The sequence below is a fragment of the Melanostigma gelatinosum genome (genome assembly GCF_949748355.1).
Source record: "Melanostigma gelatinosum genome assembly, chromosome: 16".
NCBI lineage: Eukaryota > Metazoa > Chordata > Actinopteri > Perciformes > Zoarcidae > Melanostigma > Melanostigma gelatinosum.
In genome coordinates this window covers 11,953,571-12,020,759 of record NC_136649.1, presented here as the reverse complement: position 1 = coordinate 12,020,759, position 67,189 = coordinate 11,953,571, and the positions used below count along the sequence as shown (strand labels likewise).

Below are 67,189 nucleotides of genomic sequence, written 5' to 3'. Positions count from 1 at the left end.
ATGGGAAACAGAGACCTTACACAGAGAGAGAGAGAGAGAAGGGGAGATGGAGCGAGAGGGTAGCGGTACCTGAGCAGCTCCTTGATGTATCTCCACTCTTAAATAATGATATGAATATTTTGTTGAGGTGGCCTCTCACTGGAAATCTCAGCGAGTCCCTGCAATTGTAAAGCCCTGGGGCTTCAATTATTCAAGTATCATTCTTTTAACAATATTTTTCCATCACAGGGCAATTTAGCCAGGTCGTAAAATCTGGACTTTTCTGCCTCGTCTGCCTCTGAAAGCACTCATCTCAGCGTGTGAGGGGAGGAACACATCCACATCTAGGACAGAGACACCCACGGCTAGACCAGGAGAGAACAAAGACAGCAAGGAGTGGGAGAGAAAAAGGTGGGAGGAAACCAAATTCAGTCACCTTTTTTTATATGACTGACGACACACACACTCACGTCTCCTTTTGTGTTTGTAATGTCATAATTACTTCCTCTATTTTGGATAATTTATGGTCGACTACGTCAGAAACTGGATTTGTGAACTGTGCAGGGGCTAAGTTCAGTGCAGATAATGCCAAAAAAAGAAGAATCTGAAATCGAAATGAGCTGCAGATATAAGCGCTGAAACACACGTGAACACTTCCGTTCGCCCAGAGTAAGATCCCTGAGGTGCAGAGCAGAGATCAGAGACACCTCGCATCCAGTTTGAGTAGAGAGATATCTTGCGGCTAAGCAAACACACCCCTTACCTAAAGAAGTCACCATCTGGGGGCCAGCATGCTCTACGCTGCAAAGCCCCCTGGGAAAGCAAAAAAAGACTTGACATCAGTTATAACCGTAATGCCAGGAGACGCCTCGGGCCCCGGCAGTGATGTGGTCAGCACTGCAGCTACAGTAAATGAGTCTTTTTGGTTTAAGGGGTCAGATGGATCATCTTCATTCACATTATAAATTCATTAAGTGGCTCTTATAGCATTCATCACCCCTGTGTTTATGGACCGCCTCATAGGTTATTATCTAAGATATTGGTTTGATTGTTTGGTGCAACACACGTGTGGTATGAAATCTAGCATATAGAACATGCATATTACAATACATCAGAATAAAAGCAGATATACCCATGCAGGACAAAGTACAGATTGTACGGTCAGTAATTCCCACAAACTCTAGAAATGAATGTTGTACAATTGCTTTTTCTTTCTATTTGTCTTTTAGTAGAGTAATGCAAACAGTCTACTGTGTATTGAGTAGTCATAAACAGGAAAAAGATGGAAGATAAACCCATCTTAAATCGATTTACTCACCTGCCCAAATTATACCAATTCCGGATGCACACGGTTGAACGTAATGTCAAACAGTACAGACGACCGCTCAACACGATAAACACGTGAATGAATACTTTTCTGGTACAAATACAGCTAATGTTTTCACTGAGTGGGCGGCTGGAGGTCAAATTAGCAGCCGTTACATCGCTGATTAGCCTCCTTTCTACTCAATTAGGCGGATGAATTGATACGCAGAGCCGTTAAGTGGCGCGTGGAGGATTGTAAAGCCTTACCTTACAGATTGAAGGAAATCTCAGCAACCTGTTTGAGACACCGTTTCTTTTTCTTTTTTATCAAGTGCGGTCGGTCCAGTGTCGTATGCGTTTCTGCACACAATAAAGTCCGGTGATTTCCTCTCCAGCACCAGTCATTAAAGACGCTCGGAGCCCCCCTGCGCTCGCTCTACAACCGGAACCATCACGTCATTATCTGCGGTCGGTTATCCCCCCGGTTCACTCACAGCCAGGTGCCAGTGAGAGCCAGGTGCCAGTGAGGGCCTGTGGGAAATATCATGGCATTCTCCACCTTTGTGAAGCGCTGGACACGGACGAGACGAGGCGGCAGTACGGTTGCCGAGTGTCACCGCTCGGCATGGCTGCGTCCTCAGCGCGGTTCCCGGAGGGGGCGGCTTGGCACCCGCTGCCGCCGGTCCCGGTGGGGCGGGGTGAGGAGAGGAGAGCAGCGGTGGGAGCGACATTGTCAGCTTTACACCGTGTGATATCACTTTACCGGGAGGGTGGCAGCGGGTGGCGGAGGTGTGGACAGGGGGTCGTCACCACCCTGAGATGAAAGCGTAAAGCTGGTGGAATAACTCGGTGTGGTTTGAACAGTGGTGGTGGAGGATCACGCTGCTTTGTTGAAGGAAATTTCCAAATTACCATCCAAAGCCTTGACCTCTATGTATTTCTTGATTCTGCAATCCTTACGTGTTACTTGCAAGAGACACCCGTCTCAGTGAGTTTCACAAGGTTGAAAACATGGTGGCAAATCTCACAAGCTGCCCAGCAAATTTCATGCAAATCTTCTTTTTTTTTTGGAGCTATTTTGACAGAAAATGGTAAAAACCTATTATACAGTAAGAGGAGCAGTGGGAAATAGAGAAGTTTAAGAAAGCTACTTTTAAAACTCTGTTAAAGTAAAATTGGCTTTTTTCTTTAAAAGATGAATTTAAGAATCCCCAATATGCAAGTGATCTTACATAAGCTACAACTTCAAAATGAGTTAAAAGTTCCGCTTAGAAATGGAAAAAGCAAAGTTAAAGCTATGTGAGAACCAGACTCTTTTTTCAGGAATGCCCTCATCTCACCCGCAGTGAAAGTACACATGGTACACTGCATTGAAATATAATATTCTTTATAATGGCTTAAAGATCTTATAGTTTTATTAATGGTTTGCTGATACTCTGCAGATCAGTCTTCAGCCATGTTTTAAAGAAACTTTTGGGTTGCCAGATTGTGTAAAAATCTCTCTTAGATATGTTTATTGGACACTTTGTGTTTTTAGGACTTTTGTAATCAGGAAGTCATGCTCCAATGCCCCATTTCACTTCTGACCTTGTGGAAAAAGAGCTGCAAACATGGACGGAGGAGGATCTGTCATTTGGCAGTCAGTTAATAGGGGATCCCCTCTCAATACACGACACAGTGTGCACATAACACACTTAATAAACATGTCCCATAGATCTCAAGAGATGGCACTCAACACTGAAGTTCCTTGGGTCCTCAGACATACACTCGCCAAGTGAGAAGTCAAGCGGATGAACTGTTGTTGAGAAAATCACAAGACAGACATACAGAGACTCCTTACATTTGAGTTAGATTCATTAATGTTTACCAGCGGCCACCTGGCAACCAGAAAAAAATATTTTTTGAATTGTGAAATGATCTATAAATCACAACTAAATGATCATTTTAAAGGGTGCCTTATGAGAAATTGGTACTATGTAGAAAAGCGATTCATTTCACTTTAAATGAGTAAAAATGTTAAAATTACACTAAAAAGATGTTTCAAGCCAGTCTTCTGCGGTTAAGACAGGAAACTAACATCTCAGGTAAGAGTGCCTCGCAGTTACATCTCGAGGGAAACCAGATTGGGTGAGTGCATGCTGCTGTCCGTGGTGCTGAAGTTCAGTACGAGAGAAAAGGGCAAACACAATCACCTCTTTACCTCAGACACATGTAACTAAAGGATTATCTTGTTACACCATCTTCCTCTTTCTAATTGCCTAAAGCAGCTGGAGCCAACCATCGCAGACTGCTCCTGCAAACAAGATCCATCTTGACCATAACACCCATATAATGAGGAGATTTAGCCATGGCTACATTTGTTTAAGTATAATCTTGATGCAGAAAAAAAAGGGCTCATCTGTTTCGCATTTCACTGCGTCTGTTGCTAAGTTAAGATAGCTTTGTGGCAGGGGGCTGATGAAGGCAAGCCAGTGGGGAGTTCTAAGATTACTGCTCAAATTGAATAAAGGAGTCGACACAATACAGCGGCTTAGACGATACGCACCACTGCAGTGGTTCATTCAAAACCAGCACACAGAAACACACACGGCACACAAACATGCGTGAAACTTGGCCAGCCCCTTTCTTGAACGTCTCTTCCTCCATCTACCTTTCCTATCATTTTCTCTCGGTTACACAAACACAAAACGGCTCAGCAGCCACTCCGCGTGGCCCCTGCCTCATGGCTTGAGTTCATTATTGCCTTGGCAGGGTTCCTCAGATGAAATTAGAATAACAGGAATGACACAAAATGTGGCAGTGGAAAGTTTACACAGGGTGAAGGGGGGGAGAGAGAGAGAGCGAGCGTGTGCTGAACAAATCGAATCTCCTCTGATTCATGGGCAAGCTTGTCTGCATGCATTTGTGATACACCTCCTCTCTGTGTATGTACTCCGTGTAAGAGATGGAGACAGAGTGTGAATGAGAAAGAATGGCTTCAGACAGTAGAAGACAGCATGAGCACAACTCTCCGGGACAAAGTCACAAAGCCTTTTTTTTTTTTGCACGACCACCAGTTAGTGTTGACAGCACAGGCGGAGCTCATTTAGTGGCAATACTACTTGTGACACAGTTACATTCTCCAAAGCCTGAATTATGACTTCAGGCTTCCTGGTCCGAATAAGTGCTGAGGCACCGCAGCTCGCTGTTGCACAGGCAGACAGTGGAGGAAGGCAAATTCTCATTTTCCTCAAAAGCACAGATAACAGCAGTGTTTTTCCCTTTGTTTTGGTTTTGTATGAATCATTTTTAAAACGTTCATTCTCCTTTTATATATGGACTACAGGTATAAAGGATGATGCGTTTGTTTAGCCAGTCCACCACTTTGGTCCTGACTGAAATATCTCATCAAGTATTGGATGGATTGCCATGAAATTTGCAGATATTCATGCTCCCAAGAGGTTGAAACTACTGATGATCCCCTGTGCCATAATGAGGTAGAGACGTGTGGCTTTAAGGGAAATAACTTGGTTACTCAACTTTTTGTCCATAATCAGGTTACAATTAATCCAATACTAAAAACTAATAATCAATCATCCACACCTGTAATTTGTGTTTAGCACTCATTAACTACGAATGGCAAATATTTAAGTATGTTTGCAGGCTTATCTTTAGCAGTTTGTTCTAAGCACTGCCAAAGTTCATCCTCACAGAGCAGTATTGCCACCGTACATTCGTTTCTTTGTAAATGCAAAAAGGGCCAAAAAATGAAATATGCAAGTTATAAAGTATTTGTGACTAAAGTTATACAAGTATAATATAAGTGAATTATTTCTGAAAAGAGAATGTGGTCAAGATGTCTCACTGCAAGCACAAGATGACGACATCTTTTATTTCCAGCAACGGGAAAAATTGCCTGCAATCCAGTGAGAGACGGCAACAAGGACAATATAGCTACAGTAAATCTTGCACTAGTAAAACCAGCAGCTGATTTACTCCTCAATAAAACCCCTTCTTATACAGCACCTCTACAGAAGAAGGATTAAACTAATGGAAACATCACATAAAAAAGGCTTCAACTCTGAAGTAACTTAATTCAAGATGGCTGAATGCCTGGTAGCATTGCAGCAGGTTTAAAAGAGCTCTAACAGTCGCCACTCTATCACAAGGCCAAATAGTGTTTTCAGTATCACCAGAACAGTCTCTTGCCTCCGAGCAATGAAACATCACTAGCAGTGTGTGAAAACAACTTCTTCACTGAAACTAAAACGTGTCCATACCGTTCACAGAATCAGTTATCTACTGTAGGCCAAGTGTCTATATCTTTAATATCCTGTATTCTCCACAGAGGAGATTAAGGAAGCTCATCAACCAGGGAGGCACAGCTCCGATCTCAATAAACCGAAAGCTCATTAAATTGGTTTGTCATGAAAGCTCTGTGGGACTGTACAGTAGTGTGAATTGCTACCATATACTCAGAACCTGTCAAGTGCTAACACATCAAGAACTGGGAGTGTAACGCATTACTAACATACTGCTGCTTCCTTAGTCTCTCTCTTTCTCAACAGAAGCACTGCGCCCAAATGTCCCCCTCAGCTTACATTAATTCCAGATTGGACACCCTGAAGCAGACTTCCACTGAAACCAAAAAATCGGAATTATATACAGTGTGCTTCTTTGAGCCCTCACCCCAACCGATACCAAGGTTAACAACGTGGTTGTCCACCTGCCACTAATTAATGAAGTTACCATTGTTTGTACTTCATGGTGAATGAAGCCAAGCTAACTGACGCATTACACCAGTATTTGGCCGGTGGCTGCTGCCAATTTTCACCCTTAACAAGGCCCCCGTCTTTCCTGATTGAACAGGACTATTTCCTTGTACATAGTAGAGCGATGAGCCCTGCAGCTAAGCACCAACATCGTGTGGAAGTCCTCCCAGAAGCGTAGGTCGGATGCATATACTTATGGCCGGACAGCGTACCCGCAGTACCAACAAAGCTGTTTATGTGGACAGACTGGTTTGCCATCCTACAGGTAGCACACTTCCCGTTATGTGCGAGGCTACTGCAGGTGAAGACTTTGCTACACTATGAGGCTTCCCCGTGGGCATATTAGTCAATTATGTTAACACGCTCTGCTGTGCTGGGCTCCAGATTAGTTTTTAATTACATTTAACAGTGCAGAGTGTCACCAGCCACCAGCCCTACACAGTATCCGGCCTGCAACAACCTTTTCCTCAGGGAGAAGGTAAGAGAGTCTGCGAGTAGCTGAATGTACAATTTACACATAAATTAAACCTGTGGTAATTAAACAGCTGACGGAATACTGAGTCACCAGCATGCAAACACGTCTGACTTCAAAAAAAAGACGTGCTTGATTTGCGCACACTGGATTCTAGCAATACTCTGCCGTCTGCAGTGTTTGTGTGGTTTGGTTTGATGTGTATGTTAAGAAGTCGCATGTGTCAGATAAGCTGGCAATTAGAGAGAAAACAAATCAAAAAAAAAGTCAAAATAGTGTAAATGTAGATGACTTCCACCTTTAGTATGAGCTGGTAGAGTAAATCAAATCCACTAAAAAATGAATCTAAATAAACTGAATTGCAGACTTGACATTTCACAAGTTGTGGTACTTTTTCCTGCTTAATAGATTCAAGCAGTGGCGGCTGGTCAATAGAGGGCAATGAGGCATGGCCCCACCTTGAGCCACACAAAAATAAATAAATAAATATATTATAATAATAAATTATACAAATTGTCAATATTTGTATTTTTGAACTGTGGAATGTACCCAGTAATGTGTAAAATGTGATATCTGCGCAAAATATATGCTTTTCCTGCTCGTGCTCTCCGCCTGTGTGAACGACACGTCTGAGAACGCGCATCTAGGTGGGCCAAATCGTTTTTGCCCAAAAGAGGCGGGTCTATGAAGCAGTTTAGCCAATTGCTGATTGAAGATATAAATGAGTGACATACAATTTAGCCAATCAGCGGCCTCAAATAGATTCAGTGTGGGGCCAAAAATATTTTGCCCGTTCTCGTCAGGAGAAGTCTCTACGCGCGAGCACTCCTCCTCCAAGACCCGTTTGAGAGGAGAACTTTGAGGAGATTCTGCAGCCAAAGAGCTGATATCAGATCAGCCTGACCTCACAATCAGACAGCAGACTCGCGGGAAAGGGAAGCAGTACATGAAGCTTCTGTACCAGCTGTACACCAGACAGGTTTGGCTAGCTGCATGACGTTATGCTAATAACTTATTTAGCTTTTTTTAAAGAACGGGGACGGATCCAGCACGGACAGTTACGGGAGTGAGGGATGAGGAGGTAAGGAAACATGAGAACACCAGGATATTTAACTGCAAAGTAGTAATGCGCGTTTGATACTTTAATTTTGCATTAAATCATACTGGGATGTTTGCTGAAATTGATAGGATGGCCCTACCTAGAACATGTTCCACCAGCCGCCACTGGATTCAAGTGTGTTTTCTGCAGTCAGCACATTGCTTCATTCAGTCACTCATCACTCATTGATTTATTCTCTTTGCAGTTTCATACCAGGGCATGATCTAGGTCAGCTAATAACAGTAGCGCACAGCAGAGCTTGAAATCCAGCACACGATCACTCAAAGACACACGTCTGGAGTTCAAAGCACTCAGCACTTCTGCAGTTTTCACAGTTGATTTGTGTTTTTAAACGGTAATAAACTCAGTTATGCGGCTCCACAAACAGTGGAAGAGACAGGGATTCGGAGCTGTAATAGCAGCAGAGCTCAGACAACCAAATAAATGAAAATTTGATTCCAAAGATTTTCCGTCAGTGTGAGATAGAGAAATAGATGGAGCGCACCCACGCTCCCGGTGTCTGAGGATATGAAATAATTGAGAGTAAGAAAGCAGAAAAGATCATCGCATAGATAAAAGAAACTCTATCATCACTTCCAGGCCTTTTGCCTGTGCACACAGTGTGGATAAAAACTACAGCGTAGCCCTAGAGGCAGAATCCAGGTCCGGAGAGGAGCCAAAGCCATTATAACCTTCCATCACCTCCACATAGTAAGTGCCTGCATGAGACAGAGTCTGTGAACGTGGCTCAGTGGGAGGCAAAGCACCGCCAGCTGTGGGTGTCACAGTCTGAGCAGGAGTTCATTTCAGTATCTTCTGGTAGGGGAAGAGGGGCAGGCCTTCAATGAAAGCAGAGATGTCCATGATGGCTACAGCACCCGCCATCTTGGGTGAGGCAGGCAGGAAGGTGAGCTTGGACACCTCGCCGTAGGTAGAGCCACTTGACTCCTCCTCTTTGCACTCTGCTCCTTCTTGTTTCTGACCACCAGCCTCCTCGTCCTTCTCCTCAGCACCAAATCCCACCACCTTTAGGAGACAGGGATACATTTAATGTGTCTCCACGTAAAAGTGAAGGAAAAAGAAAAATACCCTTCTGTCTCTCTACAAACATTCAGGCATTGCTTACATGCACGCTGAGTTTGCGGCTGTTCTGTCCTCGATGCTCTTTGAACCAGGAGACCAGCTCAGCTCTGGTCATCTGCTTCAGAGCCTCGATCTAGAACACACAGAAGCACCGACGGTAAGAACACCAGGAAAGTTTGGCCTCTTTATCTTCCCGCTATGGTTTTATGGCTCATTTAGGGGATGGTTCAGACAATCAACCGTCTTTTATCCAACCAGTTTTCAGCAACAGCTCTCAGCAGAGAAGCTCAGAGGAAGCCACTGTGCAGCAGGAAATGGTGGACAAACACACTTTCCAGCTGGTGGAGAAAGTCAAGCGTCTAGCGGATGAAGAGACAGATTTATTCCCCTCAGGAGTTTGTGGAGAGCAAACCAAAGTTACAAAATAAAGTCTATATTTGTCTTAAATGTATAAGGTGGGATGGCAAAGTTGCTCTGTTGCTCCAGGGAGAGAGCGCGATAATGAAACATTTCAGTTTCCACCTCAATGTAAATGTGTCAGGCAGGTAATGAGATAATTCTCACATGTCCCTGGGCAGGTTAGAGGCCTAATATTATCACGAGGATGCTTCAGCAAGCACTGCAGTATAACACAACACATTACAATGCATTACATTACAAAAGAAGCAGATATGTAAACAATGAAGGTGTGTAACAGCAGTGCCGGGGACGAGGTAGTAAGATTACTCAGGCTTGGTTTGCTTTGTGCCGTCTCTTAGGTTTAAGTTTAAAGGTTCGGTAATTAGAGCTCTCTCTTAATTCATTAGAACGCTGTTCCAGTCGCGACTGGCTCAGACGGAGAAGACTTGTCTGTATTGTGCAACAGAGTCTCTTCGAGTATTTGCCTTCGTTGCCCTGCTGCTACTATCCTTCGGCATTATGAACAGTGCAGGCAAACCTCAATGATGAAGCAAGCATCTGCTAAATGTTTAAAACGATGAAAATGTAATGACTTGTACTTTCTTACTATATGGCCATCATAATGGCATGGATAGCTCTTGGCCTTTCGATCAAGTGCTTGTAAAACAGCAGGTCATGTTCATTTTGTGCTCTTCTGCAAGGCAATTTGTTTTACACCAGGGTAATTAATTGTGCTTTACAGGGTAATAAAAATACAGTAAAGGTGAAAGTTTCACAATTTAAAAAGTGCCAAAGTACAAGCAATTGAAACAAGAGATAAACACAATTTAAAGTAAACGAGTAGTTTAAAATCAAGTAAAAACAAAGCAAATACTCCCACATTTAAATACACAAATACAAAACAACAACATTAATATAATAATCGTAAGTATACTAGTCCTAATATATAATAATAATAATAATAATAATAATAATAATAATAACAGTAATAAGGCCTATAGCCAACATAGTGGATTAAGTTTGGTCAAAGAATGAAACAACATAAATCCCACAAACACTACCATGTCAAAGTCTCTGCTCATTTAAATGAGGTAGAGGCCAGTCATAGAGATCAAGGTTAGTATTGGAAGTAAGGGAATGAATAAAGAGCCAATACATGGTCCTCAAGCGTAAAGAGGATGTCTGCATTCATTTGTCCATTGAGCTGATAATGTGTGTGTGTGTGTGTCGTTGTCCTCACCTCTCTGTTGAGCCTGTCAAACACAAACTGCTGTGTAACCACCTCGGCCCAGTTCCTGTGCACCTCCTCCCCGAGGTGTGTGTCTTCACACTCCTTCAGCTTCACTAAAGCAGTCACCTGTACAAAACACACACACACGCGCACCCCCCCCCACACACACACACACACACACGCACACACACATTCCGGAAGTCAATTGTAAAGCTGGGTCTTACATGGCTGGGAAATGTGTTATTAATCCACCAAAGTAACTTGAAACTTTTGACATTTCTAAAACATAATTATCTGTAACCTATCTACGTTTGGGAGAAACTCACAAACACAAACACACACACAGACCTGGGTAGTAAAGGCCTCCTCAGAAAGAGAATTGAGCGTCTCCCCAAACGAAGCCAAAAACTCTTCAATCTTTAACTCCACCAGCTCGGTACTGTGAGAGAAAAGGTTCATGAGAGGTGAGAGATATATTATAGGCTACAGGGTGCATTTGACTTTTTCATTTATCAGCTCCAGACGCTTCTCTCTTTCCAGGGCCAGATAGAAAAATTGTAGCTTGCGTTTGAGTGAACAGTAAGAAATTATACCCTGGCTTTGGGAAAAGCAGTTAAGATAAAGTGTGTCTTGCTTTGGGCGAATGAAAGGTTACGATTGTGTTGCAGACTCACTTGAACTTTGTGGCCTGCGTTTCCACCGTGACGGAGAAACCCAGAACGCCTGAGGTGTTTCTGCAGGTGGGGTAGACATGGTAGCTGCAGAGGGAGACGTGACAACAGACAGCTAGGATGAGAGATGTTGAGAAGCAGATATACTAAGAAATATCAAAATACCAAGGCAAGGTTAATGTCCCACCTGTCCCGACTTTCTCTACTTTGTATAGTAAAAAAATTTACATCCATGTCTTCAATTTGCACATAACTCTTGTGGAAGTAAGTAAACGTTTTAATGAAAGCGTCACCACACTCACCCAAGAGTCTCTTTGGTCCGGAGGAAGTCAAAGCAGGGTTCCTCCATGTGCATCTGTAAGACAACAACAATTCAGTTCAGCATGGAGGAATGACACAATCAATGAATGCATTTAGAGAAATAAACGCACCGCCAAAAGCTCCATCAGTGTGTGTTCCCTCAAGAGCTTTGGGCCGGACTAGATGGAAAGATAAAGGGAGAAAGAAAAAGTGTGCAGAAATAATAAATATCTGAATTGGGATATGTTTAAGTCAGAATGTGAAGGACCTGATGCACTGCAGGTGTGCTCGTACCTGGTAGTAAACAGTGACCTCAGAGTTGGCATCTCCCTTATTGAGTGATTTGACCTTACAGATGTGGTGCTTCAGAGGAAGCTCCACCACTCTGAACATCACCGGCACCTCTGCTGGCAGCTTGGAGAACTGTAACTTTCTGCCAGAGGGAAAATAAAGGAGGACAAAATGGGAGGAACGGAGGAAGGAAAAGGGAAAGAGAAGAAGATAGGGAAGGAGCAGAGGAAGGGAGAAAGGAGGCAGGAAGTTTGAAAGCAGGGAATAAAAGGAAAAAGTAAAGAAGGTGAAAAGGGAATCATGCCGTGAACAATTGAAGCTAATGCAAATTACTGTGTATGGCGGCAAACAAATCCATTTGATTGCATAGTATTGGTGTTCTCATTAGGGAATGCATTCAGTGTAATAGCTGACTTACTCTGTGACATACTGCAGGAAATGCTCTGACTCCTGTGGAGACAATACAATAAAGGATCATGAACAGGTAAAGATAAGAGTAAGAGATGAGGACAGTGTCAAGTTCACTCACAATCAATTGATGCAAGTGCAGACACACAACATTCAGCGATTCATTAGCTAATCAGCTAATTGTATTGCTAATCAATCTACTTGTCTGTGTACTGCGTGCCATCCACTCACAGCGCTGCTGAAGTTGCCCTGCACCAGTCCCTCCGCGTACAGCTCGGCCCTCAATGTGCGGCTAAAGTCCATCAGCTCGTCGCGGGTCGGACCGGTCATCAGAGCCTGATACTTCTCCACCATGGACCAGCGAGAGTGCTCCAAGATCAGCAAACGCACATCCCTGAGAGAGAGGAGAGGAGAGGGGAAGCGAGGAGGGGGGAAAAGAGGACACCAAGAGCAGGAGTGTTTTTTTCTACATTCAGGGTTGTCACACATTTCACCACTAGAAGGCATCACAGACTTGAAGATAAGTCAGAAAGTAAGCTGGAAATGTCACAAGACAGAAGGCAAACCACTCACTTGCCGAGTTTCTCAGGTTTAATGAGGATGTTGAAGTAGGTTTTCTTGAGCTGCTCCGCGTACATGCTGAAGACGTCAGGGGAGGCAGAGAAATCAGCCAGGTGGTCAATGATCAGGTGGAACAGCAGCTAAAGAGCGACACGGACAGAAAGACAGACAGGCAGGCAAGATGAATCACCATCATCACCATGCATCAAAACAACACAAACACATCTGTGTGTGCATGACCGTCTGTTTGAGGAGCTTCCAAATTAAGTAGCAAGAGCAGTTGTTTATAAATCATTTCTTAAAGGAATAGTTCGACATTTTGGGAAATATGCTTAAAGACTTCAAGCTGCAAAAGACATCTCCCCCCCCCAACCGTTTCCAAGTGGTATTACTGATCGCTTGCAGTCTCACTCAGATCCTACTACTAGCAACAAATTAAGCAACTTATTCAGACCATCAGGGAAAAAGCAAGAATGATATTCAAACACACTATATTATTGTACAATATATATTGTATTCCTCCCCAATGCTGTAATGTAATCTTCTGCCAACAGCACGGGGTCTCTCCTGTCCTCCTGTGCCGATCGCAGGCAGTCTCTCCTTTGCTGCAAACCACTGAGCTGAATGTAAACGCACGATGACGTCACCAATATGCAAATGAGCGCATGACTTCATCTGGCTGCTTTTAGCGACTTTTGTAGCTAGTGCTCGCTACTGTCATTGGAAAATAGTTGGCAACACTGCACAGGATGCATGTTGTCTTCCACAGCTTTGAGCCTAAATCAATCTTTTATTTTCCAGAGATGGTTCCTGTTGGCAGACATAATTGCACAGTGGAAGCGAGGCTTGTAGGGAACAAATCTAAACACCACTGGTGTCATTATTCTACAGCCATTTTACTGTGCAATCAACATTTACTTCATAGTAAGTTAAAGCTAAGCCAGGCTAGCTGGTTCCCCTTTGTTTTCAGTCCCAAATGCTAAGCTGAGTCGTCTGCTAGCTCCAGCTACATATAGTCCACACAGTGGTATCAATCTTCTCATCTAACTCAGAAAGAAAGCGAATAAGTGTATTTCCAAAAATGTGCAACTATTCCTTTAATGCTTGTACGATCACCATGAAGCCAATTATATGACCAACTATTTGGTGTCAGGGTGTGACAAATATCACATTTCCTATTAGGGGCCTATTATGATCTATAACGCTTTAGTTAATGATTGATTACCATTGATACCGATTTTATTTACCACTTATAGACAAACGGTAAATCATGCTTTATTAGAAAGTGGTATAAAAAAAAGTTGTTTTAGTAATCTAAAATAAAGTTCTATACATGTTGCCAACAAATACACAGGATTTAAAGTCAATACTTTATGGGCTATGGCGCATATGACAAAATAATGATCAGTGTGTGGTGATGCATATACATCGTATCTATATCTATTTGTGTGTGCGGTTTTTCCGGATTCATTCACTCACAGGCAGTTTGTGGTTAAATCCTTTAACCTTGATGACTAGGCCGTGCTCACCGGCCGTCAGCTTGTACTCCAGCTGGGCCACTTCAGCCTCGTAAGCCGGCTCGGCAAGGTTGTGGTCTAGGATGTTGACCAGCAGGTCAAACAAGACCAGACTGGAGCGGGGAATGAGGACAGGGGGAAGGGGGGAGAAATGATGGGGAGGAGGTTAAGGAATAAAGTGAAAGGTAGCAAGGAAATGAGGGGAGAAGGGTGAGATACAGGGGGAAAGGGAGATGGAGAGAAATAATAGAGGCAGGGAAGAAAGGAGAAGGCATCCAAACAGTGAGGAGTAGGGAATGGAAGAAGGAAAGGATAAATGCAAGGTAAGTGAATAAATGAAAAGTAGGGAAGGACAGAGGGTTAGAAGGAAGTAAAAAGGAGGATTGACGTGATTAAAGGAAAAGGGGGATGTAAGTATAGTAGCAGAAAGAGAGAGAAAAGAGACAACGGCATTAAAAAATAAATAAATAAAAAAAAGATGTTAATAACACTATATTCACAAGGGCATGTTTGAGCCTGAACTTACTTCTTAGCAGATTGCTGGATTACAGGAGAGATTAAGTGGAATCTGATGTAGGCTGCAGCAGGAAAAAGGACAAGCGAGTGTCAACACCTCTCAAATGCTATCAAAAGTATTTGTGGAAACATCTTGCATGCTAATTGAGGCTCACAGTACAGGCACGCACGCACACACACACACACACACCTTTAGGGATTTTGAATTTGTTGTCCTTCTTGTACCACAGGCATCCCCTGTCGCTGTCGGCTATCCGGAGAGGAACCTCAGTGTCTGGGCAGTCAGATGGCTTCAGGGTGAAGTCAGTGGCTGAAAAAATGCACATAAACAATGAAAAATCACAATTCCCACTTGGTGCAATCTCATAAAGAATGTGCGAGTTTCAACAATTCAATATGTCCAGTTCGGGATACACATGCAGCTGGTTGTCAAGACTGTAAAAGATGTCGCCACACCCGCCCATCCCAATAAATGATTCAATAAGCCTTGGGCGTATAAGGGGAGCTGCATCATTTCTTCACATTTTATCAGTTATGGCAATGTGGTGCTTTACCAGCAAAATGTACAAACGGAGCACAATGCCGAAATGTATCAGCCCTAAACGTTTGGTTAGAATTAGACCAGCGGTGCTTTGTTTGGCTTTAAATCTTCAGCCTTAAAATGCACAGCGTCTCTCCATTGCTGGACTTAAATTAAAAGGAAGACCAGCGAGTTCACAGTGACAGAATACACTGACCAAAATGCTCTGTTCCTCCCAGTCTAGTAAATATATCTGATGACTGCATTTGTTGGACGGTTGAATGGGGAGCCAAAGTACACAGTGCAGGAACAAGTCTTGTTCATGATCATCTTATTGGACACTTCTTAGATACATGCGGCCATTTTGGGCCACAACAATCAACTTGTTTTGCTTGTAGTGCACAAAGTATATTAGCCCACAGATGAACTTGTTTTCAGCCGGAAAGGTGAGGTCACTGTTGAGCTCCAGGTCTCCTGTCCACTGCTCCATCCACTCCTGCTGGATGTCTGTGTGAAGCGAGAACATCTATTACCACATAAGAAACATTTGAACTTCAGATTAATGTTTGGAAACGAGTGACCTAAAGATTTAATGGCAAACAAAAATAATGAAATATTGGTTTCCGTGCATTTTTTTAAAATTGAAAATTTTATTCCGACACTATTGTTCGCCATCTAAAAGACAGAGATAAATGCTGGCATTTCTGCTGCTGGCGAGCTGCATTATATCATCCTGAATATCACCCCACAAGGGGAAAAAAGACAATGTATTCACTGAATGACTACATTGTGGGGAGCGCACACACACACACACACAAAGAAACACACCCTCCACGCTGTATTGTGTGCCAAACCACTTCTCCCTGAGGGGACACTGGCCCTCATGTTCTGGTGACAACAGCATCAGGTTGGCTTTCTCAGGGGTGAGGAGGGACAAAGCTCCACTGATCACCTACACACACACACACACACACACACACACACACACGCACAAACAAATAAGTACATTTTTCAGCACAGAGATGAGTTGTTTTTTTCCCCCTTTATTCTAAATGACTTGTTTATGTGAAAACAATTTCAGCTGTCAATCACAGTAAGAGGCAGCAAGACTGAACAGAAGTTGTTGTCATCACAGAGAAATATGCAAAGCCACAATTAGACTAACGTTTGATGCAAAATAATATCCACCAATCAAAGACAGAACCAACAACTCGTGAAAATATATTTCTGGCACATAATGGTCTTTTCTATACAAGCATTAACATATCAGACGGAGTCAAATGTCGATATTTTTCTGCTTTCCGGTACCCGTTTCATCAACATCTTTATCTAAAAAAGGGAAATATAGGATTTTAGAATAAAATCCTGAACTGGTTCACTCCCCGAACTACTTACTTCTGGGTCGAACTCAAACATCAACTGATCTCCTGTCAGTAAGTCTTCTTTAGGGAACAGCTGCATGTTCTCACAAATGTCCTCGACGTATTCTATAGGGTCAATCTGACAAAGAGGAAAACATTCCCATTAATAAAATCACAATATCAAATTGCAGTTTGTCTAAAAATCTTCAAATACAGCAGCACATGAATATTTGGATTCTTACTTGCTCCTGATAGTGAAACTCGTTCGCTTCAATCTTCTGAATCTCATCATATACTCTGAATGCATGAACACAAATATTGAATTATTACCTTTATGCATCCCAGACAGAACCTCAGAACATCCACCATCTCATTAAACCAACATAACAAAAAGAATAAAGGTATACATTTATAAATGAGCGGTATAACGCGGTATTAACTACCTCCTACACCACAATGTACCAAAAAAATGAATAGAGAAGTTCTACAAGGTTAGTATGTTCTGTTCTGTTTGTGAGACTGTGTGTGTGTGTGTGTGTGTGTGTGTGTGTGTGTGTGTGTGTGTGTGTGCATGCCTTTTCTGTGGTCCGAGTGTCTGCAGCATCTTCAGGTACTGGAACACCAGGTGAGTCACCTGTGAAAGACAACAGACTCACAGAAATGAGATGTCATGACTTAAAAGTCCTTCTGCTTTAATGAACGATTGCCATGATCATTTTGTCAGTAAAATTATTGAAAATTACAGTTAAGTTTCATAAAGCACAGAAATAACACTGATGCGAGGCAAAGATTGTTCTATGGTTGTTTGATTACAGTCATTAGAACAAGCTAGGACAATCATTTGAATACTAAACGCTGAATAGAAAGTAATGTCATTCACCCCCTTTCAGAGACTCAAACATGCAAATCAAAATGTCCCCTCTGCCTTTGTGAATAAAGAGTAATAATCATCATCATCTGTGAACAACAGATAATGATTGTTTGTTGGAGGAGAACACAGGAAGGGAAGTACGTCGTAACGGTTGCTATGGATGCAAGTCACAGAGTAGAGACGACTGTGATCGTAAAGACATGCGAGTGGCATCAATGGGCCTCATTCACAAATCGTTCTTAAAAACCCACCGATGCAGTTTTCACAAAGATTCTGATCTTCACCAATAATTCCTCATGTGGGATTTGTTCTTAAGAAGAGAATACACGCACACTCAAGATGCACACTTAAGCACATTGTAGTCCTTACATGTTGCAAATTAACTCAAAGTAATGTGTTACTGCATTTTCTTTGATTCTACTGTTGTAGAATATTATAGGACTTAGATTACAATAATATGTTTGTCTTAATAATAATAATTATTTTCTTTTTTACAAAGCATTATAGTCTTTTAAAATACATAAATGCTACAGTTAAATTTACATCAACTATATTAATCGGGAAACGTGCTTCCAATTTTAGAGATCGCACCATCTTTTACTTCATCAGCTGAGCGCCCGTCTTCACTTTACTGAACGAGTAATAGCATCCCTTGTATCTTTTTATGGTTTTACTTTAGAGCCACTACAAAATCTTATTTGGTGCTCATTTCCTCCAGAAGTACCTTCACTTCAGCATTATTGAAGCTTTTTCTTTTTACATTTGGAGTCCGGTGCTCTACCCTCTTCAGACTTTTGTTTGGGCATTCTTGACTTAATTCTCTCAGTCTTTCTTTTTTAACTTCTGTGTGTGCACACGGCACTGCAGTCTCCCCCCTTTTTAAATGGGGGATTTTATTGGGCTGCTAATTAGGATCAACTGGCACGCGGTTTGTATTTTGTTTGACAATGGGAGTCATCATCATCAGAAGAACACAGGTTAAACATTTCTGCAGTTTAAGAACACCTCATGAATCGAACAGATTTTTATTTTGACATTTAAAAAAAAAAGACCGACATTCTCATCAAACGGCATCCTCAAGGCTGTTGCAGCATTTATCAATGCACGTTTGTCGACTGGATTGTCTTTTCATTAATCATTAGAAAAAGTCTCCTGTTGAACGATTTCCAACCGCCTCCCTGTTTAAGACACACATTGCCATGGAAACAGACAGATTGCTCCCTTGAAGTCACCTGTTGTATTCATGAAAAACAAGACAGGCCAGCTGGGTCCATGCAGGGTACGACAACTTACACGGAATGATTCTCTATGATCCGACAACAAATGATTCGGATGATACGCTGTGAACTGGAGATAAATGCGTAAACCGCTGCTCGATTTCTTTTGCCCGACTTCCTCATCTCAGGCCAGAGCGGCGGTGCTTCCATGAATCCAGAGGACGAACGAACAATAAAGAGAAGAAGAGTCCAAAAGAGATTTTTTATTCACCTGGTAGAAGTTTTGGAAACCTTCATCGGTGAGGGTGATGGAGATGGAGAAGATGGAGTAGGTGGTGTTTTGGTCAAAGCCAGTTTCACTGTTGCCTCCGAACAAAGCCAAGGCCCAGCACCTAAACACAACAATTCTCATGTTCTCATGGTATGATGATGTACTTTAACAGCAACGGTTGTTTTTGAAAAGTCTGCACTGCATTACCAGAGAAGAAGAAATGATGTGGACTGTGATGCATCACACCAAGAGAGTTTTTATCTCTGAACGTTTTCATACGGCACTGACATGAACTGAAACCAGCAGTATAGATATTTATTCGGTTGTATAATAAATGCACTAAAGCCCGCAAACTAAACTTGAATGCATCTGATCAGTAGTGTTCCACACAGTTTGTGTGATGGACACACATATAGAAAGACCATTCCCTAATTTCACTTCAGGGGGGACAACAGTGGCCCAATTTCAAACAAGCCTCTCGGCCCCTCGATGCTGCGATTGTCTGAACTCAATAAAAACAACCACTCTACCGCCTCAGCAGTTTGGTTCGACTGGGAATTCAAACAGAGTACACTCAAATTTCACTGTTTATTAACAATTGAAAACAGCACGCACAGTAAATAGAGATATTCTATCAAACACTCCAAGTGGTGCTGATGGTAAAGGGACTATTAGATGGGCTCTCTGTATTGTGGGACTACAGAGGGTTTGTCGCATCGCTTTGCCACTTAGCAACAAGAGGCTGAAACACTCGTGTACAGCCACATCCATGATGGGATGAGAATGTATGAATCACATTGTCAAGTGGGCTGGCAAAGTGTATAGTTTGAAGATTGGGCTCGAACACTCGGGTCGCGCTCAGAGCTGGAAAAAGCTCATGTATACCAAGCAAATTGAAGACCTTTTAATTGGGTTTTTTGGAGTGCCCTTCAATCAGAAAAACAAATAGACAGAGGCAATAACACTCACTTCTTCCTGAGCACTGAGAGGACGCTTCCTGTGCCTTCATGGCCAATCAGCCAAGAGATGTAGTGGAGAGGCTTCACTCTGAGAAGAGGCGGGAAGAACATGAAAAGGACACAAAAAAACATTGCTGCAATCCCTCTAAAATCAGGGCAAACATTGTGTCTTTTGGCTGGTCTGAGTCTGTTTATATGAAGAGGCACCACTCTGGAGAAAGAAGACAGCGACATGGAAAAAACACAAACTACACTTTTGATGCAATTTAGTCCAAGTCAGAGGGAAGCATGGTCTGCTGTGGGTTGTGTAGTTCTGGATTTATGTGCCCTGTACCGTACATATTGTATATCCACTGTACGTGGCTCACCTGTAGTATTTCTCCTGAGGGGGGAGGGCCCAAGTGATATTCAAAGCATGAACTTTCCTCACAGGGACGACTGCAAACACACAGAGAGACGGTTAGAGAAACACCACGATAGAAAGATAACTGCTGCTTACTTCTACTGGTTTGTATTTCCTCAACCTTTTTGGCCTGTGATCCATTAAAACAAGCCGCGATGAGAGCCTGCAACATCTCATTTGCATTTGTTCACACATTGAAAGCAGTTCAGCCAGATGTCTTTTTTTTTTTTTTTTTAATTCTATTTCAGATTGCTCTTTTCAAAAGCTTGAAAAGGTAAAATTGTAAAAAATGTAAAGAAATCAGCGGAATTGCAGAAAAAACTGTTTCTGCATCACTATCCCGTAATCTATCTCCCGACCCCGTCAAGAGACATTCAGAGGTTGAGAACTACTGCAGAGTACACCAGATGTGCTCAGTAATTAGAGATGTGCCGTGGGATTGATGCGTACCTCTGTAGAGCTGGTTAAAGGCTGGCGTGTCAAAAGGATCCAGCATATCAGAGAAATCTGGCTCGGACAGACCACTGTGGACACAAAAACAGAATCATAGCAAACAAGAGATAAGAAGATAACCATCAACACAACAATGCCAATACCTCATTAAACCAGCTTTAAACACACTATAATGCTTTTTTGTACTATTTTTGAAGAAAACAACACATTTATTTCAGAATAATTACGCCGACTATTTATAATGAGATCATTGAAAAGGTTTATTGAATAAGTTTAAAGATAACCGTTTCCAATTAGCACTGACAATTTCACAGAAATAGCACCTTTTCACATGTTTTCAGAGTGATAATAATACAAATTGTATTGCTCTAAAAGGAGTTGAGGCTATACAATACTTAATAATCAAATGGATGAGAGAAATTCGTCAACACATACAGGAGCATGTAATCCCTTAACTGAAATGAAAGCATGATGATGTTTCACATCACAGTGATATGCATGTTGAATCTCTGAAAGAAACCTGCCGCAGGGACTCATGAAGCAAATGCAAGTGGAGTTCTGGAAGAAAAACACTAATCCAGTTTGACTTTGGGGCAAAACATTATCTCTTTCAGGAGTTGGGGGGGGGGGGGGGGGGCGAGGTAAAAAAAGAGCCGAGAGCGAGACGGAGGAAGGCTTGACATTTACGTCTGAGCAAAGTCTCAAAGGATTTTCAGGCTCAGTCTATATCGCACCAGCACCTCATCACTGTGACCGAGAGCCTCTTCTCCAATACTCACTTGTTAGGCACCTTGCTGAAGATCTCTCTCACCCACTTCTCCAGAGTGTCCAGCTTCTCTAAAAGGACAGGCCGAGTGAAGAAGGATAAATTAAGAGTTCGAGTTTCTGGCTGAAATCTCATAATTCTGGGTTTGGGAGTCTTCAGTGAAATGCCGTTTGTTTGTTCTAAAGCAAACACTGTCGACTACATTTAGCCCATAAATGCCCAATCCGTGAACGGTTATGATTCAAACCGATCATTATAGATTAATAGTATAATTGAGGTCAACAAATAAATGAAAAGTCACCACTTTCTGTGTTTCTAACCAAGTGATACTAGAAGTAAAATATCATCTTTACAATAAAGAAAACTCAACTTACTGAGGAGTAATAGGAGGTTCCAGTCCTTTTTTATCTACACGTATTTGGATTATATTCATGGTCAGCATTGTGCCTGCAATAACCATTCAATGAATTACATTAAATTCTGTAATTCAATCTATTTATATTCTGTAATTCTATGCAGTTGTTTCATTGTAGCCGGCCCTCTTTCCTGTGTGGGATTCAAATTACACACACAAGGGATTCATGAAAGGAAAGGCGTGCATGGTTTCGTCATTATGAAAGCCTCCCTGTTTACTGAGCGCTCTCCCACAGGATACCGATACTGACAGTATCACTAGTATAAATATAAAGTTGGGATCTGTCTCATGTCAGACACTCCTCTTTCTGCAGGCAATCTGTGCTGGAGGAAAAACACTCCCGCCCTGCGCGCAGCATGAGACCAGATTGTGATCGAAGGCTCACAGCATGATGGAAAAGGGCCAATTATTGACTTTATTCTTAATAAAACAATGCAACACAGCGAGTCCTTTCAGCCCAGTTTGTTTAGCTGTGCTGTAAATGGATACAGAAGCTGCTCTTCTTCAGCATTTCTGACACAGAAGCTGCGCGAGGAGAATTTGTCTGCCTACAGAAATACATACTCGTGACATTTACATGGAACAACCCGGACCAAAATCTTAGAAATAATAACTTAAAGCTGCTATAAAAACTATTTTACTGTTGTGGTTCACCCTCATCGTTCTCATTATTGTTTCCAGCTCATGTCTCAAATCTCATGTCGGGAGACAAATTTCAGTTTTCACATTTCCTTAGTATACTATGTGTAATCTTTGTCTTTCCAATGGATCCAGAAATCATCATGACACCTTCGCATCACTTTGCAGGAGATGATTTTCGGGGTGCTTTAAATAGCACTCGAGGTTTCAACAGGAATTCAGCTGTTTCAGAGGATGATTTTTCTCAGCACGAATGTCAACACGAGTCATTATTTTACCTTCATGCAGTAGTTAATTAGTTGGCTGATATTTTCTGTGAAACCCTGACAACGCGCGTTATATATTCTGTGTCTGACTGAAATTATTTCAATTTGAGTTGATTCAGGAATGATTAACCACAGTCTGCTGAACATGGATGAATCCTTATTAGAGTGGAGACTAATTATGTTTTAATTGTGCATTAATTAAACAGATTGCTTTTTCAATTCATTAATCCGTTGTATGAAATTACAGAAAACAATTCAATTTATGTCAATCTAATAATAAGGCTGGTTCTTTATGTATAATAAATAGAGTACATTTTCCTGACCTTTTGACTGCACAGCCAGAGTCATGTAGTGGGCAGAGTAATGTTTCTTCCAGAAAGCACGCAGTCGCTTATAGACATTGATCTTCTTCTTCTTTGGCTCGTGCTTGAGCGTCTGCGCATTTCCTGGTGTTGTCACAAGTAAGCAATCAATTCAGCAGAACTATAACACACTGTGAAAAGGAACGGTTTACAAATGGAGGGATATCAGCAAGAAAGGAAACTTGGCGTCGGTCTCAGCACTCCTGTTTGTTATTGCCGAACATACCCCAAGGAGGCCCTGTGTGTATTATGTGTCCCAGCGGTTGTGTTTACCAACTCACCCCAGCAGAATTTGCCCATGGGGTGTCCTGATTTGGCCAAACTTCCGAACAGCATCTCTTTCCTGTGGGAGTCCGACGGTTTAGCCAGCTGGTACTCTGATGGACAGAAGGAGAGGCAGAAAAAAAAACCTTGATGCAACGGAGAAAAACATTAATTAATGGTGCGCAAAAGAGCCGTGTGTGGAGAACTCGGCAATGCTGCTGATGAAAAGTTTAACTCCAAGCACAACAGCTGAACTTTAAGCGCAGAGGAATGAGGCACGGAGTCACCCAGACTCACCGCTGTCAACGGCCTCCACCTCTCGATCAATGGCGTCACGGATCATCAGGGGGCAGATGAAGAACTGAGCCCACCTGAGAGGTTGAGGGGACAAAGAGGCTATAATCAGGGGCCATATACCAGCCAGAGAGAAAGGACACAGGTCAGACAGACACAATCAGATGGAGACTGATACAGACAAAAGCAGGATGGAAGGCAGCTGATTTGAGCCTCTACCCTTTGCCCGAGTCTGTTAGTTTACGTCAGAAGCCCGTTTATTTCCTATGACTGATCAGATTGTGAGACATCTCTTTAGTGATACTTTATGTTGTTGGGTATTGGCAAAAATGCTTCCCCCATACATGGGGTCTCAAACTTTGGCACAGCAAAAACACAGCTATCACGTGGGAGCACTATGTTGGTTAACAGGTGTGAAAATAAAGCAAGCAATTGTGTGTGATTTAAAGAAAAGAAAAAAACCATTGCAAGAAAACTTCGGAAGGAAGTTAAACAGAAACGTATTCGTGAATTTGGTGGATTTACGAAACGCTGGTGCATCTCAATCCTGACCTTGTCTGTTGATGACCGACAGAGTAAAAGTTAAAAATAGGATAGCATGTTTTCTCTGTATGCTTAACAATACCAGGAAGAGTCCCACAGCTTGCAAAGAGACATCATCTTTTAGTTGGTTTGGTTTTTAAATGTCTTAAAAGTGTTTTTTGGAGTTTACTTCCTCCTTTTCTTATTCCTGTGTTTTGTGTTTATCTGAAAATGATCAGATGGTTCTCAAGAAGTCCACTTCTTAAGAGCGACTGCTCCGCAAACAACTAAAAACCCTCAGATCCTCCCTCACCTGTCGAGAGCCTCTTTGAAGCTTTTCCTCTGGACGTCAAACTGGAAGATGGTCCTCTCGCAGTCGGTGGAGGCGTTGTCGCTCCCACCATGCTTCTTGAGGAAAACATCAAAGCCATTTTCTGAGGGGTACTTCTCACTGCCCATGAACACCACTGGGACACAATGGGAAAAACAGTATGGGGGGGGGGAGAAGAGTTTTAAATCAAAAAATAAAAGGAATTTAAAGAAAAACATCCACCACAGCTTGGTGATGTGCCTTGCATTTGTGTTTTTTTCTTATTTAAGTGGGAAGCTGGCCAAACAGACATGGCGTTATATTTCCCGCTGAGCCACATTAGAAGTTGATAGCGTTTTTAACATTTTGCGACGGTTTTGATGACAGTCAAAGAATAGATAAACTATTATTTTCAAACGGATCACCTACATCGTTAGAAGACACAGATTTAACAATTTCTCCACCGACAGTAGCATCATTAGACTGGAATGCAATTCAAAAAAATACGTGGCATTTCAAGAAAGGAGAGCAACTCTTGCTTTTTTGAACTGGAAAAAAAACTTAACACTGAAAAAATGAAGTTCCAAACCATTCTTTGTTGTTTGGTGGAGGGTATTCTGGGAAATGTCAATGATTATTAACTGAAGTAGAAGTAGACAAAACAGGTTAAGGAAAAAAGGGTACACTGAATAATTTAAAATAACAAAACAACTCCTGGAATGCATTAAATATGGCTGCTCTTCCTGAGGTCCTCCTCCCCCACATTAAAGTTGAAAGATCTAAGATTGGGAGCATTTCGATTGCTTCTCAACATGTTGACGGTAAAGGGGAAGCTCAACACACACGGAGGGAGAGCGACTTCACTCTCTGCTCAGGTAGACATTACTCCACTATATCACTTTACATAGCAGTTACAAACTGTTGTTTGCTGCTATATTGATGTTTAGAATGTCAAATAAAGCTCCTTTAAAGTAGAGTTCCGTTCTTGCCAAAGAGTCCAAGTATATAAGAGTATCGTATGTCGAACATGACTTGATACAGGCGATAGAAAGCAATGTAAGAGAACTGAATTCGAGGGCAAATTGACCCTTGACCAAGCAAAGTTGAGTATTTCAATTTTCAAAAAAAAAAAAGACTTAACCCTCTCTGGTTGAATACTCACTGTGCTCCAGAAAGTGAGCGAGGCCGGGGAGGTCACTTGGGTCGCTGAAGCTCCCCGCTCCAACACACAGCGCTGCTGCAGACTGACACACACACACACACACACACACACACACACACACACACACACACACACACACACACACACACACACACACACACACACACACACACACACACACACACACACACACACACACACACACACACACACACACACACACACACACACACACAATATAATTCTAGTAATACTACAGCCTGTTATAGATTACTCCTCTGTGCCATAGGCCTTTGTTGTTGATTAAATATTATTAAAACCGCATGGATGAGCAAAACCATTGCACTGTCCATGAACAGGGGAACTGTAGTTTATTTTCAGTTATTCCCAAATACACTGTCCTGCTACTGTGAATACTTGCACCAAATAAAACAAACTAACCAATGAACTAACAAATACATCAATGGTTTTGTTCTTTCCATTGTATTTGTTGATAATGACAAAAATACATACTTTAAGTAGCTCGAGCTCTGTCTGTGTGGAAGTTTAAGGTAGTTCTGTGGTTAAAAAAAGTTTGTGTATTTAACAATACTATAAATAGTTTACAGTTTGTGCTGACAACTCTCTTGCATAAATCTACGCATCTTATTTGAACGCAAATTTCTTTGGTTTCAAAATGACTCACGTTTGTTGTCTAGTCTGCAAATAATTGAATGGTGCCCTATATTAACCACTTCCCGGCAGTACCTGTTTATCTGCATTTTTTTTCCCTTCGTCATCACTGCACATCCCGTCGTCGTCATCGCCCTCCTCCTCAGACTCATCTTCGGTTTCCTCTCCAGATTCATCGCCCTCCTCCTCTTCCTCCTCTCCATCCGAGTCCTCGTCTTCAGACGCAGCTGGCCCGCTGTAATCTGAGATGAGCAGAGCTCGCAGGCCGTTGTCCAGCACGATGTGTCTGGAGGGATACAAGTCAGAAAGGTGAAGGAGCATTTTTCACATTCATGAATATAAGAAAACTGTATACTTGCATGTGTATTATTGCACGAACAATCATATAAATAATAGTGACTTTAAATAAAGTATGAAATAGAGGAGATATATCATGTAAGTTGATGTAACAGGGCTACAATGCAATCCATAATATAAATACTCAGGAGAATGGCCACGTGTAGCTTGAATATGGATTTACCTGTACTGTTTGGGGTCACTGGGGGACTTGATGATCTCGCTGTCTCCAACATTGTCCTCTCCGCCCCCTGATGCCTGGCACTCCTCCCGGGACACCGGGTCTGCCTCTTCTGCAGAGGCTCCACCTTGGACCGAGCCCGAGGACTCAGACGCTGGGGCGTTTCTTGATTTGTTTGTCTGCGGCATCCTTGGCACAGATGATGAGGCTTTGGCACTGGGGGCTGACAGCAAGGCGCGACCGTAAACAACAGGACAGGTCGCTGTCACCGCTAATTTACCGGTCAGCACGGCAACACACCGCGTCAGCCTGAACAGAGCTATGATGAACGTATACCCTCCCTGACAGTATCGCAAAACGAAAGCTCAGAAATCAATGGGACAGAGACAACGCAGATTAACCAAGACCCCCCCCCCCCCCCCTATGTGGAAGAGGCCTACACGTCTGAACCCAAACTGTCACATACACACACACACACACACACCGCCAGCGCCCACAATACAGCTATTCACACAGGCTGTCTGGTGGTTTCGCCCTATTCAACTAACGTTAGGTGTCAGCTAAAACACGACTCAGCCAAACCACCCTAACCTAAACCCTGAACCTCTCATATCAACTGCAGGACTCAAACAGCAACACAGGCAACCAAAAAACACAATAAAAACTGCCAAGTAGAGTAATTTACATACATAGAAAGATAAATATAAGTGCGCTACGGGGCTAAAAGAAGAACTTCATGTCAGCATATTACAAATATTCTTTCATATAAGCTTCAAAAGGTTCGGTTAAAAGTCTGTTTCAAAGGCAAAGCCGACAGGAAACTTCAACAAGAACTTCGTGAAGCCGGTGCGACAACAATGTATCCATACCTTCCTCCCTGTTGACAGCAGAAGGGCCTCAGCATGTGTGAATGCAAGCGGCTCCACAACAAGGAGCGCTCTGATTCGCTGAAAAGATTCAGTGCTTCTACATGCCGCCCTCTGATTGGTTCTAAGCGAAAACGGAGGCGTGGTTTGAGTGCCAACACGTGCGCACTGTGCAAGTCAGGAGTGGTGATAGCTGCAGGAAGAAGGACAGCGGCATGTTGCCACCTGGATGTAATCAGCAGCTGCTAGCCATCTGTTTATGATTATGACTGCTAGATTGAGGATGTTCAACCGACCACTTGTCATAGCCAGTAAATGTCAGTTTTTGTACCTCCTTAGCCAATACAGCCGGTCTGAAGTGAATTGGATGTGAATTGCCTTGTCAGCCACAGTACCCCATGTAAATCGTACCACCCACATTTCCTAATGCACCTGTACGAGGCTGAAAACAGGGATGATTGGTTTAGGGCCCGCTAGGGGGCAGACATAGGCCACGAGGGATGTTGGGCAAATTCAACACCTGATTTTTGAGAATGGTCTGAGATTTAGATGCTTCCCAGCCATGCTCCTCTTAAAGGCCTACCATTACCAGTCTGTATTTTATCACAGAATTTGAAGGGCTGTCAAGAATTTGTAATTTTAATAATGCTCCTTATATATTTATTGTCGTCCGCTGAGTAAAAGCAGAACACAAATTGGATGAACCTCAGATCAGTAAGCATAAAGTTACATTTAAAGTAAGGGTTTGCTAAATTTGATTGATTGATGATCAACTCATAATTAAAGTAATATACTCTACATCAAATCCCAGTCAAACGGTTAAAAACTAAATCTTATCATGAATAAGCCACATTGACATTTGTCCAATGCCCTTCCTCAGCCTCCCCTCTGCAGCGTGTTGGCATTTCACCCCTCCACTGTGCCAATATGTCCTCCCCCTCACTCACCAACTCTCTCTCTCTCTCTCTCTCTCTCTCTCTCTCTGTCTCTCTGTCTGAAGCCAATCTGATTTGCCCCTGGGCTTCTGTCAGCAGAAAGAGGTGATAAACACTGCAACCATGACAACCGGCGAGCCAGACACACGCCTGAGTTCCTGTATCCTAATGGCTTTACTTGGCATCCTCTCCTCCTTTAATTCATCAAGTCCAGTCTTCACCTGAGCTAATATTAAGACACTCGGTGCAGATGAAGGCGGCGTGCTTCCACTGCAGTTTGAGCTTTCTCAGCCTCGTCTTTAAAGGTGATGGTGGGTCTACCACATCTAAACCTCCACATTGCTTTAAATATAGCTCCATTAGTCGCTGAATCAATATTTCCTCAGTCTGATTAAAATTAACAGAAATGTTATTGTGTAATATTGATTCCTCTGACTTGCTCTTGAGGAGTCAGACAGAAGATGAGAGGACTGAGCGGATTCTCACAAATATATCCGATTGATCACGAATGGAGCCCTTGTGAGAACACTATAAATTATGTTTTCGGAGCAAAGTTCTTCCACCAGTCGTACTGCAGCAGCCCTGGTGTGAGTACAGAGCCATTGCTCGGCTGAAATTGCAAGGCATTAACGAAGATAAGCAGCCTATTAGAACTGTGTGAAAGTGCCTTTTACATGCCACTTGAACACTTTCAGAACAGAATGGCAGGTCTTGTGTTAGTGATCGATTGGACAGGCCCCTGCGAATCCCGCACCTCCCCTTTAATGCCACACACATGGCCTTTTCATGGTCAGGTACATTGTATTAGTGCTGCTGCAACGTGAGCTGTCATAATTCCTAATTTTTCCCCACTTTTGTGCCCCTCTCTATGACCGAGCCCAAATTGAAGTTCGGATTGGGCACCCCAGGCCTCCCCAGGAAATAAAAACGTGTCCGTGTGAAAACTCCATGTCGAATGCAGCCAGCTGAATCATTGTATTGTGAATTTGTCCTCCTCAGTCAGTTTCCTGGAGAGACATTGGAGGCAGCAACGAGCGAGTCTTTACCTTGAGATTCCAAGGGGGCAAGGTTGGTTCCCACAGCAACTGATTTGAATCCTAATTAAAACGGGAGATTTGATTAATTAGCTCTACGGTGTGCATATGTTTGTGTGTGTGTGTGTTTTGCATGGCTCTCTGTATGTGGCATGTGTGTGAGAGTCGGCATGTTCTTGTGAGTCACGGTGTATCTTGTGTGTAGTTATGGTAAATGAGGAGGGGGTGTTATATGCCAATATGCGTGTGTGTGTGTGTGTGTGTGTGTCTGTGTGTGTTCGTGAGCCTGTGGGTAATCCTGTGAATCACTACTGTTTCCAGCATGTGTGCTCATGTGTGTGAGTGTGTTTCATGTCTCCCGGGAGGCTTGTCCTTGCCTGCAGTACTTCTGTGTGAATCAGAGGTGAGTCCTCTGTAGCTGCCCTCTACTTTAATCTGAAGCTAATGACAGAACCACCTGCCCTCCTGGCCATTCTCCTCCCCATCCACCCACATATCTAGCCCCCTCTATCTGTTGGCTCCTATCCCCTCTCCCTTCACCACCCAGCCCCTCACAAACCTCCAAATTCCCATGGCATTGTCTCTTTCCTACAACTGTTATTTTCCTTTTCCTCTCTACATCCCTCTCTTCCCTGATCTTTTCCACTTGCTTTCTTCTCTTTCCCGCAGAGTGTAGGATGCCCTTGCCTGCTTTTCTGATTGCCTCATCCCACTGAGCAACTAGAGAACAGCGCGGCCTCAAAGAAACCAAAACACTTGTGAAGGGACAGCGCAACATTATGTGAAAAGCATGTCTTTAAGGAGTTTTTCTGACCCACGGATCGGCATGGGAGAAGAATAAGCCACGTTCTTACCCTTGTCAGTGTGCCGGCTTGTCCTCAAGTCTTGAGTGTGTGTGCAATCACGCATGCAAGGCCGTCCCGGTGGATATCTTGGGAACAAGAGCATAATTGGAGAGAGCTAGCTGCAAATACGGGCCTGACCACTTCCTGCAATGTGTCCGAAGTGGAAGAAAAGGAGGGAGGGAGCAGGGGGAGGAAAACAAAAGGGAATGGCGTATAAACCAGTCTGAATTGACAAGAGCCCACTGCAGGATAATCAAAGTAAGAAAGTAAAGAGGGAAGAAAGGGAGCGAGAAGGGTTGGGAGAAAGGGAAAAAAGGGAGTGATATAGAAGAACTCTAAGTGTGATCTGACAGAAATAATTCAGATGAGACAAAGAAAAAGGCTTTGGAGAGAGAGAAAGCGGAGGAGGAAGAAAGGAGAATTGGCTGAAGGGAAACAGCATGAATCCCCATCCATTTCAGCACTGGACAGCTCCACAGACATCACTAGGCCAGTATAAATAGATCCCCTACTTTAGAGGCGCGGTCAACGCTCCAAAAAAGTGCTTTATGTGCTCAGAGCGGCTCCTGCCTCTAGAGAATAGATGCGCAGGTATCTGATGGTGCCTGATAACCATCTTCTCTCAGTTCCTCTCCGTTTGTTTTCTTAATTTAGGGAGCCTCCACGGTTCAATGACAACACTACGGTGAGGAAAGCGAGTGTTTTTCTCCCACATTGTCCGTCACGGGCATCGTTACACTCTGAAGGAGAAGATACAGCCTCAGGTCTGGGATCACATTACCCCTGCCGCTGATCTGGCATCACCAATCACAGAGCTGGAAACAATATCTCAGTGCCAAAACCTTATTTATATCATCAGCTGCAGCCCTGCATCTTAAAGACGACTTAAATGTGTGCATGCGTCTGTTAGCAATCTCCACAAATGCATGTGGCTGTGCATACATGCCTGGCATCAGCCAGCCTGTTTCCATTGCAAGTGAGCATTAAGTAGCCTTGTGGGGAAGCTGTAATGCAGCCTAATGCACCTGAGAGCCCTGAAATCTATAACCATCATCTACATCTTCCTGATATTACTGGAACCGTCTCTGTTACTGTTTCAGATAGGAATCTCCAGGGAGAGCTCTCCCCTCCACTGCTGTAGGGAGAGGTATGGGAGAGTGAGAGAGGAAGGAGAGTGTGTGTGAGGCAGAGATGCACCTCTCCATTTCCTCAAGGTGATTCACCTTAATGCACGCTGAAATCAATGTGAAATTGAACTGAAAATTGAACTTTCAGCTCAGTAATGTGGAAGACATGTTGTTATTAAATCTTTTCCTAGCCATGAAACCGGCTGACTGATATTTGAACGCTTCTGAATGCTTGTTTTCAACAGTGTGGCACCACGGTGTCCCTGATGGAGTGCCATTGGTCGACTTGGGACCCCGGGCTTCACAAGGGGCCTATACCTGCCATGCTGCCACTTAAAGAGTCTGCAGCTGTTGATAGAGCAGCAGCCACCATACCGGGCTGTGGTTAGCCGGAGTAGGAAGCTAAATTCAACGTTGGGGGCTTCATTGCTCTGCAGTCTCCGCACCATCTGTTGCGCCCACCGCCTCCATTTGGCAAGACAGGTGTTTTGATGTAGGCCGCGCAAACATCCAGGCCTCCCTGTAATCTCCCCATAAAAGTCACCACAGTTTTCAAGACTGATGCCGAGCGCGTGCTTGCCAGCTCGGGCGCGTGTGTATGTGCGCGACGAAGCCAGCTGGCACGAGTCGCCATGGTAACTCACACCGGTTTCACGAAATCCGTCGGCGCTTAAGGGCAAGAGGGGAGATGAATAAACTAATGAGATTATAAATTATTGTCGTTATAGCTGAACAGTCGGGGTATTTTTACCAGACTACACACGCGGGCAACGTGAGGAGAAAGTTTATGCGGCCCATTGTCTGTGACTCTTTTGTGTCTTCTGTAATCTGTTTATGTTGAGGAAGTGAGCTGGCTCCGCTGGTGAGGAGGAACCCACCCTGCGCGCTTTATGCCTCATATACAAACTAGCAGTTGCGCGCCGCCTTATTGCATGATTAATTCCAGCCCCGTCTGTCCCCCCTTTTCCTCTTCGATGAATTACCCAGTTGTGTTTGAGATGAAGAGAGGATTCTCCATCGCCAGGCAGGCTACAACTCCGCGCATTGCACGCCTGTCCAGCGGTCTAGTGCCGCAGCTCCCACGGGCTGCACAGTGGAGAAGCGGACCTGCATCCTAAAGCCAATCGGTTTTTTTCTTCTCTCTTTTTCTCTCTCGCTCTCGCTCTCTCTCGCTCTCTCTCTCTCCCGGTTTTTATCCTCCACCTCATTGCAGTCTTATCACGTCCCCCCCACCACGACCCCCCTGCTCTGGTCCCCCCCCCCCCCTCCCCTCCCTCCCTCCCCATCCGCCTGAGCCGCTACAGGAGAGGAGAGAGAGGGAGAGGAGTGCGGCTGAATGTGAACGACATGTCGACAGTCAGCCTCTAAAGTGTTTTCTCGGTCGTTCCCTAATTCTTTGGCGGCGGACTGAGTGAGTATTACCCGCATCCCTGCTCTGCTAAGCGTCGCTGTGTGGATCAGAGAGGCTGGTGAGGAGAGACAGACAATGGGGAATGCAATTGGAATGCGTTACTCTGCCAAGGATTTTCATACATAGCCTGGTAAATGTCTTAATAGGTTATGTTAATGACTCGGCTGTTTAATTGGTCATGCTTTAATTCTGCAAACTATTACAATGTGTGTGGTGTAATGTTGGGGGCTAATTGATTTTCTTGGAGGGCTGTGGGTTATCCAGGCTGATAGCCCCATACATTTAATCTGTGATGCTGCTGCTCGTCTGATAGTGCGGGTCTGTGTTGGGAGCAGGGGCCCATGTAAAAGCCAGTGGGAAGCTCGGTGAGGCTCTGTGTGTTCTGACGGACAGAGAGGACGGAGAGGTAGACGCTGGAATTATGTGACATGAATAAAATGGTGAGGAATAAGCAGTGACCGTCATCTCTGGTCCGCTTGCGTCAGTGTGCAGGTCTAGAGGAGAGAGGAGAGTAAAAAAAACAAAAGAAACTCAAGAGTCAGAGAGACTCAAGAGAGATAGGGAGGGAAAGCCACACCTGTGTCAGGCCTGTTTTCAGATGGACATGACGGACAGAGTTTTGAATTGTGCTGTGCTGGCATCACTCAACACATAAGTCCTTTCCTTTCTTGTTACCATAATGATGCAGAGCTGTGCCCACTGCTGACTAGTCCACTCGGCTGATTGAAGAAAGCAGCTTGAGTGTGGACTGTTTCTTCTCGTTAAGGAGAGATGGCCATCCACCAAAGCAGAATCTAACAGGAGGGATCCCAGTGGTCTATCTGGACTCAGTATTGATCTCCTTCCTATAGGGAGCTTCGGGCCCAGCAATAAACATTTTGTTTTGACAAATACAAAGACCTACTGGGACTGTGAATGGATTTTATTATGTATAGTATTCCAATTTGTCAAACACTATTGACCATGTTGGCCTAGATTATTTTTCTTGTGTGAAGTCTACATGGTCCAAATGGGTGGATAGTCCTCTCATTACGAGGAAAAAAAACGTGCTTTTCCTTCCGTATCCTTGTGTTTTTGTTGTAGGATTGTCCAGCAGTATTGCAGCATTGTTATGAAAGCACTCACTCATCCACACGTTACCTGGCTCTGCACTTGGCAAGGAAAGCACACCTTTTTTTGGATATGGTTTGACCTTTCTCACATTGTTTTCAACACCCACACCCACACACACATGTAACTTGGCTCTGGCGCTGTTTCTCAGCGATGCAGGCGTACACTGTGTGCAGGGCGAGAGGAGGGCTTTGATGTAATCAATATCATATTTCAGCTGGTTCACTGAAAGCTCTCGTGCTGAGTGGCAGCCTTGACTGACTTCTACTGCTTATGCAATCCCACTCCTCTCACCCACCTCACCCTTTCCCTCATCATTTGCACCATGCACTTTGCACCATGCACTTTGCACCATGCACTTTGCACCATGCCCATTACTCTTCCTTTATCTGTCTGTCTCTCCTTTGCTCCATTCCTTCACCTTCTTATTCCCATTTTCCTCCTCCTCCTCCTCCTCCTCCTCCTCCTCCTCCTCCTCTCACTTCCACCTTTCCCTTCATCTCTCCCCGTCATAATCATCTCTGTGATTGCTCTTCCTCTCCCGGGCGGTGATGTTTTCACCGCTGCCTCCTTGTCTAACTCGCTGATGCTAGATTATTGCTGTATGATTACAGCTACCATACCATGATGATCATTATTGCATTTCGCATGGCAGTGTTCAACACTATACGAGCAGATCGAGATGCTTCATCCAATTTAGATCTCATTAAGACTTGAGAGGAAATATCCCCTTGCAAGACTCACATCTCAGCTGTTTTTTTGTTTTTGTTTTTTCATTTGTTTCAAGGGCTGCTGCAACTCTGTTCTCAATCTGTTGTGATAGCAGTGCCATCCTCATCATCCCCACCATCACCCTCATCATCAGTTCATGTTCCTGTCTGTCATGGCGCTGCCTTCACATCAGCCCTTTTGAACATTTTGAGGAGTTTGGATTTGCAGCGATGCTTTCACTCCAGTGTCATTAACCACAATAATGATTATGACAGGACTCGATCGCTGTTGATAATCTAACACATTCTGCTGATTGATGATATGGTTTTTTTTCGTGCCTCATCCCTCTGTTGTCTGATTGCCATTCATCTTATTAAATGGAGCAGTTCATGAGACGGAAGCATTATGAGTCTGATTTGCATCGGCCCATATTCTTATTGCGTACATTAAGACAACACATGCGTGACATTTCAGCTTCACTGGGCATTTGAGAGTACAGATGAATATATTCATCACAAGCCTACCCCCCCCCCCCCACACACACACACACACACTTGTCCAAAAAGCTACTCTGAAAATTATAAAATGTGATTCACAGGAGAACTAGCCCACGTGTTTGCCTTTGTTTTGCATTTTCAATGTCAGTATTTCAATAATTCAAAAGCAGCGTAGCAGCTGAGATATTGTTCATCACGTTGTTTTTAAATCAATATTCCCTGCTTTTGTGAACCCTGTAAATCCCAAGCCTTGTTTTCCTGTGCTGGATGCATCCTACATATGTTTACCATGGTTCTGCTCATATCACTGCACTGTGGCCTCCAGTTGGCCTATACATCATTATTCCAGTGTAATGTAATCCTTTCCCCGTGGCGCTGCAGTCTGTGTGATTTAACTTTTATTTTCTGACTGCTTTAGTATGCTTGTGATGTATCATCAATCTGATTCATCCTGAACTGACTTTTGCTGTTGCCTCCCTGGCTGTTTGCCCTCTTTTAATAGTGCGTGTGTGCCTGTGTGTGTGTGTGTGTGTGTGCTTGTGTGACTGTATGCATGTACTGTATGTGCCGTGCCTCTCCGCGCAGTGCGGTGAAGGGCCGATGCCGGGCTGTAGCCCCAGGCCGCTGAGCTGAGAGGGAGAAGCAGGAGGATGCAGTGGGTCACTCTGGCAGTGGCCCTGGGGTGTGTGTGTCTGTCCCGGGCGTCGCACACCCCCACCCCTACCCCCACCTCCACACACACCCCTCTAGTGGACAACTCCGAGGAGGAAGTGGACGAGCCGTGCTTCGAGCCGTGCACGTGCGAGGTCAAAGAAGGCGTCCTGCACGTGCACTGCGATGGGCGGAGCTTCACTAATGTCAGCCAGGTAGCATCCCTGTTCCTCCATCTGTCAATGCACGTGGAACTGCTCTGCACTTTAACATTTATCTCATTAACAAACTCTATCTCCAAGTCTAATTTCCTGTCTCTAATGTGGCTTATATGTGTCTCTAACTGTTAAATTCATGTAATTAATAAGACAACTAATCAGACCTCTAATTAATCATTCAGGTGTCACAGTCATGGGTCCGCCCTTTCAAACTCAACCTACAGAGGAACTCTCTGAGGCGTCTCTATAGCAACGGGTTTCAGCACCTTGGCAACGCAGTGTCGATAAACCTTGGCAACAATGCACTCCAGGACATCAGAGTGGGAGCTTTCAACGGGTTGGCCAAACTCAGACGCCTGTACCTCCACGAGAACAAGCTGGACGTCTTCAAAAATGACACCTTTGCTGGCTTAGAGGCTCTGGAATACCTCCAGGTAGGTTTGGGAAGATGATCTACGCTGATTAACAATCATTGACCCATTTTCCCCAAGATTACAATCAGTGAATGTGACAGAAATAGGCAATGGCAAGCAGGTGGCTGGAAGTGAAGGAATCTTCTCAAGTTCTCTGTGCATTTTTCAAATGGAGAGTGCCTCAGCTTTCCTGCTGCATTCACTCTTATTTTTCAATCGCAGCAATTACATGTTCATCACATTTTCCCTTCTTCCCCTGCAGGCTGACTACAACGTGATCAAACGAATCGACAGCGGTGCTCTGAGGTTCCTCTACAAGCTCCGGGTTCTCATCCTCAATGACAACCTGATCCCTGTCTTGCCGGCTCATCTGTTCAGGTTGGATTCCGATTCTTTCACTGCAAAGCTTTTAAATTATGCAAAGACTGATCGGTAGAAATATCAGTGTCAGACACAATTAGCCAGTGTGTACTAGTGTTGAATTAATGTTTCCGTAGCATTCTGTTTCATATCATAAAAGACGGATTAATCATCAGATAAAAGCAGATTCATCAGCAATGGAATGTGTGAATTATTTGTATGTACTATCACATTGTCCTTTCATCTAACCTAGCTAACTATCCCCCTCCTCTTCCTGCTCCAGATCTGTGTCTCTGACTCATCTGGACCTGCGGGGAAACCGTCTGAAGAGCCTGGCATATGCTGGGACCCTGGAGTATGTTGGTCGTTCCCTAATGGAGCTGCAGCTGGAGGAGAATCCCTGGAACTGTGGCTGCGAGGCAGTGCAGTTACAGCAGTGGCTGGGCCAGATCCCCTACACGGCTGTAGTCGGGGACGTTACCTGCGAATATCCCTTCCACCTTCACGGCAAGGATCTGAGGGAAATTCCCCGCAAGGAGCTGTGTACTAACCTCCCGGATAAAGAGCTTCAAGCGGAGGGTGGTGGTGGTCCATCAGCAGGATCACAGCCCCAACATTTGCCCCCAAACTCTAAACCCAACTCCCACCCTGGGCGAGTCAGGCCGACTAAACCCTCCTCCATGGTTCACGGCTCCCGCCAGAACACTCACACCTCCTCCACTTCGTCGTCCTCTTCCTCGGCAGAACGTAAAGACAGGGAGAGGCAACTGAGGCCGACTAAAAGGCCTCGACCATCCAGAATATCTCCCACACCTCGCAGTCTGATGCCCAACCAGAATCCCCCTGTGGCCGGCTACCAAACGCGGCCCCCTATCCCCATAATTTGTCCCCTGGGCTGCACTTGCAACCTGCACATCACAGACCTGGGCCTGACCGTCAACTGCAAGGAGAACGGCTTCCTCAACGTGTCCCAGCTCACACCTCGGCCCCTCAACGGCCGCAAGCTGTACCTGAGTGGAAACTTAATCCAGAGGATCTACCGCACAGACTTCTGGAATTTCTCCAGCCTTGACCTGCTTCACCTGGGGAACAACCGCATCTCGTACCTCCAGGAGGAGGCCTTCACCAGCCTCACAAGCCTGAGGAGCCTCTACTTGAACGGGAACAACCTGGAGAGGCTCAGTCCCCATATGTTCCTGGGGCTGCAAAATCTGAGGTTGGGTAGATTTCTTTTTTATTATTCTTTTTTTTTTGTCACTCACAGCGTTTCAAGCACGTTGCCTTCACGGCACTTCAAACAAATGTATAAACTAAAACCACTTGTCAGCTTTGGTATTGAGGCTTTTGTTTAAAAGTATGTGGAAATAAATTTCCCTGGAATACTGGCACTGAGCAGAACATTTTGATTACCATTATGCCGGAATTTGATTGAAATGAAAAGGTGCCCATTCTCTTCCAGTAGTGCCATTTGTTAGTCACACTGCCTGATGACATGCTTCAGTTGAAGTGTGAGCCTGGTATGAGTGACAACGTGAAAATGTGTGTCTTTTTGTTGTATTTACATACAGAGATGGTAATAAGGGGCCTGGATGTCGTCAGGAATTTGCTTTTTTTGGAAAAGAGCTTATTACGAAAACGAGTCGTCAGAATGATGCATCATTGTCAGATTACGCTTACAAAGATAATTCCTCTGCAAATAATATATACAGCGAATGCCTACACTCAATTAATTGTCTTCATTCAGTGAGCTAAACGTGGTGGTGTTTGATGACGACAACATATTTCATCCTCTCCATATACATGAGAGGGTTTCTGCAAGTCAGAACATCATTCAGCCTTTTACCTCCACTGTCTCTACATTTCAAGATAAGGTTCAGAACATCATCAGACCCATTCATTTGACTGTTAATCAACAATAAAGATCCTCTCAGGGCGATGAAAAAGTCTTCCTCTTAACCTCTCGTTAGCCTTGTGAGTGACTCGAGGGCAAGCGAGCAGTAAGTCATTTAAACCAGATCTATTACATTGATTTCTATCATTGAGAACAAAAAAAAGTAAAATTCAAAGTGTCGGGAATTTGACACGATGGTCGACCATGCCAAGGCAAGTGTACAAACTAACACAATTTAATTTCACACCGATTAGCTAATCAGCTGCAAAAAGGCCAGATTAAATCAAGTTTCTGTTATGACTTCTTAACATAAATATTAATTTATGTTATTTTCATGCTGGGGCGCAGCAGAGGTAAATTATACTTCAAAATAAACCCATTCGAAGATGTAAAAATGTGCACTGTGCTCCAATCAGGAAATATGACTTCATACAAAGTTAAGACAAAGAATATGTAATGTTATTATGTTCTCTATATCTTCACTGTCAGATATCAGTACTGCGATGCAGTGATAGTTTCCTCGAACATGACCACGTCCCATTTACAGAGACATTGCAACGTGTCCTCTCCTCTCTTTAGGTACCTTTACTTTGAGTACAACGAGATCCATGAGGTAAATCCCGGGACCTTCGACTCCATGCCAACTCTCCAGCTGTTGTTCCTCAACGCCAACCTGCTGCGGAGCCTCCCTCTCGGCGTGTTTGCTGCCGTTAACCTGGCTCGACTCAATCTAAGAAACAACCACCTTCTGCAGCTCCCTATGGTGGGTGTGCTGGAGCACCTCACCGGACTGGTTCAGGTTGGTGCAAACCTATGACCGTATTCGCAGAATGATCGAGGGGGTTTTTCGGTGCAGGAGGTGGATGCTTTGAAGAAACTATTTCTGAGCTGCTAAGCCGCTGGTGTGTAAATGAGTCAGATACCTGGCACGAAGCGTTTAGCAGGCCCAACAACATGCATTTGGTTTAGTGACAGCGGCAGGGCGAAGAATAGAGATTATTGGATCACCCCTGTGGATTTACGAAACGAAAATGTGCATAATTATACAGAGTATGTTTATTCCAAATGTCAGACGATGAGATTAAAATAACTAATAGATTGCCAAGACACATCCCATTATCACAGCTTGGTGAACCAAACAAAGCGATCTGAAATCTTGGATCTAGCTACATACCTGTTTCTAAAACATCTGGCAGCCCCTGATCTCCTGGCCTCTGGCACAGCTGCAGCTTTCTCCGTCATCTGCATCGTCTGTTGTTTTGAGAGCTCTGCTGTGGCATGTGGGACTATGGATGCGCCTCAGGTATTCTAATTGTAAAATTGCAATTGACTCGATTTGCATAAGTGGTCTTAATAAATCATGAGCTAAACTGTAGAAAGCTGAACCCCTCAAGTTTTTGAGCATGGTTGTAATTAACACACCTCTTTGTAAATAGACTGTCTAAACTACAGTATTGGTTCACTGTTTGTGTGCCACCTCACCCCGCACATTTAACCGCAGCATTGCGTGACATGGTTGCCGTGCACAATGTGCCGATAAGGACCGAACCCGAGGAATTACACTTTTCCCATCCTTCCTCCTCTCACTTCAGCACATTTAGTGTAGGCTTTTCTTAGACAGCCAGAGTAGAACGAGGTATGGTGGGTGTGGATTAGCCTGAATGTCGTTGTGAATTTCCATTTTTACTTTGCTCCATGAAGAATTCCCAATCCTAGGTAGTGTGGGTGAGGCTGGCAGTTCAGAGGCTGTTTCTAATTGTTTGTTCAGGGGAAGGACGAAGGTTTATGTGAGCTGGAGGAACCGTGTTGAAGTGTATTCTATTTTGTGCTGTTATACACCTCTGGTGTCCAAGAGCATAAAAGCATTCACCAATTGGAAGTACATTGTGTACCATATTCATAAAGCCCCGCGCTATCACCATTGTAGTGCTCAAAATCTGCAGCATGGTAATTGAATTCATTAATTTACCAGGGTTGTTATTACTCTGACAAAGCCACATTAGCGCTGCGCATGGACTGCAGAAAATAATGTGACAATGATATCACAGGTTGACTTTCTGCTGGCCTGTTTAAAGCTCGGGAAGCGGGGATTTCTGGGCTCTGACGTGTGTTTTTGGTTTGCACAGTAAAATCAAAGGGTAACACAGATGGAAGGACGGTGAAGCTTACAGCTGCTGTAAAAAAAAAAAAAAAAAAAAATACATTTTGATCATCTAAAAGCAGCAGCATGTACAGCTTAGAGTCATTGTTACCATCAAGAACGGGATTAAACTGTTACACCCACTTACATGCACTGATATTTTTGAAAAATACCTCCCAGATGTCACTGTTGTCTAAAAAAAACAAGCATCAATGAGACATTAAAGGAAAAATTGTCTGTGGTGTCTGTATTTTATTTTTTCATCAGTTATTTAATAGCAGCACAAAAGCAAATGAGTCTTCCCTTTGAAACGAAGATTACAAAATCAAGGAGTTGAGTCAGATTCTGTGTCTGTGCCAGACATATGTACAGTTCAGCGATACATAGGTCTTTTTCAGTAAATGCAAAGAATATGTTGTCGGACAGCTCGCGCTCATCATTGCCAGCTGCAGCGAAGAAACTTGCCCAGAGCCACATCTCACCTTTTGTGATGTTGGATAGAAAAACAATGCACACTCCAGAAAGATTGATTAAAACAACGCAGTGATTCACCAGGGGGCAGGATTGACAGGAAATCATTTAATGCCCAACTAACAATCACCTGATTATCAGTTTTATTTGAGTGTGAGTTCATACTTGCACAGATTCATCTTTAAGGGGGACAGATTGACATTTTGGGAAATGCACACTTGCGTGCTTTCTTGCCGAGTTCGATGAGATGAATGATGCCACTCTCGTATCTGTCTGTTTAATATCAGGCTCCAGCCGGCAGCCGGTTAGTTTATTAACGTAGCATAAAGACAACAGGCAACGGGGAAACAGATAACCCGACTCTGTCCAAAGGTAACAAAATGTGTCTTTGCATTATATGTTATTTGTTTGAAGTTTAAAAACAACAGGGTGACATGGGGTTATGGTCTGCACTGCTCCCGAATCTTACAGCCAAACAGACTACAGGCCAACTGAATCATCAATGTCATCGGCCTGAAGCAGTGGCGCTAATAAGTATGTTTATTCACGATTAAATGCTCAGTAACAAACTATTATCAGCTAGAACATTATTGTGAAAGTATATGATGACCATTCCCTCTTTAATGTCTCATAAGTTGTTGCAGCAATTTTTGGGTTGACACCATTTGCTACACAGATCCGGTGCTGAATTTAACCCTCGATACTACATTAAGACACAAAGACCTTGAGCTATGGTTACCATGAAGTGGGCGGTCTGTAAAGGGGAGACTCGTAGGTATACCCATAGAACCACAGAACCCATTTTCATTCACATACCTTGAGGTCAGAGGTCAAAGGGCCCCTTCGAAAAATCACCATGCCAGTGTTCCCACTTTGGAGATTTATTCATCCTCCTTCCCGACAATTCAATAGTTTGTCTAGTTTCATGTGATAACATCTTCCCCCAAGCTTTAAGACTGAGCCTGTTACAGCCTCTTAAAGACAGAATGTCGGCCGATCACCGGCTTAACAAACGTGAATCTTTTACAAATCTGATTCATAATGTCCACCTCTATACTTATTACTTACTGAATGTTAAAATTCAACTTTCCGTTATCAGACCAGCAGAGGAGTTTTGCTATTGAATCTAATATTTAACGAATGCTGCTGTAGTGGCGAGCCAGTATAGCTAGGACAGTCAAAATTGGCTTTTAATAGTATTAACATTGATTCAAGTCTAAAACTCAACTGATAGTCGGGTAATAGAGGTAATTATAACCACGAATGTCCTCACCAGATTCTATTAAAAGATTAGCTGTCAGTATACCTTTGCTTCTCTTAGCCTGTACATTATTTTCAGTTGGTCGGTTTGCATCCTCCTGAACACAAAACAAACCAGTGGATGTGTTTCTGCAGTGAAAAGAGGTTGTGTAGGGTTTGTTTTCTGTGTATAATATCTGTCGTTATTGCACTTGAAACTGCACAGCACAGCAAAAACACAGCCACACAGGTATGATAAACACATTAGCTCTATAAAAGTCCGGTCATCTAGCAAGCATACTGATGTATTTTCTATTTCAGGATGCAAGATAGTCTCAATAAGTAGATGCAAGTAGAGCCAGTTTACAAAATGCTTCACATTATTTTTGCAAAATTTTGTCTTAATAACCACTTTTATTCGATTGTCTGTAGGGGTGGATGATATATGCATGATTAATATTGCCCTTATTATTGCAATACATTTTTATATCAATATGTTCCGATGTTTAATCACACAGTTGAATGTTAAGAACATTTTCAAAATCTCTCTAACAGTGTTCTTTCTAATCCGTTTTTACGGGATGAATGTATGTAATTGTATATTCCAATGCTGTGACAGATGTTGGTCATTTGTAGTTGTGAGCATTAGTTGCAACATGACCACACAATTTGGAAATGAGAATATTGTCGTGACGTGGCCATAGATGGAGATGTAATGAACAATGATATTGGATTACAGTTCAGTCATGAGAAATAGATTATCTTTCCTGTGCATGTTGTTTACAAAACAATTTGACACAAAAACCTGCATTCCTGGCCTCATTTTGTTGTTTAGTATTTTATTTCTCTGCAGGCCACATAGCAAAAACACTCATCACGTCACGTCTACATACGTCTGCATACGTCTACATACGTTTACATACGTCTACATACGTCTACATACGTCTACATACGTCTACATACGTCTACATACGTCTACATACGTCTACATACCGCTTTTCAGCTCACTTCAAACACAGAAGATCCAGATATCTAATACAGCAGCATTAAAAGTGAGTGTTTGTTTTCCCTCAGAATAAAAGATCAAGGGCCGCTCTCCAGACTCACCATGTTGCACTGATGGTCAGCAATCACACAGAGGCAGAGATACCAATTGTTCTACTGACAATAGCCTCAATGGACCAGAAACTCTTGCTCTTTGCTCTTTGCTATTACTACCGCTCTCTCTCCACCTGCATGAAACACACGCCGCTGGATAGAACAAGTCCGTGCCCCTTCCCGAGGGGTTGTTGAAGTTGGTCTGGGAAATATGGGAAATCACTATCAGAGGTAGAAGTCGACGAGGCCGGCAAAGAGAGCGCGAGTACACTGTGAAAGTAAATTACAACGCTTCAAAAAAAGAAAAGAAAAAACCTCCTTGAACGCACTTCCCCATCACAGACTGATGAAATCGAACGGTGTGAGCATTTCTAACGCTTCGTATGTTTAGCATCTCACATACACTGTATGAAGACTGGCTTCCAATATACACATTTTTCAGAAAAAACAAAATTTTGCAGATGCTGCAGATTGTGTTTCTAATGCACTCTTTTCATTTTGGCTCTGTGTATTATTCAAAAGACAATGAAACACATTCATCAGGGTGGAGAAGGCTTTTTGCAAGCCGAAGCTCAGAGCCGTCTCGTCACCAGGGACTAGAGCAGGAATCGCTGCGCCAGAACTTATATTGACTATATTTCTGTGAACTAACTCGAGCGATCCTGATGACTGACAGGATATTGCTGTTTGGGCAAAGTGATCAATTATAAGACACACGGCTCGCTGAGAAAATCTTGAATATCTTCCCCTGATGTGATTTTTTTAATGGCTCCCAAGTACATTTTGGACAATTATTGCTTGATCTTTGATCTGTGTCATAATGATAAAAACCCACAAGAGCAAAATGTACTCCTCTGCGGCTAAAGCTCCAAGTTTCCATCAAAAATGGCTGGCATTATTTAAGTCAGGCTGAATATTTTTCTGACAAAAGAGGGTTTTGTTCGGTGTATTTCATGATTTTCTTTCTGAATATGATAACAAGAAGCATCAAAACAGAGAATGATTCACTCAATACTCTGGTGGCTGTTTTTGAGTGTATACTGTATGATAATGACATAATAATACCATTAACATGCTGTTTGTAACTTTGTAACTGGAATGGCTTTACTAAAAGGATTTGTGTTCACAAAAAAAATAGGATTCATGCACTCGCATTTCCTCTACCACTCGCACCTGTCGGGCCAACTGAGGGCCTATAATTTCCCTTCGAAACATGGCTTTGATTGACAAGTTGACAGCAAATCCCACACTAGGTGACCAGGCGTATAAATTGTAAACGGTGTTGGACACGTTGGACAGATGCTTGCAAAAGAGAAGGGGATAGAGCCCTTGGGATCTATGTGAAAGCAAACAATACTCTGCTTCAAGAATTTCAACCAGATGGAGGTTTGTAGTTAAAAACAAGCTGATTCATTTTTTTGGTCATATGGTTGTTTATCTGAAATTGTGTTTTTAAATGTGCATTCATGCTGAATCACAGTCGTGTCAAAATGAGGCTGAAACATGGAAAACTGTGCTTTTCATACGACCTTTAATGTCGTGGAAGTGTTCAAACTGAGTTCAAACTGTGGCAGATTGTTGTTTCTACTCACCCTCCAGTCGAAATTATTTCATTATGAAAGCCTCACAAAAGCCCACAGTGGGATAACTCCAATAAAGTGATGGAGCGTCCCGTTCAGTGCGAAGCATGGGGAAGTAGTTATACCATGGCTCCCACAACAGCAGTGCTGAATCATCGCAAAAAGCCTCCATCTATTTCTGCAAGCCATGGGTGTTGGCCTAACCAAATTAGCGTGACAGCATTTGTGCAAGCTCCTTGGAAGAGTGACAGAGAGAATATCAGCTTTCATTGCCAGTGTCATTGCTAAAGATATGGAACAGATCGGTTCTGCAGACAATGCAATGTGATGAGAGTGATTCCCTTTCTGCATAATCTGCTTTACCCTTTTCAAAATGTGAACGCAAAGTGAATATCTGAGTTTGTTTTTAGGACGCGCAATCAATAGCTGGCAATGGGAAAATGGATTTACGCACACCCCTATTGGATTATAGCACAGGGGAGAGTTGCATCACATTCCGTCTTGTTAAAAAACAAAGTGCCGTGATACTCGTCACACAAAACCTGCCGGTGAGTTTTGTCAATAACCACTTATGTAAACTCTGAGTGGTATTTATTGTGAACTGAAATGTTCCCACAACCTGCTGTAGCACATGTGTGAACAACTTTTAAAGAGAGCACTTGTGTTGGGGGGGGGGGGGGGGTGCAAGTTGAATTGGTCACTTCCCAGTTGTTCTCCATTAGAGAGTAGATCGTGCCGGTGCACAGCCATTCAGGAAATGTGAGCACTTCACTGTTTTGATGACCCTTTAACGACATTATTTACATTCATCAGTACTTTACATCACCTGCATATTTCATAAAAATCATGAAAAAACGCTGGCCAGCGCGGAGAGCTGTATTATGCAAATGCAGAAAAACTAATTTTCCATATATTCTGGTCAGAGGTAAAGGTAGCTGAGAAAACAACATTCATCTTGTTGTCATCTCGACAGAGTGCCTGTCTTTTTCTTCAACACAAGACACCAACATATATCACAAGGATGTCAGCAAAATTATCTATTTTTTGTTTACAATTCACAAAAGTGATTCATGACTTTTGCATTGCACGGCAGTAATTAGTGTCCTGTTGCACAATGACAAAGCGCTGTGGTGTTATGTGTTTCTCCAGGTGGACCTGCAGGAGAACCCGTGGGAGTGCCACTGTGATGCAGCTCCACTGAAGCGTTGGCTCGAGGGGCTCAGTGCTGTGGTGGTGGTGGGAGAGGTGGTCTGCCATTCCCCAGACAAGACCAAAGGAGTGGACCTCCGCTCCCTCTCCATGGACCTGCTCTGCCCTGAGCTGGAGCCCCAGGAGGACCAGGAGCAGGAGGAGCAGACAGCCACCTCCACAGCTGCAGACAGCGGCGTGTCGGTTGGCTACCCCGGCTCAGGGCTGGGCCCCCTGATCCCTCCGGGGAAGGATTCAATCCCGCTGTCGGTGTTGGTGCTCAGCCTGCTGGTGTTGTTTGTGTCTGCATTCTTCGCGGCAGCGGCACTAATCGCCTACGCCCTGAGGAGGAGGGACAAGCTGCCGTTCCGTCGCCAGGGAGAGGTAGACTTGGCGGGCATCCAGATGGAGTGTGGAATCTTCACCGAGCAGACGCACCACCACCACCATCACCATCACCACGGCCTCCCAGAGACTCCGCCCCCTCCTCCGGCCAACCACAACCACGTGTACGACACCATCTTGCCCCCGGAGGCCGCGTCAAAAGGTCCCAAGCCCGCTGCGGCCCCGCACATGTGTAGCAACCCAATCTACAAAGAGGAGCAGGATGCCGCCGCGAAGCAGCGGCCGCAGCAGTCGTTTGTAGCTTCCAAAGAGAGCGAGGGTGGATACTGCTCTGCAGCAGAGAAGGAGAGGGAGTGGACTCTGGACGTGTCCTCATCCCCCATCAATACCATCACAGGAGCAATGGGACCGCTCCCCGGCATCCACGGGAACGGCATCCTTTGCCCAACAGTGATCGACAGCCAGGGCCCAACCCCAAAGGTCGAACTGGTGGACTGCCTCTTCAGACTCCCTGCCCCAGAGTTCAGAGACCTGCCAGACAGGTACGCGAGGCCACCGCCCCGCTACCCTCACCCCCAAGACTCCAAACAGGACGCCAGACCCGACCAAACGCTCGTGGTCAGCACCGCCAGCTCCACAGTAGGCGGTAGTAACAGCAGCCAGAGCGAGCAGGGAGCAGGGGAGCAAAGAGCCAGACTGAGGACCACACCAGACTACATGGAGGTGCTGGACCGGTCTTACCAGTTTTAGCACTCCTCCTCCTCCTCCTCCTCCTCCTCCTCTTCCTACTTCTCTTGTCTCCTCATCATCTCCCTCTCTGGTGATGAATCATCCAGTAACAATGACTCCTGTGGCTTTGAGATGAGCCTGTGGGGGAGCGGGACTACACTACACACATGTTTATTCCTGGATAACGAGCTGAGGTCAGTTTTTGTATTTTCCCCACTACTGGCGTATAGGTTGGTATTTGGCAAGGATTAGCTGATCCCAGATCTCTGCCTGGAGGCGAAACTTCAGCTGCAGCTCCCACCGATTTTCTTTTCCCCTCTATTACGCCTCACAATCGAAAAGTACTGAGGCTCCATTTTTCTACTCAGCGCCACAATGAGCAGGAGACAGTGTGGCGGTGGTGGGCGTCAGTGTTCATATTATCAGCTCTTTGCAACATCGAATACAGAGTCATAAACTGCGACAGCCAGAGGGTGTGGAGCAAACTGGGCGGACGTGTAAGATGGAGACAGAAACAAAGCGAGAGGGAGATAAATGACTGAAAACAGCCAAGTGCCTTAGCAATGAACAGCCAGCAGTGTGGTCAATGCTTATTTTTCTATGAATACAGATCTATTTATCTAAACAAAGAGGTTTGACTACCAACGGATGGGATGCTGATGGACGTCTGAGACTGAAACCAATCAAAGCCGCCGAATAATTGCATTCCCTGGACGAGCCAAAAATAATAATATACACAGTCAATATTGGAGTTGTTTGTATGCAGTTCAGTTCATTTTCATCTCATCCAGTTAACTTAATTTGCTTATCCAGTGGAATTTCTACAGGGCTAGATGGGGGACGTATCCAGGAATGGCGGGTTGATGTGTGAAATGATGAAAAGGTTCTGGTTATATGGATGAAAGGATACAGAATTTATTTTTTTCGAATGCGAGACATAACACAGGAAGGCCGACAGCCAGAAGGACATCGTGGCAATGGATGCATTTTGGATTTCTTAATCAGCCAGACTTAATGAGGCCACAAGGACCTCTGCTTCCCGTTTTCTTTCATCGGACAAAGGCACAGAGGTTATTGTATTGATTTTTAAGTATTTCTCAGAGGAAATTTGAATGGCAAAAAAAAACAATGGACACAAAACCACAGGACCTGAAGGCATTTTGTTTTTCGTCAAAAAAAAAGACAGACAGACACTTCTTTCAACTATCGATTATTATCTTTTATGGAGGTACCTTTTCATGCTTTTATCTCCTACCAATAGTAGAGGCAGTTGTGAATATATTTATTCTTAGTTTTTGCGTGTTGAAGCTCTCCTGTAAGGGATCATGTTACATTAATGTATAGGATGATTCTGCATCTGGTTCAGCCTTCTTACCGCCGACCCACGAAATACAATAAAGGGTGCTCCATAAAAACCTTGCGATGCAAGCTATGTGACAAAATCACACACACACACACACATGCTCTGACCCCCATAGATCCACTCACTCTCTGCGTCTCCATTTCCTTAATAGTGCATGAAAGAAACAGCTCGAGGTGTGCTAAGCCTGTGAGCTTGTCCACGCAGCGTGTTGGAGAGACCAGATGAGAATTGAGCCTGCAGGGTTCCTCACATGCTAAATAATGGAGATAGAAGTTAATAGTGTGGAATCTACCACATTAATGGTATAAAATCAATACGATCTATTTGTGAAATGAGGACATGTGGGGCTGGTGGCCCCGGGGACAGGGTCGTGAATTGCTCCATCTCTCTCCAGCTCTGTTTCCTTCTTAATGATTTTCTTTGTTTTTCTCTTTTCTCTTTTCTTGCGTCTCACCTTTCTCTTCTTTCCTCTCTCCTCTGCTTCCCCTTCCCTCTCGTTCTCTCGTTGCTCCGGCTGTCAGCTCAGCCTCCCAGGACAGACACAGAGAGAGGCTGTTCTATATGCTGCTCAACACACAGGTAGCTCGCACTGAAGTGTGTCTATATGTGTGTGTGTGTGTGTGTGTGTGTGTGTGTGTGTGTGTGTGTGTGTGTGTGTGTGAGAGCGTATGTGTGTGTTTTTTTGTTTCTTTCTGCTTTGCTCTTTCCATCCTCCGGTGATGAGTACAGTTCTTCAGACACCTCTTCACTCTCAGTGTTCAGAACTCTGTTGCACAGATAATCCCCCTGTGGGTGCGTTTGTGTATGCACAAGTGGGACTGTGTGTGTGTGTGTGTGTGTGTGTGCGTGTGTATTCAGAGGGGTGTGCCTTTGTTTGTCGGTGTGTGTGTGTGTGTTTAAGAAAGTGCATGAAACAGGGTGTTGTGCAGCTATTTGAGTGTCTGTGGCCGTGTGCGTGGTGAAGAGAGGAAGTGCGGTGCCACAGCCTCAGTCCAGCCTCAATCCTCTAAGCTGTGTAGTTCACTCATGCCACATCAGTCCCATTGTGTCGACAGACAAAGAAGCCCAGTTAAAACTAAATGCCAGTTAAAGCAACAAACGACGAATGATAGCATCATTCTCTCCGTCCTATTCTCTCACTCTTCGTCACTTTTTAACGCTTCCTTCTCACTTCCTTCACCTGTGAACGCCTAATTTTTGAACACTTTCTGGTTCTGGATTCGTTCCAGCTGTGTGTGTGTGCATATGTATTCTTGCTCTAGTGTTTCCCTGTATGCATCTGTGTATGTGTGTTTGACTATCTGACAGCTTTGCCATGGTTCATGTGTTTGGGTCCTGTCAGAGCTGTCCTGTCACTGTGTGAAAAAAATCATTCATTTCCCAGAGTCGAGGATGAAAGAGTCTTTAAACTTCAAGCGCCTGTGGGCCTCTGTGGCTTAGATTGCGTCTCGCTCTTCCTCCACTGCCGTGCCATTTATTCCTTTGAAACAAAAAAGAAAACAAAAAGAAAACAGTGCGGCTGTGGCATTGGTTAAGTAGCGATGGCAGAGACATGGCGAGGAGCTGGACAATTAGCCTGATTAAAACACTCTCATTTCGCATGATAGATTTAGCCTGAGTTGCGAAAGGCGGATCCTTTCTGAGTGAGCTTATATATGTGTGTTTGTGTTTGTGTGTGTGTGTGTGTGTGTGTGTGTGTGTGTGTGTGTGTGTGTGTGTGTGTGTGTGTGTGTGTGTGTGTGTGTGTGTGTGTGTGTGTGTGTGTGTGAAGGCATGAAACCATATTCTTCCCCGCAAAGACATGTGGCGTATTAAATATGCACAGTCGGGCATAGTTTGATGTCAGTGAAAAGAGATCTATTTAAAAGTCATGGTGCATAGCTGCTGAAGCTTTGGTGTTTGGGCATGACAAATAGTTGTGGTCGAGCTGGTCATCGCTCACAAACACACTCTCTCTCTCACACACACACACACACACACACATACACAGAAACACATCACTGTATCGGTGCTGCAAACGTGCACACACGTTCGTCACACAAATTGTAATATGCACACAAACTGCACCTCCAAGCGCACATGCAAACACAGCATCTGCTGCAGCGCCGCGATGTTGTTTGGTTGCTCTGCATTGCAGTAATCGGCTCCACTCTTCTCCTCTGCTCTCACCCACAGACAATCACTGGCTCTCAATGGACAACATCAGCAAGGGAAATATCTACAAAGAGAGTGAGAGTAAGAGGGAGAGAGTGAGAGTAAGAGGGAGAGAGAGAGAGTGACTGAGAGAGAGAGAGAGTGACTGAGAAGGGAGGGGAGGGAGGATACTGGAAGGGAAAGGATGATGAGAAGGTAGGGAGGGAAAGAGGGACTAAAGAGGACAGAGGGAGATTTGAGGGAGGATGGGAGGAGATGAAAAGAAGGGGAGAAAGATCAGCGAGCGGGTGTTTCCAGGCTTAAGGCTGGAGGACTTGTTAATTTGTGCGGAGGAGAGTTACAGTAGTGAGACGCAGAGAGAGAGGATGTACTTACAGTATGTGTGAAGCAGAAACAGAAATTTGACATTGTGAATCCACACATTTCTGTCCGCCTTTGCTTTGTGTCTGCTCTCCGGCACGCGACGCCACCCACATGATCTCTGCAAAGACTTTGAGCTCAATTACTTGTCTGCCAAACAGTTACGGTCAGAAGAGGAAGATTTCCGTGCCTCGCAGTATTGACTTGACAATACTTATTTACATGGTTGTGAAGCAAAATGGCAGATTACTCGGTGTGTTGGCTAGGTGTTATTATGCTAAGCTGATATGTGTCTGTTACTGTGTCATTCTGCTGTTGCAGTAAGCTGGTGGGGAGACATTAAGATGGCAGGGTCCGGGCCTGGTTGATGTTGGAAGCGTCACATGAGCTGCGCAGGCCTTGTCCTGCGGTTTCTTTAATGCGAGTACGAGGTTTTATATCTTTGTGCACATTCATGCGCGTTTTAAGGTTTGTGTGTGAAAGATCAGGAACAGACAGAATAAGGAGAATATGTAGGGAACCGGGGAGTTTCATTTTTTTTTTTTGATTTTCACAGACAAATACTTTTTGAAAGAAGTAGTTGCTTTGAACAGAGTTTCACTGGATTTTAAGTCCTCCAAAGAAAGTGTTGAGTTTCCTGCTGCAAGAAGAGATGCTCAGCTCCTGCAGCATTCAGAAGCAGAGAAAATGGGGGGAAATGTAGATAACTTGCTGATCACGCATTCATGAGAGTAATAAAAAAAAAAGGTTAAACTGCAGATGTATTTTTGCTACATATGTATTTTCAAAATCAGATTTTCTCTCAGATATTGCTATTATAGATTTTCTTTCCAATTTTCTGCTTTTCTAATATTTACGACATAAGAATCATTCGCTGGACTGAGAGCTATACAACAACAACCACAAAGCCACAGGACCAGTGTCTCTCTGAACCAACTATAAGATGGAGTTGATGGCACCATAACTTCTGATTTGTGGTCTCCCTGCTGTTTCGACATGTTTCCTCCCCTGTGAGGAGCGAGCCATGGGAGCAGAGGATTAGAGCCGACCTCAGCACTGGAATGCCTGGTGGCGGCTACTGCGCAGCTCCCCTCCTAAATACCCAAGTTGGTGGTTTTAGTATTGAGAGGCAGTGGGCCACACAACTGTCGACTTTGCACTTCATTTATGATAAACTTAAGTCGACCTTAATCTCCCGTCGCCGTGTGTTGAACCAGTGTTTGCAACAACATGTTTATCTGACGCGGAAGGCGAGTGGAGTGGGAGCCAGGGGAAAGGCGCCCGTTCACAGAGATAAACCAGAATATCTTCTCTCCCTCCAAGTGCCGCTCTGAAAACTGGGAGTGCAATTGTGTCTGGGAGTAGAGGCGTAACAGTGATTTATGGGTCCTGTGCACAGAGGGAAATTCTGGGACCTTTTCTTTTGTACTTTTTCATCACCAGAGCGATGGCATCAAACATCTAAATCCACCCAGCCGCAACGTAAAGTTCACACTTTTTGATTTACCGATCAGTTCTAGAAAGATCTTGAGTTTTGGGGGCGACATGTATCGGGTATACCCTGACTCAAAACAATGAGATAAATATTGGGATATTTCAATAAATAACCCTGCGTATAATAGGAATATACATTTAATGAATCTACATTTGTGAAGTCTATCATTTTTAGTTAATCGTGGAGGTGCCTCAACATTTAGCCAAAGCCCAAACACATTTTAATGAGTCAAAAGTAAACATTTCAAGGTTTCTTTATCTTTATAGTACACCAAAGAGTAGCAGACAGGAAACTGTAGGCAGAGAGACAGGGAGATAACATGCAGCAAGGGTCTCAATGCAGACAGAGTCAAACCAATGTTGTTTCATCTGCTGCTATTCTCGACCTATCCATCATAATGTAGTAACAAGTATATTGAGTGAAAATATTGACATCGACTGGAGTACAGTAGCTCTAGTTAGCGAACCAGCACACACGCACAGAATCTTTCAAGCTGCACCAATCAATATGTTTGTATTAACAACTGGTCAAATGACTTCATGCAATTTGAAAGAAATATCACCCAAGTGTGCAGCTCCCCTCAGCGCTGCAAGGCTTTCGGCTCACTGCTTTGGTTTAATGACACGCAATTTAGCTGCTTTTGATTCTCTCTCGCGACTCTCATCAGCAAGCGGCTGTTTTTAGTGGAAAAAGCACTGATGAACTCACTGTGCCCTACCTGCCCTCCCAACTGCAGACAGAACAAGTTAGCAACAAGCTGATAAACGTAGTGGAGCATTTAGCAGCTGAAGATCCAGATATTTCCCTCAGGAGTTGATAGAGGCGACACGAGAGCTAAAAGTAGACTGAAGACATTCACCGGAAGGCCAGAAACACGACTCTAAATGAATGGTAATGTTGCCCAGTGTCTGTTGGATGTGTAAATAAACAACTATTTGCCAATTTATAAGGTATAAACAGGAAGCCGATCCAGGCACCAAGAAAATATTAAAAATACTAAATCATGTTTGACCAAATGTTTGTTAAATGCCATGACGAAGACCTACGTCGGTCAACGGCTCTTTAATGATTTAGCCACTGTAATGAAGGCTTTTGAACATTTACTTCTTCGTTGGTCTTACATTTCTGGAGTGCCTGGATCAACTTCCTGTTCATCCTGATTGTTTCCCCTGTTTTCTAACAGCACCCGACACGTTTTGATCTGGTTGTACACGGAGCAACCAGTTGTCTCTCTCTGACCAAATTACATTGTTGTATTCACAGCTTGTTCCACTGCCCCCAAGTGGCCACAAAAAATTCAATACTGCTTTAAACCTCACTGATAAACCAGACCTTAATACAAAAATAATGATCCACAGGCCAACAAGTGTTCAGTAAATCAAAAACAACTCATGAGTCACTCTTGGCTTGAGAATAATGTGATGAAAAAATCCAAGGTTTCTGGCATTATCCAGGCAAGTTCTCTCTTTTCTATTCTATTTTTTTGTGTGTGTGTGTGTGTGTGTGTGCGTGTGTGTGCAGGAACAAAATCATCAGTATGCATTGTACAATTTCAACTTTAATACATTTTGGAGTAATAATGAACATTATCATTTAATGTTTGATAGTAATATGTGTTATGCCCGTACTTGACCTAAACCTGCAGGGAATTGTTTCCTATCTCCATTTTTGAAGCCATGGTTTGTAATATTGGTGCAGTGGACTGCATTCAATTTTACAGATATTAAAAACATTCTTCACCCCTTTTACTCTTAACGGTTAGTTTTCAAAATCTGTCTCAGTCAAGATATTTTTTTAGGCTGTTTACCAAAAGAAATCGTGTCTGATTTCATCCCTGTTGGCTTACTTTTTGTCGTATTTCTACGGTTTACCTCACGATCAGCGTGACGAATGGTAAAATAGCTTCCGCGGTGACAACTTTCCAGAGTTTTAAATCCTGTCTGTGCGTATTACATACCGTTGTGCAATGTGTTGGTGTAGTGTGAGTTTTGTTTGTTTGTCGTTTTGAAGATTTCCACCAATCCATGTTTCAAAAAACCAGAGCAGTGTGAAATAGAAGTGTAAAATCTTCATAAATATCCACTTGGGGATGACAGAAGTCATTTTAGTTCAGACGGTTTAGGAGCCATGGCTCATCCCAGCGAGCTGCTGTTTGCATGAATGCGGGCATAAAAAAGGTGCCTGTGTGTGTGTGTGTGTGTGTGTGTGTGTGTGTGTGTGTTTGTTTTCACTGAATGAGAGCCGGTTGGTACGTGCACGTGCCAGTCCTCCAGCCGTGGAATGACTCAGATCTTCTCTCAAGACTGCATACCTCTCTCCAACGGGGGACTCGTAAAATAAAGCCCTACATGAAATCCATTATGCTTAATTCCCCAAATCCATAATACCCTCAGAGGTCTTAATCTCCATCCCATTCTTATATAAATTAGCTTCCTCGTCTCTGGCAGACTCAGACCTCTCTGCTCTGAGTTGGGGAGGATCACTGCGACTACAAGGAGCGGCCATGATCGTTTCTTCGCCTGCAGCACTTTGAAGGAACAGTTTGACATTTTGGGGAATGGGCTGATTCGCTTTGTGGTGGAAAGTTAGATGAGAAGATTGATACCACTCGTTGAATATAAGGTTTGCTTAGCTTAACACAAAGACTGGAAATGGGGAATCAGCTAGCTTGGCTTTGTCCAACGTCAACACAAATATCTCTAAAGCTCAAATTATGGCAAACTGGCAGCATAAAAGTATACACCGAATTAGCTATTAGCAATAATTGCTAATATTAGCAAAAGAAATCTTAAAAACATGATCAGGATCTTAAAGTGGATGTCAGAGATAATGACATCCCCGGGAAGTAAAAGTCAAAGTGAATCTAAGATTGTGTGCATCTTGTCTGTGTGTTAAGATGAGTTATGATTGGGTGCTATTTTTGACACAAATTGCAGCAATCAGGCGCTCAGGGGGGGGGGGGGTTCAAAGTATCTCAATTGCCTCCATGAGCTGCGTATCACAGATGCTGCTGCAACTTCCTGTTGTTTTTCTAGAATACCAGCATGCACCTGTCCCTTTCGCCTTCTCCACCTCTAGCCTCACATCTCTCCCACGCCCCTCTGGGGAGGCATTCCTCACAGTTTGAACCTTTGGAGTGGCAAACGATTAAACGTAAAAGACATTACAAGTTATTTCGTTCGTTAGAGGTCCTGTGGTTGGACAGAACCGGGCTAGCTGTTTCCCCTTGTTTCCAGTCTTTGTGCAAAGCTAAGCTAAATGGCTACAGCTTCATATCCACCGCACAGATATGAGAATGTTATCATCTTCTCATCTCAACTCTCTGCCAAATAAACATAGCAACCGAGATGTCGACCTTTTGCTTTTATTGCAGAGTGGTGCCGACATCTGACGGGTGCCGCTGTCCACCAGGAAACACAATGTTATTTTGAGGGCACGCTCAGTGAGGGAGAGAAAGCAACGCTTTTTAAATGTTTGTCAGGCTCAGATGTTGTTTTGGCCTCCAGTTTCCTTTTAGTTTGGGGCATCTGTCAGTGGCTGTTTTCTCGAAAGTGGTTCTGGGACGAGGATGAGTGAAGCATCCCAGTACGTGTGTGTGTGTGTGTGTGTGTGTGTGTGTGTGTGTGTGTGTGTGTGTGTGTGTGTGTGTGTGTGTGTGTGTGTGTGTGTGTGTGTGTGTGTGTGTGTGTGTGTGTGTGTGTGTGTGTGTGTGATGCTGGATAACCGGGGGCGATGCACCACAGTTTCGAACCAGGAAATAAAAACAACATACCAAAGAGAATAATGCAGCAAGAGGAGGAACCTAGTTCTACCGAGGTCCCCTGGCATTGCTCGCTATAGTGTGTGTTTGTGTGTCTATGGTGTCTCTACCAGCTTTTGTGCATCTCTGTGTGTGCTGGTTATGTACACATGTTTTCCTCCAGCGCAAGAATGAATCACACACACACACACACACACGCAGACACACAGAGTTACATAATTAGTGCTGGGTTCCCACAGCGGCATATTCCAAAGATTATTCTCCACATTTCCAAAGAACACAATGTTTTTCTTCTCTCTTGCGCGACATTAATCAGGGGGAGCGACTTTTACTGTTTTTCAGCACTTTTTTTACCCCCCTTTCTCCCTCTTTATGAATTCTCCCTATTACTCTATTACCCCTCCCTCTCCTCTTAATTGCTCCTACTTTCAAATACCTCCCTCTGTAATTACCCCCCCCCCCATCTCCCTCCCCCTCTTTTTATTATTTCTGCCTCGCTCGCCGTCTTCCCTTCGTTACTTCTTATTTAATCTCAACTCGTCTTTATATGCCCCCCTCCTCACTCCATCCCGTTTTCCTTTCTCTCTCCTCTGTCTGTCTCTGTTAAATGGGAGCAGTGACCCCATTACGGAGCGCTGGTGCTGCGTAGAGGAGGAGGAAGAGGAGGAGAAGGAAGGAGGAGCAGGAGGAGGAGAGGATGGGAGGATGGATTGCGTTCTGTGTGTTTGTATGGGATGATTAATGAGCGTCGCCGACAGAGAGTGTTATCCCTGCTCCGGACCAGCAGGGACACCACTGGGTCACCTCTGGTCACACACACACACACACACACACACACACACACACACACACACACACACACACACACACACCTACACACACACACACACACACACACACACACACGCTGCTCAGACACACAGCGACACAGTGCACACAAAGAGTTTTAAGCTCTGCAAACACACTGAAGCATACGTACACACACACACACACCTCACACACCCGTCACTGCTGACATTATCATTAACAATGGTGGGACAAAGGGATCGGGGGCTACAATAGCAAACACAACCCAGCGACTGGAAGTGTTCACAGTTCATGAGCTGATGTTTACGCGAATCACTGCTGCTGCTGCTTCCAAATGTCCTCCTCAGGCAACGCTTTCCTGCCAATTCACTTGCAAATATGTGACTGATGAATTAATTTGATGACTTGATTGAATCCTGAATATTAAAATCCTGATATTGAATGTCCTCTCTGTCAGTATCTTAATGACCAGGCATAGTGCTGCAACAAACTATAATTTTCAGTATTGATGAATCTGTTCATTATTTTTCGATTGAAAGAGTCATTACTTAGTCCAGTGGTCCTGTCATGACCTTCTTTGGAAGCTAAAATCCAATTCCAGGGTGCTAATTTGAGAATTAAGCATTCATATTGTGGCATTAAAAACCTGAATTAAACATGATTTTTATTGAAATATCAACATGAACTGCATGTTTCCTTTCAGTGTCTACATAATTTTTGGTTGCACTATTTAAAAATTAAGTTAAAGGTGCTTTATTCAAAATTCAGACCATTAATATAGCAGCAAACAGCGATTTGCTGTGTAAAGAAATAGTGGAGTAACGGCGTCATGAGCGGAGAATGAAGTCACACTCCCTCTGTGTTTGTTGCAATACTAGCTTCTCTGCGCGTTGTTTGCATCGACGGTCTGGTAGTGAATGTTAGCGCATGTGAGTCCCAGTGTGTGCCCCATTGGCTATGGCTAATTGCGCAGCTCTGCACTCTTAAGGCGGTCACAACTGTTGACGCCATCCAGACCCACGCCGTTGTCGCGGAAATATAACGTCCATCAGTTCCCCCTCAGATAAACACTGTTAGCTCTGTCAGCACAACGTCACGGTTGTTTGCACTGTGCTGTTAGCATTGTTAGCTGCTAGCCGCTGACTCAGCTGTCGCCATGTTGAGAGCCGTGTGGAGGCAATCCCTAAATCATAGATATGCTCTGAATTTGGAATTTAAACTTGATGCAGCTTTTATGGAGCTTCTCACGGTATTTTCACTAAATTGGCATAACTGAGTTGTAATGTCTCTAGAGCTGAAAGGATTACTTGACTAATCGATGAACTAGTCCTTCCATAGAAACTTAATTGGCATTTTGTCATTGATGGACCAACTTTTCTTTTCTTAAAAACGATCCAACGAACTGTCGCCATTAACATTCATAAGAGGGCCTCGATGGCGTTTACATTTTCTTTACGTGTTGTTTTCACAGGCCGGTTTCTTTGGCCTCATACTGTGAGCTGCCTCAAAGGTCTCTCCTGTTATGTGATGAGCCTCACCTGTTTTTTTTAATTTTCTCACTATTTAAGAATCTTTCCATCTTGTACTTTACGTGCTGTTTTGCTGTCTGCAGACACTTGCTAACCTGAACACTGATTGCTTTGCTGGCGTGGAAGCACGCTGTCGGTTTATCGACGTGACAGAAGAGATGCATCCATTCAGATCCACTTTAGGTCTTGTGTAGGTTTCAGAACCACTAGTTTAGTCTGTAAAAAAATCACAAAATCGTGTTCCAATTTTCCAGAGCCTACACTGACATTTTCAAACTGCTTGTTTTGTCCGACAAACTGTTGAAAACCAAAAAGATATTTCATTTACAATCATATAACCAAGAAATTCTGAAAATACTCACACTTCAGAAGCTGAAACCAACCATTATTTTTTGCCTTTTTTTACCTTTAAATGACTAAAACGATTAATTGATTATCAAAATTATTAACGATTAATTTTCTGTCTGTTAACTCGTTATTTAATCAGCTTGTTTCAGCACTGATAAGCACTTGAAAATATAATTATATATATAAAATGACTTGATTACAGTGTTGTTCTGACGAGAAAAGAGGAATTAGAGTGACACCGTGGGTGTTTCTGGAAGGTGTAAAACCTCTGTTTGAGAATGCTATTTGGAGTCTGCTGCGTTTGGCCTCATTTTTATTTTCCTCTTTCATTCCGTCACTCCACAGGGCACTCTTCTTCTGCCTCTTCCCCACTGTTTCTGCCTCTATAGAAACAGCTCGCGTGTACTTCAGCCACATGTGGACAGTTGATGGCAAAATGAATTCCATTCATTCCCACGATGATGAGAGACGATGGGAGACCGGCTTACTGCTGCTGTTGACTGCAGCAGTTGAAGATGCAGCGGTAAATCATTTCAAAATGTATTAAGCCGCCCAGATCGGAACCAAATGCTGCACCGGCCGCTGTTTTGCATTTTTTTCAAGCTCGACAAAACTTTTTATGACAGTGAATTTGCAATTATAAGTAAGATTACGCTGCGACTTCGAAAGAGGTTACACGGATGCAGACACCCAATTGTTGAATCTAATAAATTTTGCCGCAAACTACCCAAAAACCGGCACAGCTAAGCAGACTCATCAGAGCAGAATGTGCTGCCCTGTTCAACTCAAACCAGCCCAGGAGGGATTTTTTAAATGTTGCGATGTAAATTCAGCAGTGGCACGTTCACACCTCTGCCGAGTCTGTGACTTCGCTTATTCAAATAATGGGCTGGTTATAAAACAACACACACACACACACACACACACACACACACACACACACACACACAGTTCTGGTATGAGAGTGTACTTTCAGAAGCTTCTATTGCTCTGCTTACAAGATCTCCCCGTTTTACCTGCTCAACCTCTATTTCTCTTCACTCGATTATTTCTGCATCACACCTGACTGCCCTCCAGCTCTCGTTCTCCTTTTCTCATTCCAGCCTCATGGAAACACTGAACCGTACCCTCTCTTTCGCCCTCCTCGCAGCTGCCTCCCTCTTGTTTAAAGGAGCGCACTTCAAGCCATTCTCTTTCGCCTCAAGATCAAACAGTGTATCAAAAAGAGAAATGCCAAATTGGACACCGCGCACCTGTTTACACTTGATCTTGTGGGGTGAGCTCAGTCCAACCGCACCTGACTGGGTGCTAACTTTCATTTTCTTTATCCACTTAGCTGCGCAACTTCTGATTTCCTTCACTGTCCTTGGCTCAGTTTCCAGAAAGCCTCTTAGTATTGCATTTCATCTCTCGCTCCACGGTCTGAACGTTTTTACGCACAGAAGTGCAGCCAATATTCAGTTTGAAATGATGTGACGTTTCCCTTTGAGCGACAACTTCTGTTCTGTTCTGGGATAACTCCACAGTTTTTACCTCTTGATAATAAGTCACCTTTCATAGGCTGACTCATTAGAAGGTTGAACCAACATATATACAGTATATGATAATCATAATAAGATAATAATACACTACATCTTGGTGATATTAAGCAACTGTCTTATAAGCTGTCCGTGCAATAGCTCAGTATAGGAACAGGTTTGAGACAAGCTTGTTGGGTAAAACTACACATTTACTCGTGGTCAGAAATAGTCATAACCAGGCAGGCAGACCAAAACAGGTGGGACCAGTGGGAACAGGTGTGCAGGTATGCGGGGGAGGTCAGGTGATGAGGAATGGTGTGAAAGAGATTACTGCAGAGCAGGAGGGAGAGTCTGGATCTGAGAGTTCGTATGTGGCTGGGAAAACAGAGCAGACAACAGAATGTGTGACTAGAAGTCGGCTGATCTTGCGACACCAAATCACGACCTGTCAAAGGTACAACATTTGAACAAAGTTAATTAGCGGCTAACACATCTAACGTTACATGAAGGAACGAGTGGAACCTTTTATCGCCCCTGGGGGAATTTGCTTTGCTCAAAGAGCATGAAAGAATGTTCAAAAGAAATTCGACAGCCACACATGAGTCATGACAGCACATAACATTAAACGTCGTAAAAACATCAAAAAAATAAATAAGTGACGCGGCGTTTGCTCAAGGCTAAGGTAACCTTAACCGCTGAAAGCATCGACCTGTCTTAATGTGTTCTTTCAGAAGCCTTTCAAAGTCAAATGTAATCTTTTTTCCCATGTTCTGTACATAACCCCTCCTTTCTCTCATGCTTTAGGTCGTTGAAGTCCCTGAATGCTCCGGTTATAACTTGGCCGACAAAGCTTGTTGGGTTTTGATTCAGCGTCAGACGCCTGTGGCTTGTAGTCGTAAACAGTGATGTATTACAGAGTTGGGGAAGGTTTTAAAGAAATGAAATTTGATCTGATGGAAGCTTAACCAATATCTGCAAGACTCTTATTGACAATAAGGCAAATTTGCAGCAAAGACATGTATTTGCTGTCAATATCTCGTAAAACACATTTGAGTAATGTAATATTGAGACATCCACCTCATCCACTACACACTAACTTATCTTTGTAGCAAAGCATATCCTGGGTTGTTATAAAATTCTGAATCATCCAAAGACACTTTGCAATTTTGTTTTTTTACATTCTAATTGTTGCCTCCACCAAGGCCGGATATCTTAAAAACATGATGAAACATCTTAGAATTTGGAGGACAGCCTTGGGTAAAGAAGCAACCGTTCATGTTGGCAGTAATCCAAATAAAATATTTCCACAATAAAATGTTTTTCTTCAGTAAAAACTAAGACCGTTCGAGATGAGACTTGAATGCTAAGATGACGATTGCAGGACGAGTAGACAATTTTGAGTGGAAATCCACTGTGCACCATCGTTTTCAGTACTCAAGATCAGCCGTGTGGTTTCAGGGACGGCAATGCTGGTCCATGCTGAGTACTCAACAACTATTGGATGAATCGCTTTCAAATGTTGTAAAGATATTCATGATCCCCGGAGGTTAAAGCCTACCGACCCATGATACATCTAAACTGATGCTAGCATTTAGAGCAAAGCACCGCTTTACTAACAGAGCTGCTGGAGTGGCATGAAATCCTGGATGATATTCATAAATGCATCTGTTGAACTGCCTCTCATGCCACACTGGCAAGGCTAGAAGCGGCCATTTTAAAATGTTCCTTTGTAGCAGTGATTCTTCGAGGCAGGCGATACATGTTGAAGTCTGTTTTTTGTTTTAGTTTCGCTGCACAATCTCTCTGCTCTCTCGCGTTGCATGGCAGTTTGAACTGTAGTTGAGGTTGATGCAGGCAGCAGGCGGGGGCCGTTTGGAGCTGTAGCTCGGAGGTGGAAAGAGATGAGGGTCGGCCCCTGAACCTCTGTAACCCTCTGTTTGTTTTGTTATATTCCCTAAGTCAGTGTTCACAGTTCGGAGTCTGGTAAGATCAAACACTGTGAGCTGTGGGAGCAGCACCTATAAAAAGTGTCTGTTTACAGCAAAAATGTCTGTTTGTATTATAGCTTACAAGTCGGCGTGGCTCCCAGAAGGCAGAGAGAAGTCGATCCCTCGACTGCACTCTGCATCTCTAAAGACAACAAGCACCATTGTAACTGTAAATATTGTATTGTCATACCTTTCAGAATTCTATGCGTTCATGTTTACGCTTACGTTTGGCTGATCCTCACTACAGTGCGTAGTAGAAATTCATGAATATAAATATTTGGAACCAAATAAAATACATTTACTATATTTCTATATTACTTGTCTTCTTATAAAACTATAAACAACGGTGTAGCAGGTGATTCATAAAAGAAACTTAAAAGCGCTGGTATTTCTCTTCCCTACAACAGGACGTTTTTAACCCTTCAACATTTAGTTTTCCACTTTTGTTTCATTTTCTGTAGGTTCAAGGTTGTTAAAACCATATCATGCTACGAACAATATCAAGTTCGAAGCAGGCAGGTGGACCCAAATGCAGGCAAGACAGGCAGACTGGTGCAGTTCAATGATTTATTACATAAAAGGATTGCAGGCAATCAGCCCCAAAGGCAGGCAGGAGCAGCAGGCAGGAGCAGCAGGCAGGTTACAGGTGAACAAAACTCCACGCGACAACAAAGACAAACTGATGAAGGACAACGGGAGCGCGGAGACTAAATACACAAGGACAGGAGGGAGATAACGAGGGACAGCTGACAGCAGAGCGAGGCAGACAATCACACAGGTGGGAAACAAAGACAGGCAGGAAGTAAAACAATTCAAGACACAAGACGAGAGGACGTTCAAACTAAAATAGGAAACAAACCGTCGGACCATGATTATATACAGTATTTTGTATTAGGTTGTTCCAAAACCTCAATATTTTCAAATTCAAGGGTTATTTATATGTCTCCTTTATTTAGCCAATCTTTATTTAGCCCCCCCCCCCCCCTGCTTTCAAAGTAACATCTATGGAGCAGTATTTTTTATTTTATTTTAATTTGAGCAGTATTCTTTGATTAATTTAATTTGCACAGTATATGGCAGAGTCATATTCCTGCATAAAGAGTTATTATTTTTTTTAAAATCTTGTCCTCTATGCCTTTATGGTTTTAAATGCCATCTAAATAAAATGTGTCGTTATTATTACAATTGCAAAGTGCCTCACTGCCTGCAGGATGGTTCAGGATGAGCTTGTTTATAACTCAACAGCCTCTCAGGAGTTCCCACCCCTGCATTACCACCTCTAATTTAATAGCACTACTATTTCCTCCATCCTGCTCCTTCATAAAATATTCGGTATTTTAATGACGGTCAGACACATGAATACATACACACGTGCACAAACACACACAATCCCCCTCTGCCAAGCTCTACAGCATTCATTCTAATATTCATGCCTTTTACGTAACCTTTACGTAACTGTGGGACATGTGTACACTTTCCAACGTGCGTGTGCATGCTCCGTGCATGTGTGTGTGTGCACGCATGGGTGTGTGTTTGTGTGTAGTTTAGGTCTTTTCTCTGTAGTTTTCCTCATTATAAGAAAGCTCTTTAATGTTTGTCTCCCAGTGGAGAGGGGAAGGGAGTGTGAAACTGTTATTGCAGAGCGAGAGTGAGGGAAAAATCTGAGGGAGACGGCAAAAGGCTCTCAGATGATGACGCCCGTGTTTGCCTCGCCAGCATCAGCATCTGCGCGGCCACCTATGGGGCTCGTCTGCCTGACGGTGATGACGGGAGAAGAATGATTGGGCTGTTTTACTTATGAGGATAACATGGATCAGAAGGGGAAGGAGAGGTAGAGGAGGTGGGGGGAGGGGGGTGGTATGAGATAAGAGGTAGATGTAGGCAAAGAGCTACAAGACGGTGAATAAAAGAGGCTCAGGAGGGATAATGGCAGGCGAGGAAGAGGCAAAGTCTGCTCCCATCAGTCTCTGACTATACATAACAGTGACTGGAGAGCCCTCAGGTTTGTGTGTGTGTGTGTGTGTGTGTGTGTGTGTGTGTGTGTGTGTGTGTGTGTGTGTGTGTGTGTGTGTGTGTGTGTGTGTGTGTGTGTGTGTAGGGCGTTGTATTATGTGTGTTTGTGTATGTGTGTGTCTGGGCATGCTCTGTTGGCCACTGATAACCCCATAGCAGAACTGTCACAGTCACGCTTTCACTCATAGCAGGGTGGGCATGCGTGTGTGTGTGTGTGTGTGTGGGTGTGTGTGTGTGCGTGTGTGTGTGTGTGTGTGCCCATCTGCCTCTCTCTGTCTGCCTGCCTTAGCGTCAGTATGTTACTATATTCCCTGATACCTCTCCAGTATCAGAGGCCATGATTTAAAACGCCTCAGTGGCGACGTTGGGAGTCCACTGATCGGGGAAGAAACCAAGAGTATATATCGCGCAGCTAACAGGAGCCTCGTGCCCATTACTCCTTTACAATAGCTGAGCCGCCAGCTGGAGTGCCAGGAGGCGTCTTGGTGGGCTGTCGCTGGACCAAAACAGAAAAGAGAAGTTGGTCGTCGCTTCACTACTCGCTCAGAGCCGGGTCCCAAACCTGGGCGGTGATTTCACCTGCTAGACGATGACAGGGACCAGATAACAGAGACATATCTCCCCTTATTTTCAGACAGGAAGCATTCTCCACTGTGTTTCTGATGAGTTTGATAACTCGAACACTCAACGTTTTTTTTGTTTTGTTTTTAACCGCTACCAGCTGTCAGAGGTACAATCATTTTTCTCTTTCCAGCCTGAGGGCAGATTTCACAGTTTGTAATTTTACACACACAAATATAGCAATAAATATTGGATAGTTTTCTGTCTGCCATTTCAAATGATGATTGATGATTATTATTGTGTTGTGATGATATGATGGCATCAAGTTATCATTCTATAAGTCAATCAATTCTGAGCAACATGTAGTTTTAAACAAATATTGTCATTGAAAGTCAAGAACTGAGCAGCAGCAAGATGAATCCCCCCGTAGAGTCCAGACATGGTGGTGGTGGTGGTGGTGGCTGATAGAATGAGTTGATGAGCTGATTCATCTGCAAAGACTGGGCGGTGATGGGGAGGTGGAGGGGTGCGTAACAGCAGCATAAAGGTACTGAAGGTAGAGAGACAATCATATTTATTAAAAAGAAATATCGCTGTGCTTATTGGATAGATTATTGGATTTTTCATTTGGTTAGATGTGATGAGGGCACTTTCTACAATAGTTCTTATGCTAGTGGCATCATGACTCCAGGGATCGGTCAGTCCCCCATTTTGAACTGAAGTATCTCAACAACTACTGGATTGCTAACTATGATACTTTTATTTCCAAGTATTTGATAATTGGCTCATCTTTGCATGCTAATACACTAAAATAAGCCAAACATTACACCTGCAGAACATCAGCGTGTTAGCATTGTCATTGTGAGCATGTCCGCATGCTGTTCTTAGCATTTACCTCAAAGCACTGCAGTGCCTATAAGTACAGCCTCACAGAGCCGCTAGCATGGCTCTGGACATTTTGGTTTAATGCAGTGGGTTTGCCATTGGTCTGTGGCTCCCATCACATTGATTTACCTGATGTCTTTCTCTGTCCTCCAGGGTTTCTGTCTGTGTGTATCTTCTTCTGTGTGTCATCTCATCGGATATACTATAGCTGAATAAGATGCCTCCTGTCGTGCCTGTTTGAAATTCATGTTAATTATTTTTCTGTCAAAGTAAAGTGGACATCATTAGAAATCGAGTGGATGCAAGTTGACTTTAAGACGTTTCCTCTGCAAACAGCTAATAGATGGAGGAGATGCAGCCCCTGGTATTATTGATGGGGATCATTTGGATAACTTCAAGTAACAAAACATGTGTTCGCTCGAAGATATCACACTTTAGTTCGGTTGCAGACTCTGTTCCTTTGTCTTTAGTCGGAGGATGTTATATATTAATTTCTATCTTTAATATCTTCTCTCCCAGGCATGATGCTCGTGTCTTGAGAAAATACAAGGTCTTCAGTCCTCACATGACAAAACACAGATTGAGCTTGATGTTTCAGAGCTACCTATGAATGTCATTAGTGATTTCAAATAGAAGACAAAGGCTGGTAGAGAATGGGAGAGTTTCCATACTACAAAAGTAATTGGGTTTTTGTATCGTGAAATGGTCTTTTCTTATTTT

The 67,189-nt window shown here is 43.7% G+C and overlaps 2 protein-coding genes across 2 annotated transcripts; one reads left to right on the top strand and one right to left on the bottom strand.

Annotated features, from left to right (window-relative positions):
- Positions 1 to 7,679: 7,679 nt before the first annotated feature.
- LOC306790324 (nardilysin-like) lies at positions 7,680 to 27,716 on the bottom strand. Its single transcript, XM_079286508.1, has 32 exons — positions 27,697 to 27,716; positions 26,831 to 27,050; positions 26,386 to 26,596; positions 25,639 to 25,720; positions 24,480 to 24,633; positions 23,648 to 23,721; positions 23,368 to 23,463; positions 23,048 to 23,170; positions 21,418 to 21,475; positions 20,636 to 20,709; positions 20,151 to 20,220; positions 19,793 to 19,870; positions 18,824 to 18,944; positions 17,040 to 17,098; positions 16,707 to 16,761; positions 16,499 to 16,603; positions 15,932 to 16,055; positions 15,524 to 15,610; positions 14,774 to 14,893; positions 14,594 to 14,645; positions 14,030 to 14,180; positions 12,563 to 12,690; positions 12,221 to 12,383; positions 12,000 to 12,031; positions 11,585 to 11,723; positions 11,422 to 11,469; positions 11,293 to 11,345; positions 10,994 to 11,077; positions 10,668 to 10,758; positions 10,329 to 10,445; positions 8,733 to 8,822; positions 7,680 to 8,632 (listed from the first exon to the last, which is right to left on the bottom strand). The coding sequence occupies exons 2-32, from the start codon at positions 27,013 to 27,015 to the stop codon at positions 8,408 to 8,410; spliced, it is 3,249 nt and encodes a 1,082-aa protein (XP_079142634.1). The 5' UTR covers positions 27,016 to 27,050; positions 27,697 to 27,716; the 3' UTR covers positions 7,680 to 8,407.
- Positions 27,717 to 33,010: 5,294 nt separating this feature from the next.
- On the top strand, positions 33,011 to 47,818 carry LOC306790423 (SLIT and NTRK-like protein 3). The gene is made up of 7 exons (XM_079286677.1): positions 33,011 to 33,045; positions 35,949 to 36,229; positions 36,415 to 36,666; positions 36,908 to 37,023; positions 37,289 to 38,221; positions 39,476 to 39,695; positions 46,574 to 47,818. The coding sequence occupies exons 2-7, from the start codon at positions 36,014 to 36,016 to the stop codon at positions 47,705 to 47,707; spliced, it is 2,871 nt and encodes a 956-aa protein (XP_079142803.1). The 5' UTR covers positions 33,011 to 33,045; positions 35,949 to 36,013; the 3' UTR covers positions 47,708 to 47,818.
- Positions 47,819 to 67,189: the final 19,371 nt, after the last annotated feature.

Excerpts from the sequence above, each read along its gene's own strand:
- LOC306790324 (XM_079286508.1), bottom strand. The coding sequence starts at position 27,015 with ATGCCGCAGACAAACAAATCAAGAAACGCCCCAGCGTCTGAGTCCTCG. Across the intron at positions 23,722-24,479 it reads TTCAAAGAGGCTCTCGACAG|GTGGGCTCAGTTCTTCATCT; the intron begins GTGAGGGAGGAT and ends TCAACCTCTCAG. Across the intron at positions 12,384-12,562 it reads AAACCTGAGAAACTCGGCAA|GGATGTGCGTTTGCTGATCT; the intron begins GTGAGTGGTTTG and ends CCTCTCTCTCAG.
- LOC306790423 (XM_079286677.1), top strand. The coding sequence starts at position 36,014 with ATGCAGTGGGTCACTCTGGCAGTGGCCCTGGGGTGTGTGTGTCTGTCC. Across the intron at positions 36,230-36,414 it reads GCTTCACTAATGTCAGCCAG|GTGTCACAGTCATGGGTCCG; the intron begins GTAGCATCCCTG and ends TTAATCATTCAG. Across the intron at positions 36,667-36,907 it reads AGGCTCTGGAATACCTCCAG|GCTGACTACAACGTGATCAA; the intron begins GTAGGTTTGGGA and ends CTTCCCCTGCAG.